Source organism: Corvus brachyrhynchos, unplaced genomic scaffold, assembly GCF_000691975.1.
Source record: "Corvus brachyrhynchos isolate BGI_N302 unplaced genomic scaffold, ASM69197v1 scaffold246, whole genome shotgun sequence".
Classification (NCBI taxonomy): domain Eukaryota; kingdom Metazoa; phylum Chordata; class Aves; order Passeriformes; family Corvidae; genus Corvus; species Corvus brachyrhynchos.
In genome coordinates this window covers 1,590,643-1,641,258 of record NW_008238447.1, presented here as the reverse complement: position 1 = coordinate 1,641,258, position 50,616 = coordinate 1,590,643, and the positions used below count along the sequence as shown (strand labels likewise).

At 38.9% G+C, this 50,616-nt stretch overlaps 2 protein-coding genes across 9 annotated transcripts; one reads left to right on the top strand and one right to left on the bottom strand.

Annotated features, from left to right (window-relative positions):
- Positions 1-2,212: 2,212 nt before the first annotated feature.
- Positions 2,213-47,206, bottom strand: SLCO1A2 (solute carrier organic anion transporter family member 1A2). Of its 8 annotated transcripts, none has more exons than XM_017736721.1 (19): positions 47,099-47,206; positions 46,848-46,931; positions 33,847-33,912; positions 33,381-33,639; positions 31,197-31,242; positions 17,318-17,416; positions 16,073-16,214; positions 14,580-14,712; positions 13,763-13,869; positions 11,873-12,019; positions 11,469-11,567; positions 10,811-11,044; positions 8,607-8,771; positions 7,437-7,632; positions 6,442-6,607; positions 5,681-5,865; positions 5,063-5,127; positions 3,821-3,938; positions 2,213-2,952 (listed from the first exon to the last, which is right to left on the bottom strand). In XM_017736721.1, exons 5-19 carry the CDS (start codon positions 31,218-31,220, stop codon positions 2,793-2,795), a joined length of 2,040 nt encoding a protein of 679 aa, XP_017592210.1. In that variant the 5' UTR covers positions 31,221-31,242; positions 33,381-33,639; positions 33,847-33,912; positions 46,848-46,931; positions 47,099-47,206; the 3' UTR covers positions 2,213-2,792. The 8 variants fall into 8 exon arrangements, with proteins under 8 accessions (XP_017592210.1, XP_017592208.1, XP_017592209.1 ...); XM_017736719.1 differs by lacking the exon at positions 33,381-33,639 and adding an exon at positions 32,518-32,600; XM_017736720.1 differs by lacking the exon at positions 33,381-33,639.
- On the top strand, positions 32,182-36,689 carry IAPP (islet amyloid polypeptide). Its single transcript, XM_017736725.1, has 5 exons — positions 32,182-32,478; positions 32,599-32,765; positions 33,169-33,265; positions 33,401-33,535; positions 36,166-36,689. Exons 3-5 carry the CDS (start codon positions 33,186-33,188, stop codon positions 36,362-36,364), a joined length of 414 nt encoding a protein of 137 aa, XP_017592214.1. The 5' UTR covers positions 32,182-32,478; positions 32,599-32,765; positions 33,169-33,185; the 3' UTR covers positions 36,365-36,689.
- Positions 47,207-50,616: the final 3,410 nt, after the last annotated feature.

Here is a 50,616-nt window from a genome sequence, read left to right as displayed (position 1 = left end):
TTTAAATACCTCCAAGATCATCACATTGCCTGAAAAACTTCAAGTTTTTGTTTCTCAGTGTTTGAGAGCATCCGTATCCAGGCATCAACACCCAGCCTTCCACTTGGTAGGCTCAAGGATCAAAATTCAGCTCTTGAGTGCTCTTTCCTGGGTTGAAACTTTAGTGACAAAGATGTAGTTGGTTGTACTGTGTTGGCTGTCTGCTGGGCTCTCAGGCACTCAGAAACCTGACACTCATTTTTATAATTTCATATTGGACTTCATCAACCCAGATATTCGTATGTTGTTGCTTAATAAACTTTAGAGCACTGTTACTTCTACTGCCATTATTCCCATTTGTGACTTGTGCTACCCACAGTGCTGACACAGGTCTTGGTGCTTGAAACATCAGACCAGGTCCAGACCAAACATTCAAGCACAATGAATGCCCTCTGAGTACCTTCTGTAACCCACCTCTGTTCAAATGGGGGTCACAACTGTGTCTGTTTGGGGTTCAGTCTCAAAATATCCAACAGCACTTATTTAAACAATAAACATCAATAAGGCCAATCACTTTAAAGCATGTGTTTAAACAGTTTTGCTGAATCACAGTCAGCATGTTAAAACTTGAAGGAAGCCAGTCTAAAGCTTGGCTTTACATTTGAAGGACTAGCTTTAAGAGTAATTTTCTGACCTCACAACCCAATCCTAGGAGTGTCTGTTGTACCAGGCATGGCATATCATACCGGATTCATGAGGATCACCTTGGCACAACCTGCACTCTCTGTTTCCTGGTTTTGCTCTGGAGGTGCAATGTTCCCACCACAGGTTTCTGCCCAGAAGCTTCTCTAAGGAGGCATCACCCATCCAGCACTGCCTACCTGGATGCACAGTCTGGGCAGCAGAGCCCCTGGGGAACCTGGCCTTTTTCACTGCTACGCTCTCAGGCAGATGAACCAGAGCAATTAAACACAACATTAATATATCTACTGAAATGCTAAATTCAAGACTTGGAAATGTTCCTGCTGTTTTTTTGCTAAATTCAAGCCTGGGAAATGTTCCTTCTGAAATGCTAATTTTAAAACTTGGAAACGTTCCTATCTGCTTCCTTCCACTTCAAAACACAGTGAGTTAACTAGGTCTGACCCTTTGGCAGTGCTCTATTTATGTGGCACAGATTTGCCTACTTAACAAAGTCCTTTTGTTTCCCACAGCTGTGAAATTCTGGTGCTCTGTAACTTTTCATGTTTCCCAGGTTACCTTGGCACCAAGCTGTGACTAAATGTCTGTAAAGGATTTTTAACTCCAGCTTTGGAAGAATATAACCACAAGGAAGAATGATGGCTTTCAGTGAGTACCCCATGCTAGCAAGAGCAATGCTCAAAATCAGCTTCAGATGTCCGCAAAGCTTCTGGGAGATCTGTGGTTAAATAGGGAGCTGAATTATCTGTTCTGCTCTGTTCCTGACTGCATCATGTTTATCTTTCTTCCATTCCCCTTCCCCATCTTATACCTGTTCAGGGAGACAGGGACTATGACATCTTTTCAAAAGAATTAGTTTTAAGGATCACTTTTATTTGAAGAAACTCCAAATTCTGAAGCTGATTTCCTGCTCTGTGGGAGGAAATGGATCTTTTCTCACTGATTCCACAAGGACAGGAAGCAATTCCAAGCACACACACATATGGTATCAATAAGACACCTTGAAGCAAAGAGATTGTAACTGAACTAATGAACTACTGTGGCAAAATACCCTTCCCTTTTTTTGGTGGCTGCAGAAGGCCCCAGGTGGTTTGAATGGGAGCAGGTCTGTGCCATATAGAATAAATAAGTAGGAAATATTTGCAGGTGCTGGAGCATTGGTCTGTGGTCATTCCACAAACTCCCTCCATGCCTTATCCAGTAGGGAATAATAACCAGGACCTGTAATAAAAAGCCTCAGGAAGTCATTGCATGGACACTGGCAGACAGACCTAAGGGTTCTTTGCACTGGGGCCAAATAAGAGGCAGTGCCAAATCAGATGCTAAACATGGATGCACTAAACCACAGAGACACCTTGTATGACTTTTATCAGCAGGGTTTCCTTTACTTTTTTTTTACCTGAGACATTTAGGGTTTCTTCCTTAAATATTTAAGACATCCCAGGGCAGCAGGTAACGGAAGTAACGAATCCTGATGACCTTTCCTTGTCAATGCTCTACGCAAATCTTGAAACATCACCATAACACGGCATTTTTTAAAAATGTAATTTTTAAATTTATTATTATTGCCAAAACACCCAGACATGTCATAAACCAGGTTTCCAGTATTTTGACCACCTGTACTATGCAGAATAACAAATAATCCCTGCCTGAAAGGACGAATAATATCATTAAATAATATGGAAAATGGGGCCTGAAGAAGCCACAAATCCTGTCTACAGTCAATGAGAGAGACTCTGACAGAAACCGTGGGAGAATTCCGAGATGAAATCTGGCATCACCTGGAGTCAAACACAAAACTCTCTCTATTTTCAGTGAACCAGGTCTGAATGCATATGTTTCTGCTTCATAGCCCTTTGCTCAGAGAACTCAAACCTGGCATTTCATAAGTTTTCTTATTTCTAGTCCTTTTTCTTTTGCACCAAACACATTTTTTCCCATGCCTTGTGTTTACAAACTGATACTTTTATAATATAATTAGGATAAAACTACGTGTAATTCTATTAATCTCTGTCCAAGTGTTCGTTAGTTAAAGTACAAAATTCTTCACAAGGATATATCCAATATTTACAGTGCAATGTTTTTTCCCCAACATGTCCTTCTGTGAAATGCTATTTCACTGCTTCTTGTTCTTTATCCTGCATTTCTATTGGTGCATTCAATAAGATTGGCTTTTCAGATTTCAGTTTCTTCTTTAAAAGGAGGAGAATTAGTGTACTTGGGATGTAGGACACTCCACGTAACACTGCTGGCAGGCCAAGATAGAGCCACCTGAAATAAATCATGAGTTTCATTAAATATATGCATTTGTAAAAAAGTACAAAACTATTCAGCAAACACTGTTTTGTGAAAATTACAAGCCAGTCTAAAGCTTGTGCCCTGATCCTTTTGGATCTCACAGAGGATGAGAATGGGAGAACAGAGAATATGTCAGTCAGCGAAATGGCCTTTTACATCTCCCAGTTTCAGGCAAACAATTTAGCCAGTGAAGTCAGGCACCTGGTACTCTTATGGCTTTATCCATAGGGAAAAGAGAGAGTCCTGAAAGGGCTCAGACTACCTGGTTAAAATTTCTAGATATTCATAGGAATATTCTTCCAAATCAACCTCAACACATTATTAAAAGGAATTAGTATGAGGCCACAAGTTCAACTAGATTTTTCTTTAAAAATCCCACAACAATCCTTGAAGGACTATAAAAACATGAGGTGAGGTATTCTGGGCCGATTTCCAACTTGAGTTACTGTATCTTCTCTAGAAACTTCTTCTCTTTTTAAATTCAAGTACTCTTTCAACCATTTTCTGTTCAAAGAATTTGCAGTCACCCATTAAAACTTTTTCCCACGTAAGCGTGCTGCTTTTCAGTAGCTTTATCATAATTCAGTGTTTTTAAGGCTTGTTCTCATGAAAGGTTATTATTGAATATTATGGCACCAGCACATTGCTGTTCGAAGGTTTTTCCAATGTCTGTGTCAAAGGTGGCACTTGACAAATAAAGCCAATGCCAAAGAAAATTATGTCACGTCTCTAACACAGGAGCAGTTTGTCTACTAGGAAGACATAAAGTGCATAAAATTACATCTCTATGTGTGCAATAATAGAGTAAGAAGGAGAAATTAAAATAAAGTAGAAAATATACCTGTATGTGACAATATCATACATCCTACATGCTCCTTCTCCGCCACAAGTCATAGTACCCCACTTCAAGCAAGTGGTATCTATCAAAGCTCCAAAATAAATGGGAGATGGAATTCCAGCTAAAAAGGATATTAGCAACATTTCTGTGAATAGCAGTTTTCTTCTGGTTATCAGCTACACTACAGAGCCTATGCTGTTTGTCAGCTACTTCATCTGTACTGTCCTCTTGCAGCATGAGCCACATTCTCTATGTATCTTATGCTCTCTCTTCTTCCTCATCCACCTACCCTCAACCAAAGATTTTCTTCCCTGTGGCCTGTTAAACAATATCCACATGCTACAGTATGGACAGTGTTTCCTATTCAGAACTCAACATTTTCTCTAATCACTGAGAGGCAATGCTGCCTTCAATAAACATAAACAATAAGCAAGAATGAAGGAATGCCACATGGCATTCCAACAAGCAGCAGATGTAGTCCCATGTCCTGGTTTCTGCTGGAATACAGTTAATTTTCTTCTAAGCAGCGGGTGCAGTGCTGTGTTTTGGATTTAATAGGAGAATAATGCTAATAACACAGTGATGTTCTAGTTGCTGCTCAGGAGTGCTTGCATCAAGGAGTTTTTTGTGTCTCATGTTTTGTTAGTGAGGAGCTGCGCAGGAAACCATGGGGGGGAACAGCCAGGACAGCTGACCCAAACTGGCCAAAGGGATATTCCATAATCTGGAATGTCGTGCTTAGTATACAGACTGGACAGAAGTGGCAAGGAGGGACCGACTGCTGCTTGGGGATGGGATGGGTATTGGTCAACAGATCACACACAATTTTATTCTGCGTCACTTTTTTTTCTTTTGTTTTATTCCTCTATTTTTCCTATTATTATTTTATTTTTCTTTCTTTCCATTACTAAACTGTTCTTCTCTTAACCTGCGTGTTCTACCATTTTTCCAACTCTCCTCCCTATTCCATGTGGGAGGAGAGTAAGTGGATGCATAGTGCTTAGATTCTGACTGGGGTCATACCAAGGTACCAGCCTATTACCCAGTATAAAAAAAATGCAAACTGCAAGCTGTTCTACTTTGCCATGCTGCTGAGATCTGTAAAAAAATCCTAAATTCTTCCCAATCAAAGGCACTCCATAGAAGCAATGACTCCTGTGCCATGCCCATAGCCCTGATGTGACCCTTCTCTAACTCTAGGTCAGCTCTAGCTGCTCTTCTGAAGTGTGTTAGATATTTTCTTACCAAATACTCTTGAAGCCAGTCCATGGATACCCACTCCAAATGATTTCTCTTCAGGCTTTAGAGACCTGTATGATAATTGCATTTTACACTTATTAGTAGAGGTGACATTAATAAGAGCTATTTAACCCTTTTTTTAAATCAAGTTCTTCATCACATTAAGCCCAAACCATTCTAGTAAGGGCAGTCGTTGAAAGAGTTACGTTCATTAGGCGATTGCTGAAAAGTTCCTTATCTAGAACTGCCAAATCACAAAAGGAAAAGCTTCTGTCAAGGCACCCTCCACTTGTACCAAGGCCAACACAAAGTGCCAGGTAGCTGTGCCTTAATCAACATCACGTTCCTGTGATTGATAAACACATGGGTATCACACACCACTCAATGTCCCAGTGCCCTGACTCAGTGTTCCTGCATTAATTCAGGATAAAGCTGATAGCCAGAAGCAACATCAGATTATAAAGCTGACATGACACTAAAGCTTAGCAGCACAGAAATGACATAAGATCTCTCTCCTCTTCCTCCTTCCATAAGCAAACTAAGCAACTTTTAATTCCCTGGAGAATTAAAACCTCAAAATAAAAAGTCCAGTAGATTTCTTAAGGCAAGGAAATTTTACTGTACCTTATTAAGACCATGTATCCAGGCATGGCTGCTAAGGAAAAAATGAAGCTGCAGACTAATGTCAATATTAAAAAATAATGGAGCATCTTGTCACAGTTTTCATGTCCATCACACTGGCCCAGAGTTGCAGAGATGTTTTGAGATGAAAACCCTGAGGCTGCGACACAGGTGCAGTTTTCAAATACCTGTCATAAGAGTGTTTTAATCACACAGATTGTCCAAACTCACACACTGAGTGGCAAACCCACACTCTGCTGGCACCCAGCTCACTGTCTCCTGCACTTGAGATCGTCACTCATGAGCAGCACTGCACTGTGGCCTCTCTCCCAGACTGCCAGGCCCAGGTCCAGCCATCCCCTGTACGTGGGGATAGAAGCTCTGAAATACCTGGTTACTTGTTTAAATCTACAGGGTAAAAGAGATTATTAAGTCCATGCTATAGACTATCATTTTGGCTGAAATGTTCTTGGGCACTCAGGTTCCCAACTGGCAATACCTTCAGAATAATTTCTCACTCCATGTTAAGCATTTAAGATTCCTTTAATTCTTAGTAGAGAAGCACTCTTCTTCATTATATTTTTTAATTTAAACTATTTTTCATATTCATTTTGAAATTTCTGGTGCTACTCAATGAATTTGTTCAAATCTCTCACCTTATATATTCAATCAAATGTGCATGGATATTCCCCACCCTATATTGGTATAATTATTTATCACCTACTATAGTTCATAGCTACGGTACAATAAAATGTATGCTTTACCACACTTCTTCCAGTTCCTCTTGAGGATTTACACCCAGCAAGACAAGGTGACACATAAGTGATTCCATTGTTCCCACAAACAGGGTCCCATATTTTAAGTGGGCAATCACAATCCATGTTGCATCCAGCCAGTAGAGTATTTTCAGCATATGAAACTTGTTCTATTCTGAAACACATTTAGAAGATGAATAAATATTTCAATAATGAAATAGCCACAGTAACCTTCTGCAATGCTTGAGATTCTATTCTAGCTCAAGTGTCGAATCAGGACCCAGTCCTACATGCTCCTATCCTGAAGTCATGCCTTTCTACCTTTCTATAGGACAATAAATCGTATTATATTACATTTATATTATAAATTAATGTGTACCCTACAGCATTTTTCTCATCTATGGCATGTATGTCCTTGATTGTCCATAAGAGTTGCATCTACACCTCCATGTCCATTTTACAGACACACAACCCAACCTGGTCTAATGGAAGGTGTCCCTGCCCATGACAGGGAGGTTGGAAACAGAAGATCTTTAAGGTACCTTCCAGCCCAAACCCTTCTATGATTCCCGGTGATTAACGGCAGGCTTCAAATCAAGAAACTGCAGATAAAATATCCTCTGATAACTTGACAGTAATGAAATTTGAGTAAACCGGTGTAAGATTAAGAAGGGGATCTTTTCCTCTCTTATTCTGAAATTGCACTCATGTATGCCTGGTTTGACCAACAATTTTTATTTTCACCTGCAGTTACATGATTTTACTAATTGTATTCGTAAAAGAATTAATATGGACATGCAATTGTCTTTACATGGATATCCATTTTAATGCACTTTTATTGTTTGAAACAGAGATAACAGAAAACAGACCTACTGCCTCATGCAAGCAAAAAGTCTTGAGAATTTAGAATAGGAAAATAAAATGGAGGCCCTGGCAGATTCTTGACCAGAAATATCATCCTGGTGTCTTAAGACTGAAGTCCTCTTGAGTCTCAAAGAACATACCCTTGATAGGAAACTGTTAGACCAGCAACTGGTGAGGTGTCACAGACAGTCCAATAGGCAGCAAAGTAGAGAAGGTATTCCAGTAAAGATACCCAAAACGCTATGTTCGCAGCCTGATAGATATTTATCTTGAATTTCTTCATGAATAAGCCTCCGGAAAAATACCCAACGCATAGAACTGGTAAGTTGTAAACACCTATTTAAACAAGTGAAACTTCCATGTTAAAATAAAGGAGACCATCAAAGCTGCTCTACTATAAGGTAGATAAAGAAGTAGCTACTGCAGCTGCTGTTAGAGAAGGTTGTGTTTGGCAAAGAATCAAAGAGTGCCTGTGACTGAATAATTTAACTACAGTCAGAAATGGGTCCCTGCTAATTTCCTTTCACACCCAAAACCTCTGCCAAAGTCAACAGCAGGTGAGAACTGCTTGGGGAGTGAGCTACAGGGTAGGACTGAAATTATTAATTGGAAAATTGCAATCTAGAGTTGAACTCTAGGTCCAACTCAAAAAAAAAACCAAGAAAAAAATTATATGGTTTCAGTCCAGCCTCTCCAGCTGACTGAGAAATTCAACAGAAAGATAATCTAGTGCACATCTTAAGGTACATCTTAATGCACCCTGAGCATCACAGAAAGGAGGAACAGACTTTTCAGTTTTGAGATGAGATTACTCAATGTGCTCTCGCATTCTTTGCTGATTGATACTTTAATGAAACAAATTTTGACTGAAAGACATGTTGGAAGTGTTTTTACACAAATATCACATGGCTTAGTTTCATATCAGCTGAATTTTCTGAGCCAATTCAAAAGATGCGAATTAGATTATAAAATTCTGCACAAAAAATTAGATGTTTAGCAGAAAATGCATTGAGATTCTATTCTAGCTCAAGTGTTGAATCAGGACCCAGTCCTACATGCTCCTATCCTGGAGTCATGCCTTTCTACCTTTCTATAGGACAATAAATTATTACATAAATATTATAAATTAATGTGTACCCTACAGCATTTAAAAGTGCTTTGTAGCGTGATATCCCTCGCATGTAGAAGCATTTAACCTTAGTATGTACATGTAAATACACATGAACATAGGTATATATGTAAAAATATAGATAATTTGAATAGAGACATCACTAATTGATAGAACAGAGCAAAGAAAAATTCAAACATACCAATTAAAAAGATGGCATCTGATGCAGATTTTCCAAACTGCTGTTCCAGATATTTGGGCATGAAGGATATCATGCCATCGAAGGCACTGAACTGTAACACAGTTATGCATATAAATAACATATACACGGGGTTGTGAAACAGAGCCTTGAGGAAGGGGATGAAATCTGGAATGACATAATGCCATGAGTTAGTGTGATGCTTTATGAAAAGAATGACCCATTGCTCAGCGTGGCTGTGGGGGAAAGAGGGGAACAGAATTGGTCCTGAATGGGATCAGGCTAAATCTTGTGCTTTGCCAGACACCACAGGCCAAAGATTACTTGCTTAGCCCAGGGTACCCTAACGTTTCTCCTCTACCCAAAGATACCCTCACACTTAAAAAATCTGTGCTTATAAAAAAATAATAAATCACAGCAGCAGCAGCTACTGCCCCATCTTTCCTCCCTTTTCTCTCATCTCATGCCTCAGAGCATTCATCAAAACCCCTGTCCTGCACCCGGCATTTGGCACAAAGGGGTGCAGATGTACTATAGATCTGTGACAAGGTCTCTGCCCCCAGAGACCTGAACACTGATTTTGGGTTTTGCTGCTGGGGAAGAAGAGGCCTGAAGAGAGCTGTGACCATCCTCTCAAAACCTGTATCATCCAACCTTCAGCCAAGGAAGCACCTGAGAAACTAATTTACAGAGGTCTTTTCTCTGCTTAATGCCCATTAAGTCAGGATTTGAACCATAAAAAAAGCCCCACAATTCCCCTTTGTCTAGTGTTCTCTGTTAATTAATGTGCTGAGCTATTGTCAAGAAACTCTGCAGATAAATATAAGCATCTACAAAACAATGACTGGGCCTCACTGAAAGTGGGCACCACTTAGGATGGGTGTATATCTTTCAGAGGTAAGCAAGTACCTCATTAGAAGAAGATCTGTATGCAAATCTTGCAAAAATTAGTCAGTTAGAAACACTATAAATAGGCTGCATTATTTACACAGGCAGTGACACTTTTAATCAGGGCTTCTTGAGGAAATTTTATTATTATTCAATTAATCTTATTTTGGGTTATTTTTAACTATAAAAGCATCAAGTTTCAACTTGAAATCCCTGGTGATTAAAAGTCATCTGAATATGTCCTGGTCAATAGGCAGTAAGTGGTTGAACAGAGGTTGGACCAGGTCAGCTCCAGAAGTCCCTTGCAACCTCAACTATTCTGTGAAATGAAAAGGTTCTACATTCAAGATATTCAGGGACAGTGAACATTCACAGAAGCACGGGGAGGGAATAATCAGGAAAACATAAGCTTGGAAAGGACCCTGGAGTACTAAGGACCCACATCTGAGTTAGGAACCTTTCCTCACTAGAACAGTATTTTATTCATGGATTCATTTAAGGCTACGTGACAGCGGAAAGAGATGCTTCATTTTGATAAACATCAAAATGAAGTTTCAACATCAGCCAAGATCTAAGTACTCACTCTGAGTATGGCGAATTTTCAGGGCTCAGTTGGAAGCAGGATGGAGAGGGAGCTGCCACATGGCACTTACTTTCTGAAAATGAGGGCCCTGAGCAGGACAGGATCAGGAGACTACTCTGAAGATGATAGTCTTTGACATGTTTTATTCACTTACATTTCCAACCAGCAACAAATAAAGAAGGAAAAAATAACCTCCTACAGATATATAGATTTGAAAGGCCACAGATGTGCAAGCTGCTAATGGTAACATTAATAAATGTGAGTCGAATACATCTTTGTTCAACAGTAATTAATTTTTTTGAGACACTTAAGCACCTGTCAATTCCCTTTTAGGGCTTTCAGTTGGATTCAAGAAAGACACAAGTTATGTGTTGGTTTTCTGCTTTTCTGCACAGTGAATGTGGGGTACAAGAAACTAATATCTGCAACTTATCCACAGCTCACTGAGTTGTAATATTCCTAACCAGATTTCAGTCCCCCTCTCATGGGAAGAAAAGATCTACATACACCTGAAATGCAGGAGGGGAAAAGGAAGGAGTCCAGATCCTGGATCTATGAAATCAGCTTTATTCCTCTGCAAGGAGCCATTTTAAATCCCTGCACAAATCCTTTGAGCTACAGAGACATGAAAACAGAGTAGGCATTGCATATCCTGGACCCATCTTTAATTACACAAATACACACAGTTCACACCTTAGGACTAAAGTAAGAAGGAAATAAATCCAATATAACTTGCCTTTAGCAATTTCATACATGGTCTGTTTGGTTCCATTTTTATCATTTTCTTGCAATGGTGTTACTCTTTTTTCACTTGTCTCCTCAGGTTCATTGGTTTCACCTTCCTTCACAAGTGACTTGGGCAAAAACCAAAATGGTATTCCCACGAGAAGATTCAGCAGTGCACAAATCAAAATGCCCAGCCACCATGCTCCAACCCAGCGGGCATCAGTAGCTGTTATAGTTATCTCATCTATAACAAAACACAAAACCAGACATCTTGGATCAGTTCAGAAACATTCTTTGCTGTCATCTTGTGTTTTCCTAGTCATCTCTGACGTAAAAGCATTTCAATGATTCTTAAAATGAGGCTCATGAAGGAGAATATTCTCCAGTCTTCTTTTCTAATGTTGCTAATTTTCTGGGAAATTTCAGCGGTTTGTATTAAATTAATTCTAGTCCTTTCCTATGTTAAGCCAGATGACACAATTTTTCATCGAATAATTTATAAGCATATTGATTTGTGAATTGAATATTATACACAGACCTTCCATTCTAAAAGAAACACCAACAAACTCAGGTAGGACTATCACATATTAGCAAAGAAACATCTTTTGGCTCTGATAAATACACCAACTGTAGACTTAAAAATAAGTTTTTATATATTCACCCATTACCTGCACCTACTGATCCAATGTCAACAAACAGCTCTGCACAGAATGAAGCCAACAGTAAACCAAGGAAGGGGCCGACTACAGTTGCTGTATGCAGACATGCTAGAGTAGGAAAGAGAGAAAACATCCTGAATTAGAACCCAGACATAATTATCTTCTTGGAATTGTTACATGTGGTTAGGGCAGCTCTACTGAAAAGGCATTTGCACCTAAAAATGGCCTGGTTCCAAAAAGTTTCTCGCCGGTTAAATTACAAGTTCTACAATATTGTTATTTTGATAAGGCACTAATCACTGTTTTCTGTCTTCCTTTATTGGACTGAAGGGCATCATAATAATCCTTTCTTTTGCTTTTGTTTATGTGTGTGTGTCTGGGGGAGGGTAGTTATCACAATAGCATAGATTTACCCAGGTAGAAAGGTGAATTCTCTGCTTTGGCAAAATCCTCCAAATAGGAAATGCCCAAAGGCATGATGGGAGTTTCACCCATTCCTCGTACTATGTTTCCAACCATCACAAATATCCACAGCAAGGACCCAGGCTCTTTTTCACATTCTGTGAGCAAAACAAGAAGTCAGAATCAATGTCTTAATCCCAACTATTAATGAAAATCTAGAGATAAAGAATTGACCAATAGCTTAAACTTTGGGTAGCCTGTTCTATTAAAAAAAAAAAAAGAGAAAAAACGGGTCACAATACGCTTTTACTTCCTTTCTCTCCTTGAACTGGGATTTCTTCATCCCATAGTCTGCTTCAGATTCCACTGCTCTCTCCCACTTTTTCATGCTGAGATTTCTCAGTGCAAATTCATTATCAAATAAAAACCAGCTTTGTTAGCAGCAACTGCTGTCTTTCTGAGTGGATGCATTACTGACCACAGATGAAACCTGGATCTCCCGTTTCAAAGTCAGATTGCTGTCAGCAAACACAGGTGAAGCAATCTACACACAGATGTGGTCAAATTCAGTCCAGCTTTCGCTTCACACAGGAAATGGACTCATATATATGAACATCACAGTCTTGCTTGTCCATAAACTAATAGAGAAACAATCACCTTACCCAACTGCATGCATAGGCTTGAGGATGTGTGGGTTCTAATGTGCATATTGAGTGGCTGTAAATCATTTAGATGAAAATTATTTGCCTTTCTATACCTTTATTTTTACATTTATAAAATGGGAAAATACAGTATCTGAAATCTTCGAGCGAAAGGTTAATTCCAAGTGCTGTTAGGTGTGCCCATTTCACAGCTTCTTGCGCAGATGCAAAAATTAATAGTTTAACTGACATGTAGTCTTGGAAAGCTTGGAAGCTGCATCCATTACTAAATGGAGACACAGGAAACTGCAGCACAACACTAAGGTTTGATGCCACTTCATTCAGACAGTATTACAGCAGTGTGATTCAGCTTTAGCACACCCTGATGGAACTCCATCACTAAGTTTAACAATAAACTGTGGGGTTCGGGTCACCTAACTTTTACCATCCACCAATCACCTAAGTTTCCAGCAGTCAGAAGGCAGACCCAAGAGGTAATCTGATCCACCCTAAAGTACGGAGCATGAATGTCCTTACAGCAAGAGACAAGCTCTGCAAGAGCTCTGTAGTCTCCTTTGTCCAGCTACCAAGGGAGTCTAAAGGAATGGTTCTGATTCAATGCTTCCATTTGAGGTAGCTAAAGACCCAGGAGATTAATCCTACCCTCAGCATGAGAATTTTGTGTGTGATTATTTAATGATTTCCTCTGAGCCCTTTGACTTCCCAGTAGTTCCTTTACATGCACATTGCTAGTGCACATATATGTTTCAGTCTCACAGATAAGTTTTAGCCTAGTTTAAACTATTTTCTCTAAAGGGAATTGAGGTCTATATTTTAGTTCTAGCTCTATTTCTCAGACTTTTATTTCCTATGTGGTACAACAAAAAAGCATCCTTATGCCTCTTACCCATTTTTGAAATATGATTCCAACCTCCTCGTGGCATCATAGGATTTCAAGTCAAAAAGAGGAACACTTGTGAGAATAACCTGGTGTTATACTATCCCAAAGTGGACTACCAGGGATGTTAATTGAATTGCCTGGATACTGTGAAAACTGCATGAATGAAATGTTTTAGCTCTGGAGTCACAGACCAAAGAAACACAAAGGCCAGGAAATTTCCTGACCTCTAGTTTCTAGGCTTTCAAACAGTACTGATCAACAGCAGAACCCTGAAGTGATTGCTAATGAAAATAAAAACCTATTTACTTAGACACTATAGACACAGAAAAAAATATTAATAGGCATAGGAAAAGCCATACCTGTTGATCGTTCCTCTGTAGGCAAAGAGGACAAGCTTTGATTGACAAGGCATAGAGGCATCACTGAAAAATTTTCCCGTTGTGAAATGCTGCTTTCAATACGATACCTGTTGGAATCAAAGGAAAGCATGCACAGGTCAAGAAGATATTAATGAGAACCATCTCATGTGTCTGTACTGTAGTACTGGAGCTACCTATAAGAAGAGTGTGTAGCTGTAGGAAGAAGGGAATCCATGTCAAAAGTTAACTGAAGAGAGGGTGCCACCAAGGCTGTCAGAGCCATTCCACACTTGACACAACAAGACTGAAGGATCAAAAAACACCTTTCTGATTGAAACCTACACAAGCCTACATTATTAATTTTTTAAGCCAAGCAAAAATCATTTAAAAGTAGTTGATGAATCATTATGGTCAGTGCAGGCCTTGCCAACACAGTGACCAGGTGGTCTGTCATCCAGGTTCCAAACCAAGAGACCTTTAAAAATCACCTTCTCTTGCCCATCCAAGCAGATAAGAGCTAGTAGTGTAAAGTGACAGTATAACAGCACACTGTTTCTTGGGAGAGCCCACACAAGGGGGAGCAAAATGATGAAGGCAAAGGCAAGGGAAGGTGCCCACCAGAGGGGAGACTCTCCTCAGGAAGTGATGACTGACTTTTGAAGCCATCTCGGAAGCAAAAGAAACTGCTCTGCAATGATCATATTGAATCCATGCTCAGCAATGTCTCTCTCAATAAGCAACACACTCAGTGGAAGGATGTATGGATTCATGCAAGTAAGGATCACAGAAGCTGATGTGAGCTAAGCAAAACACTCACCTTCCAAACAGAAAATGAGGAACTGATATCAAAAGACATCCCAGTGACAGAATTGTGCAGCCCAAAGCAATTATTCTGGGTCTGTGAAGCTTTGCACCAAAGTAACTCACAAATGCTATCAGCAGCAAGTTACCTGCAAAGAGAACCTAGTTCACAATTCACAAACCAAGGCATCCCATGATCTTTGAAAGTGCAACACAAATGTGAGTACTTCTTGTAAGCTCAGCTGCTGGTTCTTTTCTTGTCTTGTAAAAAGTGTCACCAGACAGGGAACTGCCTACATGGTGCAATAATTCCCTGCTATGTATGATCTTTTATTGGAAGAGTTACATCACATGAAAAGAACATGAGAATAAAAGGCAGAGTGGAAAAGAGATCACAGTGAGAAAGATTTTTGAGTGCACCTTTATAGAGAAGAAATTTCCCACTACTTTGCATAGAGATCAGGCCCAGGGACTGCAGAATAATAGCTGGTTTAGGAAGTTATTCCCCTAGGATTCTTTATTTTTTTATGTTGAAATACGGAAGTGTATCTCCTAGTGTTTTTGTAGTGAAAATAATAAACACAAGATGACAATCATCTTAAAAAAATGGAATAATAATTTAATATTAATTTCAGTAAATTTTTAAGAATAAAAAATACAGGTTTTTATACCCAGGACCATTCAAAAAAAAAAAAATGTGCTAAAAATCTTCATTTTCCTCTCCTCCACTTTCACTTCAGAATCAGTTGATTTTCTCCATTTATTGCTATGCAACTAAGAAAAGAATCAAGCTTCATATTATGAATCAGGCCCTATAAAAATAGCAATTTAGTAATTGTACACCTACTAATTTTATGATCTTTTTGTCAGAAGAACAAAATCATGTCTCTGAGTGATGAGAGTCATGCTCTGAAAGAAGACAATGCCTTTTTTATGTATAATTTCTAAACAGACCATATTGAACCCGTGGCTTGAATGACACTTAAAGATGTGCATTTGAATTTATCACTGGGCAATAAAACTTACTGACAGGCAAGGCAACAGGCACTAAAGGTAGAACTGGAAACTTTCTTTGCAGGTACAGCTGTACAGATACAAAAGCTTGAAATAGTATTGAGTTCAGGTAAGGATTCACAATCCACTCCAACCAAATTTAATGAAAGGAACTATAAAATGCTAAATATGGCCTTAAATTCAAACAAAGCTTACACAGTTGCTTTTTTTGTTTTCTTCAAGAAGATTCAATACAAAGCTCGTAAATTAGTTCTCTTTTGTTAATTTCTCTGTCATATCTTATGGTAGTGCATAAATTAGCTGAACCAGTTTTTAAACCTAAACTTCCCCATTTAAGTGGTCCTATTAGTTTCCAAGACATGAAATTGTTACATATCAGCTCAAATGGAATGACAGAGCTGGCCACTATTGTCACATACAGTAATTGAGAGCAAATGAGAGTCAGACCACATATTACATTTTCAAAGAATCAGAAATATTCAAATGAGAGATTACCAATTTCAAAGCTTCCATTAATGATGCCCACCAAAGAAGCTGGGATATTAAATTGTTTCTCTATCTGTGTGTACATGCTGTTCATGTAAGCACCAGACATAGTTTTCCCAAGGAATGCAAGTGACAGTGCCAGCAGAAATACCTGGAAGGGAAGAGAAGAATGCATAAAGAATTCAAAGTAACATATTTATGAATATTCCATGGTTATTGCCTTCACTGAAGGTGTGCTTCCAGTCAAAAAAGTGAGCAGTTCTGTCTCACTGACGTGTGCAAATCCCATCATCTATTCTTTTCTAGAGTTATGGCTTCACTAAACAAACAAACAAACAACAACAAAAACACACACACCAAAAAAAAAGAAAAAAAAAAAACTAGAAAACTTTGTTCTTCACCATCTCTAATTGACCAAGACTGTCTTCAGAAATCCCAAGTCCCATTTACCCAGCCAAGGCAGCCGTGTGCCTGCTGCAAGGTTGCCATCTGCAGGACCTTCCCACCCTCTGTTCATCTGAATGACAAATTGCTTGCAGAACTAGGATCGTTTCCTTTGGCTGAATTACTTGACCCAGGATCTGCTCTCCCATCTCAGCAGAGATCATAAGCCCAGAACAAGTAATTTCAACCAGAAGGAGTATATAACATGTCCTTTTTACAAGACAATTAGTAGCAACTGACAGTTAAAAAGTTAAAATGAATGAGTGCAGTAGTTTTCAAATTCTTTAACATCAGGCTTCTTTATAAAGAGAATTTATGAAATGAAATCAATATTATTTTTAGATACATCTGCTGCAAAATCTAAAAGGCAAAAGAAATGTATTTGGGGTTTTAATTACTATGAAAAATAAGGTAATTTACAAGATTTACTAGCATTTCTCAACAACTTGAATTACTATTCAATATCAACAGCCGGTTTTTACTGCCACATCCCAGTCAGTAAGGCTCATTTCACAGCTTTAAGAAGGAAGGGTAAACACGTTAGACTGGGGGGGATTACACAAAGTCAGTGGTGGAGCTCCAAAGCAGCAATCAACAAATACCTCCAACACATCACAGCAGGTAAAGTTCAGGGAGAGCAAAAGCCAGCCCCATTGTTCACAAACTTGTTTTACCTTGGTTAGGACATTAAGGGTAGAAAAGAACAGCTTATCCATTCATTTAGTCTGGGCTGTAACTTCTACCAAAATACTGTATATGCAAGTAATAAGAGTTGTGTGTTCCATCAAAATTGCTAAAATATTGCTGTACCTTCAGCTTGGAAATGCAGCAGATTTTGTCCTCAGCATGTGGCTTCTCAGGGTCCTTCATGTTGCCTTTTTCAATTGATACTGATGTCTGTTTCTGAGTCTGTCAGTCATCCCATCACAGTGTTGAAAAAGATGAGAGAAAAGAACAAAATTTTTTGTCCCATGTTCACAAAAATATTAGATTCCTTCTAAAAGATTTGATATATTAGCATTTTCCTTAAATAATTGCAAACTGGATTCCAATGAAAAATACAAGTCAACAGACTTTATTTTAAAAGAAGCAACTTGATTAGAATACACACATTAATCTCTTGGCATTAAAATTAGAGGAAAATAAAATAAAACAAAACCACCAGACCAACTCAAGTTCAAAACAGACTCCACTCTCCTTCTCATCCCAAGATTTTCAAAAATATTCCTCTTTATTTGTCTGCCTACTTTTACTTATCTCCATTTCAACTTGATGATTAGTGTGCCTCGTAGTGCTAAGCCACCTGCTTTCTTAACATTTTACATATATTCCAAAAATGTGTTCAAAGAAGGAGCAATATATCCCAGGGACTTGGCTATACTTACCTGTAAAAGTGCCGACACATCTGAGGGTTTGCACAATGAGTTAAACAGATCTCATTCTAAGGACTCCTACAAAGACTCTGCTAAATAAAGTTATGCAATACAGTTCCCTACTGCCTGATGGAGTAAGCTGAAGAAAGCCAGGGCAAGTCAGAGCCCTACCTTATAGTGAGGATGGATACAGGTTAATTTCCTCTTTTTTTGTCTTGGATACACTTTCTAAGTGTGATCCTGCAGCACCTGCTCTTCTCTGTGTTTTCCACTTCATGGATCCAGGGCTGGGGAGCAAGCTTGACAAGTCCACCAATAGGACTCAATTGTGTTTCAAATTCTTCAGCTCAGCACCCTCCTGGTCAAGCTCTTCAAACATTAATTTCTACAACAATGTTAATCCTCTCAAATGTGTTTCCTAAGTTACTTGATTCCTAGTAAATTCACAAGCATTAACTCCTTCTATAGCTACCTTCTCACTTCCAGTTTTTAAAAAGATAATGCACCATTACAGCATTCCTGGAAATACTTTACAATTAATTGTAGGTGGTCAGCACTCAGACAATTAGCTATGATGGATACATAGTTTTTATTTCTGCTCTGCTCACAGATTCCTGCACAAACTGTGTTCAATCACAGGACTGTGCTCGTACAGCTTTGTACTTTTTTTTGCAATTTGGAATAAAAGTTTATATCCCAGGGCATTGTTTACACCTTATCTAAATACTGCTTTTCTCTGAAGCCCACCAGCACCGCCAAAACATCACAGCCATCCCCTATGTCTGTCCTCTTCTAGGAGCTGGCAAAGGGATTCTTCCCCTTACTGTACCAGTCCCTGCATTTCACTATCACACACAGGGAACATCATCTGGCTAATTGCAGGTTTTCTCTTCTCTTGTGCTACGAGATACCAGACAGCCTGTTACCATTTGACTTGGGGAATCAGATGCATCACACTGCTCCTCATGCAATTAGAGAAGACAAAACAGCATTGTTTGCATTTAATTATTCATACCTTCCCTCAGAGCATAAATTATGATAGGGGAAAAAAAGCATTTCAATCAGTTTTTTACTGGGAAGATTATTAAGATTATTAATTGAATAACAAAGTAGACAGAACTATTATTTCCAGCGATGATTCTGAAATTACTTTCCCCAGCTTTATAATATTTTGTGGTCACACTTCATCAAGTGTTACTGAAGCCAACACAGACTAACAGCCTAAATTATCAGAAAGACACAGTTGCATACTGCACTCAGCTCGGGTGCATTCACGCCACACTTTAAGTCTAGGTTAAAATTTAAATTACTATTTCTGTGCCTAAAGATGAACCAAGAGTGCTCCCACTCCCTTCTCCCATCTACCTACTCTCCGTTGTACATTCCTCTGGCGTACCTTGTTTACACTCTCAGGCTCTTCTGACTCATCTGCAAACCTCTTTAACTCATTAAACAGGCAGAAATACAGCTATATTAAAATATAGTTATATTAAAATATAGTTATGCAAAAGTTTGTCCTCGGGTTCTTGCTGACCCACCAGCTGTCATGTAAACACCTGAACCTGAATCCCACTCATAAGTCTGCAACGTTCTCTGAAATTTCAGGGAAGAGGGCAGTAAAATCCCTCCTTCCACTTCTGCACTGAGTTGGTGACATATTAATGGCAGGATAAGAAGTTGGCAGTGACACCACAACTGCCTGTTCCACTCATCTCCACTGTCTGACTAAATCTCCATGGGCAACCAGAAAGACAGACAAGTGATCAGAAGACACCCACTTTGCACAGTGCACAAAGATTTATCTCACAGTGTGAGCAGTCCAAAGCAGCCATAGGACACTCAGCATCCAAGGTAACCTGGGCTGAACAAGGCTGGCTTAAAACCAAAGCAGATGCTTCCTCTGTGGACTGAAACAGGCTTGTTTGGTGCAGCTGACAACAGCAGGCAGGCAAGCATTGAGACATCACTTTGGACCCATTTGTCCCACACAAACCCAGCAGTACATTTTATAGTTCTAAATCACATTTCACTCTAGCTAACTGATAAAAAGGACAAAGGCACCCAAATATATGGATTAAAAAGTTGATGATGCAATGTTTTGCAAGTTGCCTTGTCTAATTCCCAAGAGGACATCCTAGTTCCAATGTAAAATCCATTTTCCATTTAGCTCAGCTTAGTCATATAGATAAACTGCTACATCTTTGTTTTGTTTACAAACAGGGTTAAAAATCACAAAACGCAGTGATTCAGAGAGCAATTATGGTGTCAGAATTTTTAACTAATTTATTTTTCTGGTTGCAAAAAGCTTTTTGAAATCTTGTTTTCTAGGTACAGTTCAAACTGTTACTCAAATGCAATTACACTAATGTTAGACTGAGACAAAGGAAATTATTCTCATGGCAAAACAATTAGGTACTTACAGTTTTGAAAAGGTTTCTGCAAGAAATCACGGATATGGCACACTTGAACTTTGAATTTTAATCTACATTGTTAAAAATGGGACCAAACTTGGTTTTTTGCCAAATTGTTTCAGCTGTGCATTTTAGAGTACTCACTCAGATGTGACAGACATGGGCTGAGTTCTTAGAAGGAAAATTAAGCCCATCTCTTTCTCTTCCCTGCAAAAAAAAAGTCCAAGGGCTACATCTGTGTCAGATCTCTGAGCATGAAGTGCAGACAATCCTGCCCACTGAAGACATCCAGAGAGCACTCGAAGGAGAGAAAAGAACTTTAAGAGTGCACATAATGTGTGAATTTACAGGCTGGGTGGAGTTCAAGAAAAGGGTGACACAGAGTCAGAAGGGAAGAAGGGAATGAGATTATGTTACTGATTACTGGACATTACAATATCAGAGAGTAGTTTGACTAAGCATAAGTAGTTCTGGTTAACATGACAAGAAGAGATAATTTGACTTGGATTAAGTCCATTAGACATCACATTTAAGAATCAGTAGATACACCTTCAAGTATTGGTGCTCAGACAGGTTTCATTTGTGACCTAAAGTCTCTTGCTGACACTTGTGTTTGTCCCCCTCCCAGAAAGAAGTGCCAATGCACACCAAAATCCTAAATGCCATGTGTAAAACGTGTGGTGAGGGTGGGACTGGGACTGATGAAAGCCTGAATTTCTGATATGGTAACTTCTCAGTTCTCACACATGAGAAAAACTCTCAAGTAAAAAGATCTTTACATGGTTCTAATATGTGAAAAGCCTCATTTTCCTCAGAAAATATGCATTTTGTTAGAGCTGTAGCACTGCTTTCTGTTTTCTCTTCCTAATAGTCTCCAAATCAAACCTGATGGCTGCCCATACTGGGATTTGGTTTATACATCTTAACCAGAAACAGAAAACGTGTTTCCACCTTTGATCCTCTAACAAAAATCTGAGGTAAATTCTTATTTCCCCCTAATGTATTTCAACAGTTTTCTTGCATTTTATAATTTCCTCGCTTACCCACTGCCACGTTTGGGAAATTAAAAAATCCTCTGACAAAATAATAAGACAAAAACCTATGATCTGAGCTGTGAGGACACTGCCCACTGAAATAAGCAAAATGGGCAGATAAAAGCCATTGTCTTGGAGTTCAATAAATTATTAAATAAATAACCATGAAATAAACTTCATTGAGATTAAAAAATCATAGTAACATCACATACAGGACTGTGTAATTCTACAGTCTCTGCAATATTATTTTGTTCAACAATAACTTCAGCTCCGGACAAGTAAGGTTGAAGATTCAGACCCAACAAAGGAATCACAAAAAATGAAAATCAAAATTTCCAGTCAAGTAAACACCACCTTGTAGCAGGCACTTAAAATTTCCTTTAAATACTTATCTCCATGGCAGAAAAATTAACCCAGAGGTTATTTTAACAGGTAGTTTAAGTGATTTATAATTGGCAACAGGTACAAATTAAACAGCTCTCCAAGAAGAGAGGAGTAGATATATGAAGTTATCATATGTTCATAAATGCACAGTTTACTATTCAGTAAATTTATGTAAAATTCAACACATAGGGAATTCAGCATTGTTCTTGATTGTGATTAATTCATGGGTAATAAAGCATTACAGAGAGCCTATGATGTCTTAGCATACAGAATTCCCTTCTTCTCCATGGGATTTCTGCTAAAGGCCATATTCTCACTAAGCTCATATTTCCTGCATTATCAACCTTGTGTTTGAGAAACTGAGACCACATGTATCTTTTCCTGTCTGGATAGGTTTTGTTTCAGGGGTAGCTCTAATCATTCAACTGCTTCATTACAAGGAATAAACCTTAAGAACATCAAGTATTTGTACAGAATCAGGTATAACCTATTCGTAGCAAGGAGTTGTGTTGAAGATCCTCATCCAGAGCCTCACAATAGGAATTAGAGTCAGGTATTTCCAGACAGTAATTTATCCCATTTCGAGACAGCTGTCTAAAGCAAGTAGGAGGAAGAACCTCTTTGGAGGTGCTTTTTTCTTCCCTTTGATTTGGAAGTCTCAAGAGCTTAGCTTAGTCTGGATAACTAATTTTTAGACAGATAAAAATCAGGTCAGCTGACACCTGTCCTGGTTATCTCTCTTTATGTCATTCTAGATCTACTCATCTTGGCCAAGGAACAAAAATCCTGTCAGCCAGGATCTCCCAGCCTAAGGTCAGGACCCACTTACAGCTGCTTGTGCAAACTCACAGGAAATTCAAATGGATAAACAGTGTTCTTATGGAAAGCAGTAAAAGTTCTCAGTGAAAAATGCAGAGTATAATTATTGGTCCTAGTCTAAATGTTGTATGTCATGATGATTTACCTACCAAAAATACAGAAGACATTTCTGCCCTCACATATTATTTTGAAACCACTAAGGACCAAGTAGCTCTTTCCCAACACAGCAGTTGTAAGCAACCACTTCTAATGCATGAAAAGCTGGGAATATGAACTGCATCTCCACAGAACCACAGCAACCGAGGGTCGGACATCCCATAGGACATGGCATGGCAAAACAGGTAAGGATATCATGACACAGAGTAGGTTCACCATCATTCACCCCGTCAGTTCAGAGCTGAATTCAGAGCAATGTTTAAAACCATTTTATTTCTCAGAAGTGTCTGCTGAGACCTGCTTCTCTGGCAGTGCAGAGCTGTGATAGCTGAATAGCCACGTACCTCCCAGTCAAATGGAGGTTAACAGGGAGAATTTCTTACAAGGACAACACAGAATTGGCTTCTCAGGGTTGTGTCCTATTCTGGATACACACTCCAAAAGCTCCACTGCAAATTTCAACCTTTGAACAGACCAGCAGAACTGAGCATAGGAACCTCACAACAAAGACTCTTTCACAACATTTTCACTTGTTTCACCTGCTCATTGGCGTTCCAGCATCTGCATAAATGCAAAAAACCCTGCTCAAGATACTTTGTGAACCTACTTTCTCAAAAGAAAGAGAAGCAGGATGCAAAATAAGGAAAGATATAATAATTTAATTGATTCTCTATTAATCAAAAATGTATTTATTTAGGCAGTGTTTATACCAAACTAAGGTAAATCATGAGGAGCCACAAGGCCTCATTGTAGTGACCTGTGAATAAACTCATAGGTAAAACCTTGGTCTACTCAAACCAGGTAGAAAAGTATCCACCTGCATCTAATAAAAAAGTAGGGTGATGTTTACCCCTGTATGTGCAGAAATACAGACAGGCACAAAACTTTCTGCCTATTTTGAGTCTGAATTCAGATTTACTTTGACCATCCAGTAAGATTTCCTTCCCTCTCACCTCAACAGAGTTCATGTCAGCTACAGGCTAAATGAAAATTCAGATCTATCTTCCATCCTCAACCCTGCCATCAACTCTACTCATCCCCTTCAACTCATGATTGCCTCAATTTTTACACAAGAACAATAAATAGACCTTTCTAGAAAGTGTTCAGACCCTACCTTGAAGATAATACTGCATATGTGCAAAATATTATTGCGGTCTGGTTTCATAACTAGTTATTTATTTAAACCAGTGATACTGTCATAACAGTTTCTCCCTTAAGAAAGCAGTTTAGCACATTGATTTGCACTTGTATGGATTTGGGGACTTCGCTTTTGTTTTAGCAAAGCATATTCATGCTTTCTAGCCTTGCAGAAAATTTATGAAGAAATAAAATTCTTTATTTTTCATAAAATTTGCTGCAAGTCTAGAAGACATTCTGTTGTACAAACTTCCAGTATTAAATGTTAGAAAACATAAATGTTTCAATTGTCGAAACAGCTTTTCAGGATGTTGAAAGCCTAATTATATACTTTTGGGCAGTACCTCCTAGTTGAAGTACAAAGGGATTTGTTGTGTAATCAGGTCGTCAGCTTTCCACTAACAAGGCAAATTGTCTCAAGTATGAACTTTGAGAAAAGTTATAGGAACGAATGTACTGCAGGTTGACTGGAAGTTCAAAGCTTCAAAGTCTCTCTGGTGTTGCGGTTGGTGAGTCCACTTTACACCCCCCAAGTTGCCCTAGAAGTGGTCTCTCCTTACAACACTCGGCCAGAAAGTTCTCCCTTTGTCCAGCTTCTGCTGGTCACTGGCCCTCTCCCCCCTCCCATCCCTTTTCCCATTGGCTCCTGTTATGTCATTCAACCTTTCCTCTGCCCCCTAGCCCTCAGACTATTGGTTTTGGATGCTCTGCCCGCCTTTGGGATTTTTTGGGATAAAATTGGCCTGGGCTTTCGGTTTTGTTTCTTCTTGCCTCTGCCCCCTTTGAGTGTGTTGCCATTAAACACCTCGGAATTGCATGCAAAGAACCCATCTCACTTTTTTGTCTCCTGTTCGTGCACAGACTGTGTGTGTGAGTGGCTGTTTGTAACTACCTGTGAAGGTGAGATTGTGTGCACGCGTAGGTGCTGGGAGAGTTCTGCCTAAGTGTCTCCACAAGGGACCCAGTAGGAATAAACACAGCATCCATCCACCAAAGCTCTCATTCAATACTCTGGAGTCTTTTCCTCTGAAAAAATGACATTACCTATGATTCATCAATCAGTGGTTTATGTAACCTGATAACATTTCACTTTCACTATCCATCAAGTCCACAAGGTTTTTGGTGTGTGATAACATGCTTTGTGTGCAGAGATATCATCAGGCTAGATGATTAAAGATGATACTCCTGGCCTTTCTAGGCACACTTTACTTAGGTCAGTCCTAAAAGGTGTGAAACATCTGAGTGGAAGATCCAGGACCTTTTGGGAGTCAGACACATAGCCTGGCATGCACCTGTGAGCACGGCTTTCTAGCTGCAAACATCTCATTTTTAAAACATGGGAAATTTTCATAGGATCCCCTGAAGCAGATACTCTTTCTCAGAAGGGTTAAAGTTGCATGAAATATACATTGTCTTTTGGCAGTGAAAGTTAAAATACTAACTTCAAATAACAGTGTAGCTTTAAGACTTTCTAATAAAAAATACCTCACCTCTACGGTGATAACTTCTATGGTTCTTTCAACAGTGGCTTTTTCAACTTCTATGAACTGTTATGAGTATTATAGAAGGCAGCAGGATGATATATGACTTAAAGCAGTGAGCTGTAGTGATCCACAAAACCATGAAGATTATGCCTTCATCTTAATGCTTATGACATCATAACGCTTATGACTTAATGCTTATGCTTATGACATCATCTTAAAAAAATTTGAGAATGTGTTAAACCCTCATTTACATGAAGTGGTATGAAATGTTGTGTCGACATGAAATCATTGCCAACATTGCTCATTTTTTAACACAACTAAGCATGAACACAACTCCAATAGGTATGTGGCAAAGTCATAGCTCTCTAAAGTGAAATGAGCCATTTGCAGCCCGTGGGAACTCCGTGAAAACTAACAAAAGCAAGCCTACAGTCATGAGAATCATGGTCACTAGCTGGAGTGGAAACATGTAGGAATCCTGCAAATCAAGAAAAATAGTAATAATAAAAAAGACTACCTATGTAGACAATAATTTATGCAACAGAAAATACTCTGAAATCAAAAGCAGAGTTTAAGATACCCACTCTAAATATACAGTAGGTATTCAACAACTACGGATTTTAAAGACGCTTGTCCTGAAGTCTGTGCCTCTCTGCTGCTCTGCACAAGGCTCTTTTCTGAATCAAATGTTTTCATAAGGTGACTTTTTAACTTTGTCCCATTGAAATTTTATCATTCGTTAGCACAGTATGTGTTAATATGAAATTGTTTCAATACGTAAATGACTGAAATGTTCCAGAGCCTCATTTTTTTTCCCCTCACAATGATGCAGTCCTTTCAATTTTCACTGGGTATTTGGCTCAATAACAATTTATTGAAAAGAAACAGCACCTTTTGAACTAGCCATGTCCCTTGTAGCTCCCACATTATTTGTGAGAGCTCACATTTAATTACTGACTTTTTCACACCATTCCTGATTTCTGGTATCAAGGATGAGCTCAGCCAAAAGTGGATTTGCTGCTAAATGGAAGGAAACAGCAATATCTGGTATAAAAGACACTACCATAACAGACCAAAAATCCACTAGATGTTTTCAGATGCATATGCTGAACTTCTAATGAATTGTTAATGACTTTTTACAGTAGAAAGATGATGTCATGTACTGATTCACGTTCCTTGTGCTTGTCTAAGTCTTTTCCCATCTCCAAGCAGAATGAAAAGGTCAGGTCTTACACTCACACATACAATGATTCAAGCACACTGTAAATTCAGCCCTACTGCACTTCTTTTTGAAGCAAGGCTATCTTATCTTGCAGCTACGTGTGATGACATACCATAAATAAGTTAATTAATGTTTCATGGTATTGTCAACGTAAATTCTCCTACGTAAGCTCATAGACTGCATCTGCCCCTAGTGAAAAATTATTGCGAACATGACTGATTCTCAGTTCATCACAAGTCTCCTTTTTAAACAGCAGGGAAAATGCCACTATTAATAGCAGAGCTGTCAAGACAGCATCATCTAAAAGACTCAGAGTGTTTCAAGACAAAGCCAGATTGTCATTCTCTTGCAGTAGTTTGCCAAGAAAAAAAAAAGTGATTTTTTAAAAGTGAGATAGTTTAAAAGAAAACTTAGTTAGAAGTTATGCACTGCATCAGGGGTGAAGGGCTGACATGAATCTGTGTAGAATTCTTATGAAAACCAGCAGTTTCTCAGAGAGGTGACTGATTTCATTTGCTTCATACTTGCCAGTGATTCACCTGCAGTGCAGTAAGTCTGGGGAGCATGGAGGGTGGTTCCTGGTCTCACTGCATCTTCTACAGATGTCTGTGCTCTTTATGTAAGATGCTGGGGTGGGGAAGAAGGGGTGGAGAATTCTCACAGTTACACTTAGTAAATCAGAAACAGCACTTCTACACATGCTTAATTCCTCTCTTTTCTCCCTAACAGGATCATTTAGAGAGACTTCAGTCTGTCATTCAATAGCTTAGGGGTGGCCTAATTTAGGCCTTCCAGTGCCTGAAGGGATCCTACAGGAAAGATGGAGAGAGACTATTCATAAAAGTATGGAATGACAGGACAGGGGGGAATGGCTTCAAGCTGAAAGAGTAGGTTAAGGTGGGATATTAGGACGAAATTCTTCCCTGTGAGGGTGGTGAGGTCCTGGCACAGGTTGCCCACAGAAACTGTGGCTGCCCAATCCCTGGAAATGTCCAAGGCCAGGTTGGATGGGGCTTGGAGCAACCTGGGATAATGGAAGGTGTCCCTGCCCATGGCAGGGGGTTGGAACTGAATGATCTTTAAGGTCCCTTCCAACCCAGGCCATTCTGTGATTCTGTAATTCGATATAGTCACCCTGCCCTTCCTTTTAGCAAGGCTTTTTGTTCTGCTTTGAAGTACACATGAATACAACACGTGTTAGAGAACTCCCTATACTATTGTAGTAGTGGCATGTATACATTCCAGCAGTATCTTTGAAACCTGAATACCTTTTTAGACATTAATTGCTATGTAAGTGACTGATAGGAATTAGCATAGCAGGAAGCAATGGATGGCTTAGGCTACGAGAAAGAAAGAACAGTATTTCTATTCCATATTCATATTTACCATTAGCACTGTCTAGAGCCCTTGAGAGTGACACTGCTAACCAAATGGAGTCCTGCTTTTGCTTTTAACTGCTGGAAACAGGTTGCAGGAGAGACAGGGGAAAAGAAAATCAAAAAGTTAAAACTTTTGTTGTATTCAAAGGTAAATCATTGGATGCAATTAAAACTCTATAAACTGTACATAAGAATGGCACTTGGAACTATAACTCACCAACCACTGAGCTGTCAATTCTGACTTTTCTCATCTAAACATGGAGTTTATTTCTCTTGCTTGAGGGATTCCCAGCTATAGGCACCGATTCAGCACAAACTGCTGAGCTCATTCTCAGAGCAATCATTAGCAATAGTCCTGTGAGGCTACATCATTGTTCTGTGAGCTGAGTAACAAAGTGCATCATAAAAGTTGGTTTAAAACACTGTTAACTACCCAAATTACTTCTTTCCATTTGCTTGTCAGTTCCATGGATGGACACCACTCATTTCTGACTCATCTTTTTTTTCCACTGGAGGAGAAATGATGAACTTTCCACCTCTTACTTCTCAGCTGCTTCTTACATATTTCTTCCTCAGGTTTAACATCAGTTTTGGGATCAACAAGAACAGCTCTTTTTATTTTATCAGCACTGAAATGGCCCACATGAAACAGGAGTAACAAAGAAAGTTGTGCTAGCAAAAGCATATTTGATAAAACACTACTTGATCAAAGCAGTTCGCACAGCTTAAGTGCTAACAATAGAAAATTACCACTCCACGCACCAGAAAGTACAGACATTGTAGTATTCAACAACACAGCACCAAGCAAGAAATACTGGGAAGAGAGCATTATAGCCAAAATTTTCAGACTTTGCCATCCAAATGTAAAAATTTAGGGAACAATCAAGGTCCCTAATCATAATTGTCTAGCGTGATTTTACGCTCCCTCTGATGGCCCGCATAGCTTTTAGTTGTTACAATAGTGTCCTGATAGCCAGGTTCATGAACGGCAATCCTGGATATTTTAGGACATATAAAATGACAGCAGAAATCTTCTGATTTCACATTTGGCCATGTAGGCTACTTTGACTTTTTTAGATGTGCTGAGACTGTCAATGAAACCTCTTTTTTATGCTTTACTTTTGGTTTGCAGCTTAATTTAAAAGGAATGAAAGGCTACTAAAATTGCTATGAACATGAAATAATTGCATTAAACATTGTGCTCAACTCAGGTAACAGCTGCAAGCTGTGACACCTGCACCATTCTGTGTCGTTACTGGTAGTATTTACACTGATGTGTATTAATGCTGCTGCTGTTCTGATTGCTAGTTTACTCAAAAAAGTGAAATAAACCCATTGCAAGGTAATGCCTAAACCTTACTTATTTCTGTTTTGATACAACAGGCCAACTAGTCCATGAGTTATTCACACACTTCTAGTTCCTGGTAACTGAGCAACAGCATAATTTACCAGAGACATCTGCCTCACACAGCTGTACAGCAGCTGGGGAAGTGCCCACAACAGGTAATATGGCTCTGACACTCACAAATGGGACAGATACATCCACATCCATTACAAAGAGTCTTAACATGTCTTATTAACATTATTAAGCAAATGTAGAGCTCAGACATTGAAAAGTAGCCATTAAAAGTGGGAACCAGCTGCCCAGCAGGTGCCAAGAATAGCCTAAGAAAAAGGTAAATGTGAGAATGAGGGAGACAACCTTAAACCTCAAGCACTGAGAACATAAGAGAGTTGAAGCATCCCTGATGAAATTAATTTTATTTGCATCTAGACACCCACAGTGTAAACATCTGCACCTGAGCAAGTCACCCAAGGCTGCTTTTGTAGGCAAAAAGGAGAAACAGGCACAAATCACCTAAGCTGTTTTAGACCTCTGCATTAGAAACAGGCACTAGAATGGCCTCCCTATTCATCTCACATTTAGTCATTCAAATCCCACTGCTCAGGATATAAAAGCAGCAGACACTTGAGACAAGGCTGGTTCCCTGTTCCTCTGATGCCAGTACATCCCAGTGCAGAGCATGGTCAGCATTTTGCAATTCCAGACATTGTGTAGGTAGTTTCCAGAAGGAGCCAGGGCATTGGGAAAATATGTCTTCTGGATTGTTTTTAAACCTCAGCTATGGTGTCACCTAGCCCTCTTATAGGCACATTTTTTTAGACAAATCTTTGCACAGAGACTTAAACACTAGTATAAATATCTAAAATTACCATGTAACTACTCAGAATCGAATTGATCACAGATTTCTTCAATGAGAACACTTGATTTTCTTTTTCCTTATGCTTATAACAGTTGTCATGCACAGTAATAAAAGGTTTTTCCTAAGATCAAGGTTAAGGAACTTTGGTAAAAATAGCTTTCCAACCACTCACTGAATGGCACCAACTGCATAGTATTCAGCATCTTAAAATCTGAGTTATGAATTGTTCTGCTGTCAAAGAGATTCCACAATTTCATATTCCATTCCTGTTTGTGTAGGAAAACACTACTGCTGCTCAAGAAAACTAGCAAGAGAAGCTGCAATACCTTAATTTTGTTAACTTTACATGTGACTAATTGCTGGATAGACTTCTTGCTGACTCTGCCAAGAGGCTGTGTGGCCCAGGAGGCTGGCAATGCTCCTGGGACATCATGAGCCTACTTTCATTTCTACAATGCACTCAAGAAGCAGCCTTTCTCTTCTTCTCTCAAAGCATTAGTGGCTCCCCCCAGTCCACTTGCAGGACAGCTGCAGTTAGAATTTGGGATCAATATTTATTTGAAAATTGGTGTTTCATTTTATTTCTCTCAACCCGTAGCTTGATTAAATTTTGATACAGAAACCACTCACTTAGATGCCTTAAAACAGAAGAGATTCTGAGTATTCAGTTCAGTCTTTTGAAATCTTAAACACAAAATGATCTATCCATTGCTTTTCAGGACTTGAAACAACATCTCTCACATAGGCTGAGCATAAAGACCACTGCTGAGTGTCAGTGGCACACAGATCTCTTTCCACCCAGGAAAAAGCACACCAAGGCATTTTCAAGTCCAATAGCCAAGCAGAGAATATTGGTGTCAATCCCCAGCCAAATATCTGTATAATTGCTTTTCAGCACAATTCTATCTCTGTAAAATGGGTTTTATCATGCCTTCATTTCAGAGGAGTGAAATTGCTAAAGTGAAAGTAACACCAGAATATTATTTCATCATAGTCAAATTCTACAGTGAGTCTTTGGAGAGATAAACTTGTTTCAGATGTTGCACGAAACTTACTGTCATGGTGAAGATAAAGCACTGTACTTACTTCTCTCACACTGGGACTGTCCATCCAGAGAGGGGATAACAGGAACCTGGTGAAAAGAAGTATATGATCATATCAAAAACAGAGAGCAATATCCAGCAGTGGCACCCCCTTAAAAAAAAAATAACCACAACTACACACAAAAACCCCAAAGCAACATGTACAACAATCAACAAAGCGTTTTGTCACTTTCTAGAGTCTTATTTGCCGACTGTTGTAATCAAGTTAAGAGGCTACTACCCCAGCTAAATATTCCTTCTGTATTCACCTCAAGTAGCACAGATGCCTGAAGCGAGCCAACACTAGAACTTGAGCCATTGCAATGAAAATCTGGTACTACAGACTAAACCAACAAAGAAGGGGGTTTCCAGTTAAGGCAATGGACTTGGCACTGAAGCAACTAATTCCTGTTCTTGGGAATAGAAAAGATGTACATGGTAACTTCTTATCACTGAGAACTTTTGCTCAGCTTTTGTGCCAGAACCTTGACCTCTATAAATAATTAAAAGACCTGTTTTCCAAAGGTATTGGGGTACCTAGCAGAAACTAAGGAGACACAGGCCAGGGAAAAAAAAAAGGGATTTGCCTAATTTCCACTGAAATCAGAGGAAAATGGTTCTAGTTGTATCCTTGGAAATCTGCAGTCAGATTCATTAACACTGGATTTAGTCTATTAAAAACTGTACATTTTCCCCTGAACCATACTCCATGATACTAGAGAAATAAATTTGCACAGGTAGTTTTATATTGACATTTCCTGGCTTTTTAATCCTAGTCTTTGCTTTCTGAAAAGTATTAATTGAGCCAATTTTCTCGCATGACAAAGAATCCACCAGTGTTAGTAAAACATGAGATTTTACTTTAATAGTGACAGAATTTTCATTCACATTTAGACTTGACTGAAAAATGTACATGATTTCTACTGTGTTACCCTGAATGAAAACTCTATCTGTCAATTTAAATAACTTTCACTCTTTTCTTATTCGTCATACAGCTTTTATCCCTTCAGACACCTTCTCTTTTTGATCTATATTCTACAACAAACCTCCCCAGCTTTAACTTTTCCATCTTTTCGAGATATGTTTTCTTGTATTTCGATTACCAGTGGCCTGGTGTTTCATTTGCTCTGGCTTTCTTTGTAACTTTTGTTACCTTATTTAGCCCTCGAAAACACCCACGGGGAATATTATCTCAGCACCTTATCAGAGCTGTAAAATTGAGGCTACATTCCTGATGTGCAATATGCTGTTGCAGTACCTTCATGAGGGCATTCTGCATACACCAGGTGAATATTTACTGATGTACTAGTGCAATAATGACCCACCTGCCTCTGCTCCTCTCTGGGGCACTTTCTGTCTATAGGGATCGGAATTAACGACAGTCTCTCTGTGCTGCCTGATGTCAGAGCTGAGAAAGGTGTCAAGGATATATAAGAGCCGTATTACTTGCCAGAAAGGAAGAGGGAAAAGGATACTCCAGAGCTAGATGCAAGCGTGGAATCGTTGCATGCACACTTCTTGCTAACCAAGAGGGCTTGCTGGCTTCTCCAGTCAGATCCGTGACCACAAAAAGGTAAATAATTTCCCCTTTTTCTTACTTTACCTGCAGTGCAACAGATGTGCTTTAGAAAAGCACAATATTCCCTATTATTAATCGAGAGCATTTTTCAGGAAAAGGCTAAGACAACTTCAGAGTAAACTGCACTGGGGACCACAATGTGAAACTGGGATATGACTGGGCAATGCAACCCAGAGAGAAGGGATAGGATTGAAACTACTGTCTGGAAAACAAGCATTTACTGCTGAGAGCTGTATTTCTGAAACTGAATTGTCTCACTAAACTTGAGGGGATCATTTTTCTCACTCTAGCCTGTGAAAAAACCTGCTCTTGATTTAGGACAGAATGGGCATCAATGATAGGACATACTGAAGAGTATTTGGGTTTGCTTTCAGTTTTGAATCATTGTTCTTTTCAGAAAGTTTGGAAGGAAAGATGTGCAACCTAAAGCTGTCAGTTTTCTTCATTGCACTTTCTGTCACTCTGAGCTGTTTGGAAGCTACACCTATTGAGAAGTGAGTAATAAATAATCATGTTCATTTCTTTTTAGGGGAAAAGATCGGATTATTGCATGAGTTGCTTTTGCTTTCATGTCTCAAATAATACAAAAATAGAGTTTTTCAAGCTCACTATTTTATTGTTGTTCAAAGATTACTGTCTGTGGCTGATGATCTATCTGATAGTACTTCCAAGAGACAAGGATGGATGTTGCCTGTAATGTCACAGCATACACTCTCAGGACTTAGTGAGGAAATGCCAGAACAACCAGCAGCAAAGACAAAAAGGTATTGATTTTCCTTGTTTCTTCCAGTCATATCAGATTGAATCATGAAGCAAACTTTGTTCCAGTGATATACTGCCACTTGAGACTCTGCTTCTGCTGTTATTCCTCAAAAAAAAAAAAAAAAAAAAGAGATTAAAATATCCTTCTACTAAATAGAGCTTTCCTGTAAGCATAAAGATCAGCTTTTCTGTAACATAAAGATCAAAGCATTCAGGGTAGAAAGTGAAATCCAGGGACAAAGTTGCAAATCATTTAATCACTTTATAATTATAACACTTTCATAAATTACAAAGGCTGCAAATACTACATTACCTTGAGAAGAACGGTGTATTTTGAAAGTTCCTTCTTTTTTTTAAAACTTTGTCAGATTTCCAAGCCCTGAAGGGGAAAAAAAAGAAAACATAGCCTTCTTAACAATACTACTGTTCTGCTAGAATGGAGTTATTTTATAGTACAAATGCTTTCGGTAAGTAAGCAATTTTTTAATCACAGAATTAAATATGAATTTAATCATGGGAAGAAGGAAAATAAGAAATTGGTTCTGATAGAATTTAACTTGTCTGAAATACATTCTCATTTATAAATTCATAAATTCAATTTCAGGCAACTTTTTAATGAATAAAAAACATTTCAAGATGTATTTGCAATTTGTACTAAAAGATAAGCAGCACTGAACTATTCTACTTTTCACAGAATCATCAAGGTTGGCAGAGACCTTCAAGTTCATCTAGTTTTGTCAGGTTCTTGAGTGAATGTCTTTCAATGACAATTCTGTTATGGATAAATTCAGTAAATACATATGTATATATAGTTGCCTGTTCTTCTCTCTCTGAATACATATATTAAAAATAATATTATATGACAATTTTTGTACCTTCCAATGTATTTTTATAATAGAGATGAAGTTCTCACATTTTTACAGCTATCACTTTAGAAAAAAATAAAAACCCCCAAAATAACTGCAATGCTCAAACACAAGGCATCACTTTCATGAGTGTGGTGTGCCTTATCTGCCTTTCTGGGGCTGAGAACCGTGTCTCACCGGGTGAATTTTCTCCTGGCAGCATATATTTATTTAAAGGCTACAGACCACACAGCTAAAAGAGTTGGTGGGTTCAGCCAGGCCAGACACGAGATAGAAACCCAGCAGCTTCCTGTAAGGGCTGGAGTTTTGAACTTGGGGTGTCAGGCCCTGATTTTGTAGCTTTAAGGAAATAGAGAATTCTGCCTCCACAAACAAAGCAGGATCTCCATGAGAACCAGTTGCTTTTTGAACCTCGTATGTAAATGAATTGATTAAAATCAATAGAAAGATGCATGAACATCAATGAGAGGTTATATCAAGCCCTATCCAACCATTTTCTTTTAATGCAATTACACATTTAATATATTAATTGCTTAAAAATTGCTGCCCATCTGCTAATGAAGAACCAGTATAATACAGACATTCACAGCTGCTGTTCCATTTGGATTCTTACATCAATACAAATAACTTCAAATATGACATTTTAGATTACAGATTTAGTAATCAATAAGCAAAGGAACATATTGGTAACTGCTCAGAGTTTGAAACTGGGAAATTGTTGCTCTTCACAGTAAATTTTAGCCACTGTCTAATATCTAACTCATGCTATATCAGCATGAAGACATCCAAGAAAATCAGCAATAACTCAGTAGGCAATCTCAGCAAGCCAGTATTTCTGTCTGAAGGAACAACACAGCAGTCTAAGAAACAAATTTGAAAACCCAAGCTCTCTCAAGCTAACCATTTTATTGTGATTAAAAAAAAACCCTCATGCTACATAAGTTTTACATGTGGTTCTGTAAATGGTCTGTTGGTTCAGATGATAAAATGTTCTTTTTAGATATGGATTCTTCCATGGACGCTCTTTAAAGTATCATTCAGCAAATGATTCTCTCCCACCACAACAGAACTTTCAAGCTGCTGGTGTTTCAAAAAAGATGGGGCAGATTTTCAGTAGATGAAATCTCTGTTTAGTCAGAGCTAAGTGGTAGAGGGACAGAGCTAAAGACCATCCTAAGTGGTAATGAAGTTGGCAGAAGCTGGCAATGCCTGCTACCTCTCATGATACGTGGTGCAGTTGGGAGAAAGAGTCTTTGGGTTTAATCCACTTGATGTGGACTGGAATATTACCACTCACTTCAGTGAGAGAGGGATATGATTCTGTGGGAACAAGAGAACTAAATAAATGTTAGTGATTATCATTATGTTAGTAATCCTCATGATATCAGCAAGAGCTCTAAATAGATTTAGAAGTTCAGCTGAAAGTTAAACATTTAGTCATTGCTTTCACTTAGTGTCTTACCTATACTATCATTACAGGTTTTCTAGATGTCATAAACTGCTGTGCAGGATATCAATAAAAATGACATATGACTGTTCAGGTCTCTGCATTTCAATAACCCCCATCATTAAAACTGATAATAACACCCAGCACAAGGATTTTTTTCAGGCACAAAGTAGGTGGTGGGAAGATTGTAATGTTCTTGTATTTGTGCACATATTAAAAGAACTCCCACATTAGCAGAGCTCAAGTGACTATGAGAAGTGGCACACACGATTGCTCATCATTTGACTTCATCTTGGCTCTCTTTGTTTCATCTTGGCAGTCACCAGCTGGAGAAGAGGAAATGCAACACTGCCACATGTGTGACACAGCGCTTGGCCGACTTCCTGGTCCGCTCCAGCAACAGCATCGGCGCGGTTTATTCACCTACAAACGTGGGCTCCAACACATATGGAAAGAGGGACACAGCAGGGCTATTAAGCAGAGAACCCCAAAACCATGCACAGCTTTACGGTGTTTAGATGGCTGCTGACACAGTTTTCATTAGAATCTCGGTTTTTAATGTATCAACAACCTCTTGGTCATTTATTACTTGTACAGTCTTACCAGTGCCTTGTTTTCTGTCTGTGTGTGGGTATGTGATTTATGTTCACCATTCCACTAGGCATGTACAACAACATGCATAGGCTATTCTTTCAACTCCATTAAGAACTCCAAAAATCTGTGCTTATTAAATTCCTTTGTAAAAATCTATCATGATAATAAATGGAAAAGTAATTGCAACAGGGTTTTTAATCATTATTATTACTACTATTATTATTATTATTAAAAGGACTAAAAAGATAATCCATTATGTGTATGTCTTTATAGTCACAGTTTGGTAAGAGAAAGAAATCATCTTAATTAAAGAACAACAAATATCAGAATGCTAGCAAAAGTTATGTCCTAATGAAAGTACAACAGAAGAATCTTTTGGTTTTGAAACATCTACAGCATCTTGTTTTGTACAACTGAAGGAACAGCTAGATGAGAAAAGATGCTGCATTGTGCACCATAATCATACAATTGTGCAGTTAACTGACTGGTCTGTTTCCACTACAACATACATCAATCAAGGAAAAGTGGTGCTGCAGCACAGACCTCTGTGCCTACTGAGCAGGGGATTTTAAGGATTTGCAATTCTTACTTTAAGATGGTATCAGTGAAATGTAAGCATAATGAGCATAAGTGCTTTTAAATATGAATGAGATAAAGCTCTGATAACAACCTAGCAGAAACTCCAGTCCTTGGGTATTCCTTTCCTTGAACTAAAATAACGAAGGGAAGAGAAAAAAACAATGAGTAGTTCAAGAACCAAAATGTATCATAGAAACTGGGTAATTTTTTGCACTGGCATACTTACATTCCTACCAAAATCCAGGGAAACTATTTTACAGATGGGCAGACCTTAATGAGAATCTGACAGTGTTATTTTCTCCTGTCTCAGCCCAGAATCAGTGCAGGCTTAAAAAATATGTTTTTTCCTTTCAATTGTTAAGGAAATTTTCATAGAGGTGACATCTTATATCACAGGAACGGCTGTTTTGTCCACACTTTCTCAGGGAAGGGTTCACTATTGTCTGAAAAACATTATTGTCCAATTATGAAAAACATTCAGCAGAACCTTAGTTCTGGAGAAGCAAATTAAAGTTTAATAACTGCCTTCAGTTGGTTTCTTTCTGTTATAAAGTATACTTAGGAAATAGAAACATTTTTGCTAAGTTCAAGGTTAAATGGCATATTCACTTCATTTCACAAAAAATACAGGGGAAAAAACATTACTGCACAGAATTCCTACTGTAAAAGAGTTACTAAGTACTCTCTTTATTGAGGAAAGTTTCAACCTTTATTAATGTTCTAATGGATATTAATTCTGAATTTTATTGAGAAAACCATTTATATGGTATTAAACCTGTCTAATATTTCTGCCAGCTTGAAATGCTTTTAATTCCAGTTACTTTTGAGTTTTGTTGCACATTCATCGTATGCTTAATTTGTTTTTCAATTAGAATATTTGTGTTTCAGAAAATAAATGAGAAAGTGAGAGGATGTCTTTGAAGTGTCACTGTGACATTGTTTGTACAGAGGATTAACCAAATGGAGTCGTTCCCTGGGGGTGGATGGTGATCTCTAGGCTGATCCCAACCTGGAATATGAGCAATGCTTTATGCACCAGATTTTGTTTTTTCAGCTACCATTTGACAAACCCCAACAAAGCACAGGTTTCCCATGCACAGGATCAGTGGAACTGGGTACATCGATTTTTGCCTTATGCACTCTTGAATCTGGTGGATTTGACACTAGCATGGTCAAACTATTTGGCAAATACTGAAAAATGTAACTCATATCCTAAATCAGTGAAACCAGGGAGAGAGAGAAGAGGGGGACCGTCTCACCTGTCTTCAGCTCCTCTTTGTCTAACCAGTTGTCAGTGCTCTCCTGCTATTTGGTGGAGGAAGACAGCTACTTCCAATTCATCCCATCTTAGACATCTATTTTAGGACGGGATTAATCACTCCTGAAGTGCCTCTATTTTTTCATTGATGATATAGAGTGTCTAGACAATTAGCAGAAAATGAGCACTTAACTTTAAGATAACTAGAGTTAGGTGACAGGAATCTCATCTGCATTTGGTATGAACTGTTCAAACTAAAATAAAAGAGAGAAAATTTGGTAAAAACCCCACACCTCCAACACCTCAGACTCCAAATCAACTCTTTTTCTGAGCTATGTTAGTTAATTCATCAGCCAGATCATCTTGAGAAACTTCCTTCAGTGAGACTTGTTTCCCCACATACTCCCTTGAGAACACAACTCTGCTCCCCTGCCTCCTGCTGTTAACTGCACTGAGGCCTCTTAGAGCAGAAGGATCAAGCTGTAGTAAGTCTGGATACAAGCACAATCCTGAGCGAATGAGCCAGGAAAAGAGTGGATTGAAAAGGAAAAAAGTAAATAAATAAATAAATAAGTCAATCAATAATAAGCATTTAAGCATTACTTCATCAGCTCCACAAGCAGCATAACCAGAATTTTCAGAATATGAAGGAGAAAATAAGTGTCTCTGTGCATTTCTGTAAATCCCAGTATGTATTGCTCTGCCTCTTCAGGGATGTAAATATTACTTGAGAATCAAGTTTTACATAGCTTGAGTTCTTTTTCAATTCATCTGGATTTCCTACATCTTTCAGAGAGCATGCAAGCAAACAAAAAATACAAAAGAGGAAAATTAAGAATACAGACAATGTGATAAACATGGCTATATTCCCTTTAAAAAACTAAAAATACCAAATCTCTGGTTTTTACTGTGTTCTATTAAGTTGTGTTTTTAAAAAAAGCAGAAAAAGGACATAATATTGAATTTCACAAAATGAGAAGGGGAAGAATAAAAGTCATCAAACAAGCAAAAGGAATATGAAAAAAAAAGATTGTAGGAACATGAAGGATGTTTTAAATGGAGTAGTGGGCCCTAGGGTCTAATATTTCTTAGGAACTATGACAGCTCCATAAAAGACAGGATTTATATTTTTTCATGATGAATAGAGTTGAGGAAAGAAATTTATTTCACTTGTAAAAGCTTAGGCTAAAACTAAGAAAGCACACAATATTCATGGAAAATAAAATGTATTTTACTGAATAGTAAATTTGGAATTAATAGTTTCAATTTCTATTAAACAAATTAGCTATTTTTCAAATAAATAGGTTTCTTGATGAGAGTTGACAAACACTAGGTTGACAAGGCTTCCATTCACTTTCAATGGGATTAGTTATTAGAAAATCTGGATTTTACTGAATGGCTTTCTAAACTATTTGAAAGGTAATATATTGATAACCTGAATAAAACCCTTTTCCTATAATGCACTACTGAATATCTTCAGTAGCTGCCATCTACACTCTCTAGATTTATGCTGGGTTTGAGTCAACAAGCTCATTTGCAAATACAGTTTGACAGGTATGGTAGACGTTTTGTTCCGAGCTCGAAGGGTAAGTAATTTTGTTGTCTTGGTTCATTATCATATAGAAAAGGGACAGCTCTGCACTGCTCTAGCAATGCAATGAGCAAAAAGCTGTGGTTAGGAATGACACATCTCCTTGCTCTATACAGAATAATGGTTGAAGTCACATGAAACAGAATCTTTCTACGGGATGTGGCAACTTCTGTTCGAATCATCCTACTGTTATCTCTGTTTTTCCACACTCAGAAAAAATCCCACACTAAAAACCAAAATATTTTTGTGGAGCTGTGTAAGGCTCCAGAACCAGACTCAAACTCAGACCTGAAATCCACCATTTAAACTAAGCTTTGGTTTAGGAACAAAAATCTGGATTCTCGAGTTTTCCTGAAAACTTTAGACAGATTGGTTTCCAGCTACAATTGCTACAAAAACTATTTATACTTAATTAGAGTCAGTAAAAACTTTTTTCTCTAAAACCTATCTTAAAATCAAAATGCTAACAAAGACGTCTCAAACTAGGAATCGTACATGCCATGAAAAGCTAAAAGTCATGTTATCAAAAGCTCACTAAAGAATGAGACAGTGATGATAAAACAATAGTTAAATCTGCTGTTCATTGTGCAAGAAATTGTCTCCCTGAATGCTAAAACACCTGAATATAAAGAACAAATTCAAATGCATTCTAATCCTAACAATAGTGCTGACTTGAGTAACAATCATGCCATAAAGTCCCTATTTCCTAGAAATGTTTTTAAAAATACAAAATAGGTTAAATTATTCAAATTAAGAATCTTAGACCTGCCCCTACTATAACTTTTTTCCTTTCCACCTTAAAAGACTCTTTTGGATCCTGAGTTAGAGACAATGAAACTGTTTCTTACAGGCTCTTTTACAATATCTTTAATATAAATAATGATAGCACAGGTAACCTGACATCTGCTGCATAACAGCTAGTGACATTTATTATTTTGCTTTTCAAAAGGAATTAATATACTGGGACGTATCAAAATAATTGGAGTTGTAATAAATAAACCATTACACATGTGAATTTAAACTGTTGGAATCCATTTTAAATGAAGTGCTACTCAATATGATTAAAATAGCACTAAAGCCAGAACCAGCTTATTATTATTTACACTCTCAACAGAGGCAGATCACTTTTTTTCAAGCAGAATCAGTCCTTATTCATTAAGCAGTCCCTTTGGAAGGAGTCAGAGTGGGACTTGCTTCCACTGGGGAATTGTGCTAAAATTTAAGCAGCCTGTGATAGATTGTCAGTCCAGCACTGAGGAAGCTGAGCTACTTAGCCCTCAGAATATGGGGCATTTTTAAATGTCATTCTTGAATGAGCTCACTACCTGTGTTGCATGTCAAACTAGCCATACAACAGAGAAAGGGTTTTTTTGTAATTTATTTGTTTGTTTTACAGAAGGAAGAAAGAAATAAAGGGGTCATAAAACTGGAGGAGGGGATAAATAATGTTAAGGTTGCAAAATACATAAATCCGTTTTCCAGGATCAGTAAGCAACTGGCAGCCATTTTTTAACTTCTAAGTTGTCTGCTATGCTGTGGTACAGGAAGGAGAGAGGAAAAACTAAGATTGTGGGGCAGAATATTCTTTTTCTCAGAGAAAATACAAATCTGAGGCAGCCTGAGACAGTGGAAGATAGTCGAATGGATCTCAGAGGAAAGATTATCTCACTGCTCCAAGTACTGGCTCTGACTTCAGAAGGATCACAGTGATATTAGAATCACAGAAACATTTAGGTTGGAAAGGACTAAGATTATCAAGTCCAACTATTAATCCAGCAAGTCCCTAAATGTCACTTCCACATGTTTTTTGAGCACTTCCAGGGATGATGACTCCACCACTTCCCCTGGGCAGCCTGTTACAGGGCTTGATAACCCTTTTGCTGAAGACATTATTCCTAATATCCAGGACATCTAAACTTCCTCTGGTGCAACTTGAGGCCATTTCCTCTTGCCCTATTACTTGTTACTTAGGAGGAGTCTGATGATCACCTGGCTACAACCTCCTTTCAGGGAGTTGTAGACAGCAATGAGGTCCTCCTTGAGCCTCCTTTTCTCCAGTTTAAACACCCCCAGCTCCCTCAGCCTCTCCTCGCAGGACTTGTGCTCCAGACCCTCCCCCAGCTCCGTGCCCTTGCCTGGACATGCTCCAGCCCCTCAGTGTCCTTCTTGCAGTGAGGGGCCTGGACCCAAACACAGCACTCAAGGTGCAGCCTCACTGAATACAGTGGGACAATCCCTGCCCTAGTCCTGCTGGCCACAATATTGCATATCCAAGCCAGGATGCCACTGGCCTCCTTGGCAACACACCTTGTGGCCAACCTCATTCTGTTGTTCTCAGCCCATCAACCTCGCCTGTCCAGGACTTACTGAGGGAGGACTTACTAAAAACATTATTCTTAAGTCCACAGTTACTTGCTGTTAATTATATTTTTTTTTAACAGGAGACCTTTTCCCAAATCAAAAAGCAAATATTGCTGAAAATTCTTCCTACAATTTTTTTCCCCAGTATTGCAGTAGCCCTTTTCCAAGGCCTGATGAATACATTCTGCCTGCTAACATGCAGCTTACACAATGGGAACAAAGCCAGACCAGATATCAGTGTGTTTGGAAAAGACCTAATGGAAGTGTTTTTAGATTAATCCAGAGAATGTAAAAACTAAAGAAACCTAACTCAGTGCTATAAATTTATTTCTGGGAGAAAAACAGGTTGCTTTTCTCTTTGTTCATTCTGTGTTTTCCCAGCTCAAATCCAGGCAGATGAAGCACAGCCCTGATGGAATCAGTACCAGTTCTATAAACACACTAAGCGAGCCTAACGCACAGCACAGAACTACTAAACCATGGTGTCTGGAATTGAACGACTGCAGAATAAGTCTCTGCTTCATCCTAGTATTCTTCCTTTTCATTCCACACCTTAGCAAATATAACTTCTGTGAATCACCACTCACAGCTGTGAACAAAAGTAATTTTAACCCCAAATTTTTCCACCTTTTTTACATTAAACAATTGGCACTGGAGATGAATGATTTCTACCAAGTACACCCTAAGCATCAAAGAATCACAGAATTTCCTGAGTTGGCAGGGACCCATGAGAATCATCAAAATCCTCCTCCTGGCTCTGCAGAGAACAACCCCAAGAATCCCACCATGTGCCCGAATGCATTGTCCAAATGCTTCTTGAGCTCTATAAGGCTTGGTGCTGTGACCACCTCCCTGCGGAGCCTGTTCCAGTGCCCAGCCACCCTCTGGGTGAAGAGCCTTTTCCTAATATCCAACCTAAACCTCTCCTTACACAGCTTCATATGTACCACTTTCAGCTGGTCAGCCTTAACATCTGAAAGGAAGCTGTGCTCTGGAAGATAGTTAAGACAGGGTTTTTTCCAGAACAGTGTGCTGCAAAAAAAGACATCCCTGTGTCCCTAGAAGGGTATACATGAGTTCAGGCCTCAATCCAGCAGACACAGTAAAAAAAAAAAAAAAAGACACAGATGACAGGTGGGCACAGGGGCCCACCTGTCATCTTCCAGCACTTCCCTAATTTCATCATCATTTTGCACCCCAGAATCCTCAGCAAAGATATGCCCACAGATCATCCTAAATAGGGACTTTGCTACAGAACTTTCCAATCGTTTTTCCAGAAAGATCACTCCCATCAGGAGGGATGTTTCCCCTCTCACTGCAGAGCACAGCACAAGAGAACCTGAACTTCAGATGCCTTCCTCCGTACTGTTGGAGGTTACAGGCTGCCTCTAGGAAGTGCTGCTCGAACTGGTGGTCCTGTAACAGCTAAATCTCTTCCTTTTTAAGGCATTATGACTTTCCAGCCTGGCTTTTTCTCCTTTTTTCTTTCCCCTTCTTGTTTTGGGAAAGTTTGAAGGGAGGAAAGAATCAGTGAACTCAACGTTGCTTTGAAAACAGCACAGCACAGATAGGAAAAGCGGCCAGGGGAAAGGATAACAGAATGTTTTCCAAATCTGCAGACAGACACAGCTTCACACAGATTCCCAGTCACAAGGACAGCCTGGCTTGAATGTACAACTCAAGCAGCCATGCAGAAACAACATGGATTCATCCAGTGACCACATCAGGCAACATGGTACAAAAGAGTTTTCCAACACTGAGGTCAAAACCAAAATTTTGAAAAAGAGGGTGAATACATTTTTGTTGCTTAAAAACATATTTTGGCCAAAAGTCACAGACACTTTCACAGACTTGTATCAAAGTTTTCAACCTTAACAAACCTGTAGTCTCCTTCAAAAGCATTCTACCACACATTAGGTAGGTATTTCATAATTCATTTAACAAACTAGAGGGCACATATATTTCTGATGTGATTTTTCAGAAAAGTAACAATTATGTTAAGATCACTATCAAGTACAAAACATAGAATCATGGGATATCCTGAGCTGGAAGGGACCCACAAGGATCACTGAAGTCCAACTTCTGGACCTGCACAGGACAGCTCCAAGAATCCCACCATGCGCCCGAGAGCATTTTCCAAATGCTTCTTTCTACAAAACCTGGCTAGGAGAAGAAACACTTGCAAACCAGGAAATAACTTCTGAGTCAATTTAAAACCCCAAAACAATGTTGTTTCAGATCACTTGGATCACTAATAAGAGCAAACCTGAGATTTGTGAGAGTTCTGCAGCACGGCAGCAGCAAAACAGCCTTGGCATTCAGGCCATTTCATTCACACACTGCGTATATCTGTGTGCATGCACACGAGTAAACATAGCACAAGAAAAATTCTGCAGCTTCAGATAAATAGGAATTTCCTCTTTGCTTTTCATTTGTGGCAAAACACACTGAAGTTCCCAGTTTCTGCTGGGAGTCAGCTGAATAACCCAACATTTTATAATTTATAATAGTACTGCCAGAACTAATATCAAAATTTATTTTTATCTTTTTGACAAATTCTTTTTGTCAAAATTTTCTATGAGGAGTGCCAAAATAATAAGAATATCAAAAGAGTTTTAAATCAGGACACATGTTATTACCTGGTTTGGGAGACAGGGAGGAGTGAGATAAGAAGCATAATTTATTAATATTGTGATCATCAGCCTTGCAGGTAAAGTAGGAAAAAATGAAGGATAGCATGATGCAATGCAGGAGGCACCTAATCAGCATCCTGGAAAACATCCCAGAGATGTAAGTGAATATAGAGAACAGCTAAGGTAAAGGGAACTCTATAGGTGGTAGAGCTAACTTTGGCATTTTTGAGACCAAAATGCATCTTAGGGACTCAACAGCACAAGAAATAACACTTTTGTCTGACTCTCAGAACTCAAAGAAGATCATATGCTTTGGACTGGTTTTCTACACAGGAATTAGCTTCATTCTAGAGGTGAAAATCTCAGTTTCTTCATTTAATCATCATATTAGGTAACAAGTTTGAGTAAAGGCTGCAGGATTTAGCCTACTGCTAGTACATGTCTATGGAAAGAATCAAGACTGTGCATGTTTTAAGAAATTGTTTTCTTTACCCTCTATTCAGCATCACACGCAAGAGACACAAGTGACATCAATCAATGGTCATAAATTTTACTTTTTGTGCATTACACTGTATTTATTTATATATCCTGAAAGGGACTGGAGATTGGGTAGATGACTAATGCTTAGGTTATAAATTGCTCAGAGGAGAAAACTAAACATAACTGAACTTCCTCCTCATACAAATACATCCATCACATTCTAATAATATGAAGTGCAGTTCTAATCAAAACTGATCTGAACATTTTTTTCAATCCAGGTATCTGCATCCAATGCATATTCACTCACACAGTAAGACTCTTGAGTTTGTTGGGTTGTATTACTACAGAATTAAAGACCTAGAGAACTAGCATAAATCTCTGTGGCATCAACTTTTCTTGTGTCTTCCATATCCCATAAAATCTCTGTTTCCCCTTCAAAGTTTGCATAATATCTGATCACTGAAACCAAAATATTCATCAATTGAGTTGCTACAGACTGTGAACTTGTTATTTTACGTGCTGGGTGCCACTCTGTGTCTCACAATCTCTCTTTGAAATATCTGTTTAAAAAATGCCTGGCGTTTCAAACTGAAAAAGATAAGCTGGAGACAAGACCTAAAGAAATTGCGTGCCTGTCTCATCGTTTCCCATGGTGTTTCACCCTCAAACCTATTAAACACTGCTCATAAATAAACACTGTTAAATATTTCACTGTAAGCAGGCAAGGATGTAGACATACAAATTACAATGGTGGTGTGACAATCTACTTATAAAGCCATTTTCTTTGGGCAATGTGTTTTGCTATGACTGTCAGAGTACTGCGGAATTCTTCTTTGCAAACCAGCAAGTTTGATAGTGAAATCCACGTAAGTCTTCAGACTTTCCAAAGCAAAACTGAGTAACAAAGTCACACACATCACATATCAGGCAATGTTTAAATACAAAGCCAGTTCAAAAAAAAAGCCCAAGTACACAAGCATACGATAAAGCAGGAATATTTTGTATAGGGATATATCACCCATTATCATTCTGTTTAACCTCTTACTGCATCTACTTGCATTAGTCACTTACACACTCTTTAAACCTGTGTCCTTTTCCCCCCCTTTCTATATAATGCTTTTACTTTTCAATGCATAAAGGCTATTGTTGCAGCCAGAGAACACTCCCATTGCACTCATCTATGCCCAATATGCAACAAATAGTAATAAGACAAACTTCTCTGGTTGATATGACCCCTGCTCTCCTGTCCCTGCAGCCTCTTGTCCCCACACCCTTGTAGAGACTCACGGCAGCTATCCTGCTATGCTGAGTTTTAGCACAAATACGTTACTTGAAATATATAAATCAGTGCCACCTGCAATAGGATTCAGCAGCGATCAGTTGCTACTGTCCAAGGAATCAAAAGGAAACAGAAGTGGCCAGACTGGCTGCACACTTGAATACAATTACACAGCTGAAGTCATACACAAGTATAATTGTTATACCCCAAAGGAAAGAAAAAATACCAGTTTTCCAGTGAAGCACAGAACAGCGTCAATTTCCACAAATGAGGCTTAGCCTTAACTGGACAGGGAATGATTGCTCTGAGCCTGTGATATGACAAGAACATGAAAGTCACTTCTGATGGCAAGGCAGAAGGGACCCAGTGCTCTCATCACCTCCCCATTACCAAAACCGACCCCTTCCTCCCTTCTACCTCCACATCACCAGTTCCTCACTGGCAAGCCATGGGGTACTGATGGCCACCCACACTCACCCTTGCTCCAGGCTGCACCTGACAGATGGCTTAGAACTGACTAAGAGCTGCAGCCCCACACTGCCTGGAGAGTTCTTCACTCCTCCCACACCCAGGTCCACTCTCTCCAGCAGAGCAGCAACGTCCAAACTCAGTGTTCCAGCTGCTCATCTCTCTTTCAAAGAAAACTTAAGAATAAAAGCAGCTGTGAGTCAGGAAGACAGCCAAGTTTGTTTGCCCTTGAAAGGAGGTGGTCACACACAGTGAAAGACAAAATGAGCAGAGAACTCCTAAGGAAATACATCCACCCTAATATCTCCTCTAGGTATTAGTCAAAAGCTCCACAAGCTGGGCAGTCAGACACCATTGTCACAATTGAGGTAAATTTCGTTTGTGCTTTTTCAACACAAATAAAGGGAGCCCCAACCTAAGGGCAAACACATTGCCAAGGTGGAAACACCTTACCAATGTGCCGAGGTTCCCTCTCACTGTGTGTAGGGTCAAGTAGTTCCTTTACGTAGTGCCAGAAACCTCCTCAGAATATAGAGGCAATTTCTATAAGCAGCAGGGCCAGCAAAGAAGGCTTAAAATGCTTAAAACAAGTTTCAGAGACAGAAACTGAGATCATACACATATGTGTACATTTGCAATAAAACCCATAGCTGACTCCTGCAAGTCAGCAGAAGGCATTTCCACAGAATAAAACTTTTGGAAAACAGAGAAGACAAGGGCTAAATACTTGGAGAGCAGGAAAAATGTTTTCTTCCTGAGGTCACCCCTAAAATGTGAAAAATTGAGTCAGAGAAGCCTGGTTACCCCCCACTTTCTCTTGAAAATTTCAGATGCTGCAGCTGTTGTAGGCTGTAAAGAGAGTGAAAGACAAGGACACCTTCACACTGTGAACCCTCTGGCCAGAAATAACTTCCAGGTAGATAACAGTGCAGAGAGTAAAACACACTTTAATTCTCAGCATGCATGTGGCTCATCCACCAGGGCCCAAGCATCCCCACATTCCTTTGCCACCTTCCTTCTACCATGAGAGCAGTTTGGAACTGTCCTTGCTGCTTCTGCAGACATAGTCCATGGGAGTCAGCAACAGGGCTGAGATTCACCCTCTCGCTCTCAGTGAGGGACTGACTGGGGTCACCAGTTTCAGTCCATGGTTGTCATTCAACACCTTTGTCATGGAAAAGGGAAAGACAATCTCAAGGATCCTGAAGCAACACTCGGGCTGCCTGGAAATCTGAAAGTCCTCATCTTCCCTGCTTCTGCCATCAAGGCTGACAAGATAAAAGAAATACAGACATATGGAAAGGCATTTAGTGAATTCATAGATACACATGAGCTCATTCCTTTCTTACAGGTGTCCCTGATCTTGCACTGAACTCCTATTTTCTCCATTAGCCACTATCTCAACAACCAACGTGCACTGCTCAGGCCATCAAGGAAGTGATGCTACCTAGTAGGGAACTACTAAGATGGTTGTGAATGTGGAAAAGCCCTTCTTTATTATCACTGTGGGTCTGTTCTTCAGAGATACTCTTCCAAGCCTTCGACTTTTGTTTAATCAGACTGAATCATAAAGTTTTCTTACTGAACTAAAAATCCAGTAATAACAAATTTGCTACAGATTAACAAACTCACTCCCTGTACGAAATATCAGCAATGAGAATCAACATAACTGATTAATAAAAGTCAAGCTGTATCCAATGCAGGGCAAACAATAACTCTATAGATTTTTGTATCTTATGGCTACAGGTTTCAGAAGAGCACAGTCCAGCACAATTAGTGGAAAGGCTCAGGTGGGGGAGAGGAGGTAGGAAATAATCAAAACACTATCAAAACACAAATAAAAGCCTCGGTTAATGTAATTAAACAGTAGGAAGGGCTAAAGGGTCCTCAAGACTGTGATCATTTTTGGGGGATGTGAAGAATTAAAATAACTCCTAATATTATTTAGCTTCAGAGCTTACATTACAGGCATAGCAAAAGAAAGCAAAGAAAAAGAAAAAGCACTAGGCAATGAAATGTTAATAGAAGTTATATATAGCTCTTAATAAAAAGAAAACAATGATATGAAAAGTAGGTGAGCTAGAGAAAGGAGCAGTTATATAGGGGGGAAAAAGAAATTTGAAAACAAGCTGAAATTGAGAATAGTAATATAATTCTTCAGCACACAGCCTGGAGAACAGAAAGATACCCCAGAGGCTGTTTTTATACCCTGAATACCCACAGTAAAGGCAAGAAAAGTTAAACTGGAAGAGATATTCAAAGGATATAGAAAGTGATGAATATAGAATCAGAAAGCTCATGAGCAATTAACTAAGGCAAAAGAAAATCCATTCACACTAAGCTCTGGAAACAAAAACCAAAAAAAATGGAACAAGTAGCACTCCAGTCAGACAGGGTTTTGAAATAATTTCTACCATGCCCCAGCATACACAAACAGAAATGATGGGAGCTAAAGGGCTCTGTGCTAGCAGGAACATGATTCTGAATAGGATGTCTCTTATATTGGGGAAAAGAACAGAAAAAACCTGCAAAGAGCCTAAGAAAAGGCAAAAAGTTCCTTCACTACACTGCCTAAGGCAATTGTAAGGGAACAAAGCTGTTCCATAAATCTAAAATACTCACATCCCACATGCTGAGGTATGTATTTCTTCTAAAAGGGATTTACATTACAAGAATGTCAGCAGAGTTTTATCTGAGGACTCAGGCCATTTGAGTGAAAATTTAGTCAATTATTATTGACACAAGTAGCTCCATACTTTTTGGGATATGTTTGTTTCAGGGACTCATTTGGTTCACCATGGAAATTTAACGAGCAACACTAACTTCCAGAAGAAAAACAAAATTAAAAATGTGCAGCATCTCTCCTAGTTCATGATGGAATCTGTTAAAGACTTGGGAGCTTAATGGTCTTTTTCAAATTGAGGCATTTACAAAGTGAATTCTATCTGGCTTTTCTCCCAGCACCTAGTGCTTCTGCTCAGATAAAGAAATAGCATCTGTCACTTTGCTGATGAGAATTCTGTATTTTTCCCCGTTCATTCTGCATTCAGTTCTGCTCAGCTACAGCCCTGCTCTCACTGGTGCTCCTTGTCCTTCCTCACCTCCATGCTCCACACAGTTCTCCCACACCTGTTGAATTCTGCATATGATTCACTCTTTTCCTTTTTAGCCAGTTAAGAGACAAAGTGCACAGAATAACTGCTAATTTTTTATCTTCCACACCCTTTCTAGACTGCAGCCTTTTTAGGGGGAGGTAGGAATAATGGCACAATCCTTCAGCATCATATTGAAGTGCTCTAGGCTCCTCTCTACTCCAGAAGAGAAGAAAGTGAAGCAGTTTACAAATACTGCAGAGGTTTTTTTAGACCAGCTTAGAATTTATTAGCAGGCAGGAATTTCCTTCCTGCTTATAAGATGGCTCCAACCTTCAACAAACTTTTGTGTCACATGGCAGAAAAGAGAAGACATCTTATCCCACCAAGAATGTCCTGAAGGGCTACTGAGATCAAAAACTGGTGCCTAACACT

Bases quoted from the DNA above. Each gene is read 5' to 3' on its own strand.
- IAPP (XM_017736725.1), top strand. From the start codon at position 33,186: ATGTGCAACCTAAAGCTGTCAGTTTTCTTCATTGCACTTTCTGTCACT. The intron at 33,266-33,400 runs GTGAGTAATAAA...TGTTGTTCAAAG, and splicing joins GAAGCTACACCTATTGAGAA to ATTACTGTCTGTGGCTGATG. The intron at 33,536-36,165 runs GTATTGATTTTC...TCATCTTGGCAG, and splicing joins CCAGCAGCAAAGACAAAAAG to TCACCAGCTGGAGAAGAGGA.
- SLCO1A2 (XM_017736718.1), bottom strand. From the start codon at position 31,511: ATGGCTCAAGTTCTAGTGTTGGCTCGCTTCAGGCATCTGTGCTACTTG. The intron at 12,020-13,762 runs GTATGGCTTTTC...TTTTGCTCACAG, and splicing joins TACAGAGGAACGATCAACAG to AATGTGAAAAAGAGCCTGGG. The intron at 5,128-5,680 runs GTACAGTAAAAT...ATTATCATACAG, and splicing joins GGATACATGGTCTTAATAAG to GTCTCTAAAGCCTGAAGAGA.